General features: G+C 41.0%; 3 protein-coding genes, 2 long non-coding RNA genes, 1 other non-coding gene and 1 pseudogene across 6 annotated transcripts; all 7 read left to right on the top strand.

Annotated features, from left to right (window-relative positions):
- The first annotated feature begins 6,124 nt into the window (after nt 1–6,124).
- LOC147944739 (uncharacterized) lies at nt 6,125–9,327 on the top strand (annotated as a pseudogene).
- A 254-nt stretch (nt 9,328–9,581) lies between these two features.
- Nucleotides 9,582–10,433, top strand: LOC147944738 (putative F-box protein At1g67623). The gene has a single exon (XM_087512803.1). It carries the CDS (start codon nt 9,586–9,588, stop codon nt 10,348–10,350), a length of 765 nt encoding a protein of 254 aa, XP_087368929.1. The 5' UTR covers nt 9,582–9,585; the 3' UTR covers nt 10,351–10,433.
- Nucleotides 10,434–13,146: 2,713 nt separating this feature from the next.
- LOC147944737 (uncharacterized) lies at nt 13,147–14,586 on the top strand. The gene is made up of 2 exons (XR_015598126.1): nt 13,147–13,417; nt 14,392–14,586. It is a non-coding gene; the product is annotated as an uncharacterized LOC147944737 (long non-coding RNA).
- Nucleotides 14,587–28,950: 14,364 nt separating this feature from the next.
- LOC147944736 (small nucleolar RNA R71) lies at nt 28,951–29,057 on the top strand. Its single transcript, XR_015558601.1, has one exon. It is a non-coding gene; the product is annotated as a small nucleolar RNA R71 (small nucleolar RNA).
- A 2,953-nt stretch (nt 29,058–32,010) lies between these two features.
- Nucleotides 32,011–38,518, top strand: LOC104789662 (uncharacterized). Its single transcript, XM_087512704.1, has 16 exons — nt 32,011–32,218; nt 32,286–32,467; nt 35,301–35,399; nt 35,488–35,588; nt 35,679–35,765; nt 35,842–35,971; nt 36,059–36,128; nt 36,211–36,410; nt 36,496–36,638; nt 36,716–36,907; nt 36,993–37,083; nt 37,153–37,318; nt 37,406–37,516; nt 37,606–37,702; nt 37,843–37,967; nt 38,484–38,518. The coding sequence occupies exons 1-16, from the start codon at nt 32,011–32,013 to the stop codon at nt 38,516–38,518; spliced, it is 2,037 nt and encodes a 678-aa protein (XP_087368830.1).
- A 254-nt stretch (nt 38,519–38,772) lies between these two features.
- LOC147944735 (putative F-box protein At1g67623) lies at nt 38,773–39,624 on the top strand. The gene has a single exon (XM_087512801.1). It carries the CDS (start codon nt 38,777–38,779, stop codon nt 39,539–39,541), a length of 765 nt encoding a protein of 254 aa, XP_087368927.1. The 5' UTR covers nt 38,773–38,776; the 3' UTR covers nt 39,542–39,624.
- Nucleotides 39,625–42,337: 2,713 nt separating this feature from the next.
- LOC147944734 (uncharacterized) lies at nt 42,338–43,777 on the top strand. Its single transcript, XR_015557702.1, has 2 exons — nt 42,338–42,608; nt 43,583–43,777. It is a non-coding gene; the product is annotated as an uncharacterized LOC147944734 (long non-coding RNA).
- Nucleotides 43,778–71,582: the final 27,805 nt, after the last annotated feature.

Raw genomic sequence — 71,582 nt, 5'->3', positions numbered from 1 at the left:
CTTTTATATTTATGGTTTATTAAAATGATACCATTTGTCTATACTACTCTCTAAATTCTTACTAAGAAAATAGAGAGTGGGGGGCAAACTGTTGGGCATAATTTTAATCATATAAATTATAATGGATAAATTCTATTATATTTATGATATATTCTATAAAGAATAGAGAATTATGCATTCTCTAGAACATTGAGTCAATACCGGCTGTAACGGTAAACATTGAGTCAATACCGGCCGTAACGGTAAGCATCAAGCCAATACGGGCCGTAACGACAAGCATCAAGCCGATACGGGCCAACACAATAATTAACAAGCCAATACGGGCTGTAACGACAAACAACGAGTCAATATGGGCTGTAACTGACTTTGAGACCGACTCTCATTTGCTACGACATTATCGAGAGAATATTTGACTTAATCTTGTAGAGAGAATATTCGGAACGACCTTATCTCATGAAGAGGCGGTTACTCAAACCCAAATCCCATGAGGATTAGGGTAAAGGGACTTCCCTATAAATAGGGAGCGATTTCGACATGATAGGGAAGGAAATCGAAGCCAAAACAAGAGACCAAAAACACAGCCACACGACTCAATTCCAAAGCATTGCTAGGGTTCCTAAATTGACACGTTGTGCCTTAAACTTTTGTATTTGAGCTCGATACTTTGATCAATAAAAACGACTATTCAACATCTATTTCTTGTTTCCGTAGTTTCTAAACGAGTCGATTATTTTTGCCCAAACATTCCCTATTCTTAATTTGCGGTTTCGATTTGGAGTTTCCTAATATTGTTATAGTAGTGCATGGTTAGAGTTCTACGTGAAAGTGGATTCATTGGCATAGACGTACTCTTCTCCCTTTGACAGCTAACTGGCAAACTCATCATTCCAAGAGGGTTCTGTTCCGGTTTAGCAGATTTGTTTTCTTAAACCCAATACATCTGCTAAAGGAAAAAAAAAGAACGAGCAGGTTCATTGACAAGTTAAGGAGATTGTTGATGTTTTTGTGTATATTAGTGAGAAAGTTTTAGTGAATTGATGAGGATGATATTAAAAACAAAAAATAGCCAAAGATCATGGGAAACAGAGTGTAAGATGTTCATATCTAATATGATTTACAAACATGAAACTGGATAAACTAAATATCGTCGAACTTGAAGACTGTAGAAGCCTGATTCTAGCTTCGCTCAACAGGAAAGTTATATGGCCATGCAGGGGTCGACATTTGCATCCAAATTTAATGGTTAATCATTTAGTCAATCCGGTTACCAGGGAGTGACATTTAACTATTCTCCAAGAGTTTATAAATTTGCATGATATTCAGATTATTCGGAATATGGCTATCAACAAATATTTCAAGCCAAATCGTTTGATTTATCATTATTCAAAGTCTGGAAAATATTCGGTGAAATCGGGTTATGTGTTGGCTAGGGTGATGGCGGTAGAGGTAGAATATGGCCCAACATGTACGGTTTTAAGAGCCCAAGCATGGAAGCTCCATGTTTCACCAAAAAATAATAATTTCTTTTGGCAAATTGCATCGGCACTCTTGGATTAGCTAATTGTGGTGTCCAGTGTGATATCAAGTGTAAAAAATGTGACTCGGCATATAAGACAATTAACCATGCTCTTTTTGAGTGTCCTCACTCGTGACAAATTTGGGGTTTATCTCTGATTCAGATTTCTTCAGGGAGTGTTCTGTATGTGTCTGTGTACTCAAATCTTGATTTTCTCTATTGGAGAGGATCATCTCACTCAGGCGATCATGATTCCTTTCTTCAGTTACCTTGGATATTATGGTCAATTTGGAAGGATATGAATAAACAAGTTTTTCAAAATACGCAGCTCGCGCATATGAGGTAATTAATCAAGCTGTAAGCGACAAAATGTTATTAGAGAATGCGCAATTTCAATCAGTGGTAGTGATGTGAACCGAGGTCGCGGTTGCAGTACGGGCAGAGAGGTCGCTCTCGAGCCGTTCGGACTGTGAGAGGTTTTCCTCGGACAAGGCTTGGTGATTCGACCCTAGGGACGAAACAAACGAGGGACACCGAAGATGAAGGAAGACAAACGAGTGGATTGAGAGATCGAGCTTTTGGCCGCGATCAGGTCGAAAGGATGCGATACGGACGGATCGGATGCGGAACGGCTAGCGAGTGGTTTCGATGCGAAGCGATGGTGGATGCGAGTGGAAACGAGTTGAGGGAGGCGACGGTGGAACGAGTGAAGACACGAGAGTAATGGCTCTCCTCTTGATACAGCCAAGCTAACGACAACGAACCCGGTTCGAGTCGTTAGGGTTCTATCGCTAGAGCAATCCCGGATTGTTCTATTAGAAGGAGTGAGACAAGGTCAAAGAATCTCTCTTTGAGAAATGTTCTTATTTTATTCAAGTCTGAAGGCTACAAATGTTTTAAGAGACGGTTTAAATAGCTAGGTTAAGAGAAGGCTTAAGGACATGCGGACTCGCAATGGTCCGCACACTTGTCCTTTGACGTGTTCTCTTTGAAATAGAACACGTCGCTCTCTTTGACAATTTCGCACACTTGTCCTTTGACGTGTTCTCTTTGAAATAGACCATGTCGCTCTCTTTGAAAATCAAACTTAACCACAAACAGTCTCAACGTTCAAAAGAAAATTCTAGAGTTCAAATTAAAACGCACATCATAAGTAAAAATAGAAAATCGTCTTTGGCCTTGGCACGGGAAACGACTTGGCTTTGGACGTTGTGCATTGAAGCTCCTCGCCTCGTTAAAACCTCCTCCGGTAAACCACTTGGGAAAAACCCGGAGTGAGGAAAAAGAGTATGATTCCTCACTTACAATGACTTGGTTGCCTTCACCCTTGGGTAAGAGTGAAGGCCATGCGAATTGTTTCTTCATGGTCTTTGGTCTGGTCGCGGTGTTGGACGAACGCTCGAACAAAGAGGTTGATCCTCTGCTTGGTGGCCTTGGCGGAGCTCCTTGACCTTGTCCTGGCTCCCGGGAGGATCGCTGGAACCTTGGCCGTGCTCGATGCTGGAGTCTCGGTCGCGTTCGGTGCGTCTCTGTCAGGCGTCTCAGTCGCGTCCGGTACGTCTCGGTCGTCTCGGTCGGGTTCTGGTCCTGTGCTCACATCAGGTTGCCTCCTGTATTTCAGATCCCGCGGATTCTTTGGTTCCCTCGGTGAGACCGGGTCAGGGTCCCTTTTGTCAAATCAACGGTTTCTGGAAAGAATCTGATCCAATTCAGGTTTCGGTTGGTGGTGTTGTAATGGCTATGCTGAGACTTTTTTATTGGGTGTTCGATGTTTTCGACGAAATCCTTCCCCGCTCCATGCAGAGTTAGAATCTCTGCTTTGGGCCATGGAGTGTATCCTTGCAAATGGAGTTGCTTGTTAGAGTTTCGAGACAGATTATGCATAACTAGTAGCAATGATTCAAGCCCCTCAAGACTGGCCTGGCTTCTCTAATCTTCTTGACGATTTTCACTTGCTTTGAGCCGCCTTCACACACTTCTCCTTGTCCAAGATTTTTTGCATGCAAAATTTGTAGGTGGATTGTCTGGCTCGGTCTTCTAGATCTTTAATTTTAGCATTTTCCTTTATAAACTATGTTCCTCCAGTTTGTAAACTATGTTCCTCCAGTTTGTGCTATCAACATTGAAGTTCTTTTCTAATTAGTGTTCGGTTGACACAAAAAAAAAATGATATGACATAGGGAACTTTCCGATCATATTCCAAATATGTTGATTTTTGAAAAATAAGATATTCAGATCTGACTTGGATCTACTACCAAATTTAATTAAAACGATGTAAATATATCCTAAACATTTTTCGAATTAAACCCCCCCCCCCAAAAGCTCCCACACACTAGTATCGAGGCCTCACCCTGTTCAACCTTTCTCTCCTCAGCAAACTCTTCAATCTCCTATTTTTTCTCTTTTGTTAATCTTTTTATTTCCCCTTTTAAAACCCAGTAAAACCCTACCTAATTCAAGGCCTTTGGTGAGAACTTCAACATCCTGGCTCTTGAACTTGTCCAATGACCACTCTCCTTGTTATTCCGATGATTTAATTTCAAGCATCACAGCCTTCACACCACTCCCACAAGCTATGTTCTTCTCGGGCCGCCAAGAATCATGACTTTGGCCCACTCATCAACGCCAGTTCGTCTCTTGACAATGGCTATTTTGTCCTCCACTGATTCGCTTTTGGAAGATTGTCGATAATCTTTGATCTCACATTTACCAAAAAGCGTCATAGTGAAACATGGTCTTTTCTGATCTTAACCTATGAATGAATGGATGACAGCAAACAAACAGACTTAGGCTAAGATGATCAAATGGGATGCAAAGTGTTTCAATACCCTTATGTTGCTGTAACATAAAGGATGTCAATCTATAAAGAGTATGAAATGTAAGCAGTCAAGACATGATCAATGCATTTAAGATAAGCCAAATATCAAGTTAGTTTGTTTCTAACAACCTATTGGCAGAAATGAAATGCAATGAACAAAGGCAACTTAAGACAGTACTAATGCAGAATTAAACTATAGAACTAGTGCAATAAACTATGCTAAGCTAGAGAAAACTACTAACAGATGCAATTAAGAGCAAACTGGAATGAAACATAACATAAACAAAGAAATAAATTGGTGCTCGAGTATGCACTCGGTCGAGTTCATGGTCGAGCAGGTGGTCGAGTGATGCATAACAGAAGAACAAAAGCAAAACAAAGAACAAAGATGCAAAATAAACGATGACAAATGATCAAATATGAAAGCAGTAACAAATAATAAGAAAATAGATCCTAGAGATGGGAATAATGGGTTGATATCAAGCTTGGCTTATCTAGACTGTCTAACAAAACTCATAGAAGCTATCCATAGACAATGATCTCATAAACTTGTTAATCCACTCTCATGGCAATAACAATCAAGTTTAAACACTCCTAGACCTAGTTCTCACTAGCTAAGACATGGATAAACAAGCATTAAATCCCAGATTCATTTTTGTCAAAACCACCCTAGACAACTAATCTCTTAAGCTAGACACAATAATCTCCAGTATTAGTCTTATCCAACATCTTAAATATCTTTTGCATAATAAAAAACCTCAGATCTATTCTTAACTTCTCAGAACAAGAATAGCTTAGAGAACACCTAATCTAGAAGGGATCTATAACAATCAAGGCTTAAAAAGTGCTAGAACAACCAAACTCTCAATCAACCTAACCCATCCCCAAGGATCTAGTTACTATTCAGATCTACAAATCCTGATGAAGAACACAAACCCAGAAAATGATAAAACAAGCATGATCAGATAGATAAGAGAGAGATGAACAATTTAATATAAAGAAGTGAAAGCAAATTCTCAACAGATCCAAAGTTATCAAGATTACAAACTTTGGTGGCTAAAAACCCTACAAAAAATAAGAGGATGCAATAAAGTAAAAGTAGGCTAAAAATGGCAAAAACTAGGTTATGAGGTGTCTGTCTGCGGCCACAAGTGGCAGTACACATATATATATAGAAAAGATGGAGAAACCATATTTTGCTAGAGGACAAAACAGAAAGTCGGCTGCAAGTGCTCGACCATGTGCTCGGTCGAGTGCATGGTCGAGTGGTTGGTCCGTTAGGTAGCTCCAGTCTTCGATCTGGGATGTTATCTATTCAGTAAAACAGGGATAACTCTTGAAGGACACCTCTGATTGACCTGAAACCACCGCCATTGGAAAAGTAACCCGATTTCCTAAAACTTATACGAAGTATGCTGAAACTGAATCGCAACTGAAAATCTTCATTCGGATCGATGAGCTCGTTATGAATCCGACCGAGTGCTCGACCATGTTCATGGTCGAGTGGTGTGGTCGAGTGCTTTCTTATACGTTCTTGATGCTTCTAGTCCTCTTGGTTAGCTCCAGAAATAACACCAAGTCCTTCCTTAGATTTTAGATCTCCATAACACCTAATAATACTTCCAATGTACAAATGTATGCAATGCATGCTTATAAACATCCTAAATGCATATTTGGATAGAAATGGTTATAAGACCTAAGGAATTACTTCTATATGATGCAAAACATGACTAAACAAGACCTAAAATATGTTAAAATTCGATTCTTTTTCACCGTAGTTTACTGTTGTTATGGAGAACAAACATAATCGCAATCCTGGCGTTAGAGTCGTTGGAAGAAGAGTTTATGATTCCAAAAATGGCAAATCCTGTCACCAGGTGTGAGACTTAGTTTTGTTTGGTTAGATAATAACGTTTTTTTTTTCTTTCTTGATTTAAACTGTTGGTTCATTTGTTTGTTTGTAGTGTCGACAGAAGACTATGGACTTCGTCGCACCGTGCAAGGTCAGGAGGATGAATAACAAGCTATGCCCCAATAAGTTTTGTTACAAATGCTTATCAAACAGGTTCGTTTTTTTTGTTTTCATTGATTTTTTTTCCAGAGACAATTATGGTTTCTTAATTATAATGTGTGTTATTCATGATTTGAACCATAGGTATGGTGAGAATGCAGAAGAAGTAGCAAAGTTGGACGACTGGGTATGTCCTCAATGTAGAGGCATATGCATCTGCAGCGTGTGCATGTAATTATACATGTCTTTGAAATTAATATATTAGAGCTTTATCAATGAAATAAAATGGTTTGTGTGGATTTTACAGGACAAGCCGAGGGCTAAACCCCACTGGGATAAGTACATAAGGCTAGAGCTTGTGGGTTGGCTTCAGTCGTTGAGCTTCTTGAAGTTGAAGGGCCTGATAAGTTTGCTTATCAGAGGAAGCCAAAACTGGTAACTAAAATACAAATCCTGTTTTTAATGATCTTTAGCTTTTGTCTTTAATTATACTTACTTGATTAACATGGTTTAATTATGTAGATTGCTGCTTCCATTGAAGGTAGTAGTAGCAATAGTGAATCTGTTCCAGGGACAGAAGTGGAAACATTAGGTGAGACAATAAGTTTAGAATTGTGTTTTGTTAATTTTCTAATATAAAAGAAGAGGCCAATGATTTAAGGTTTATGAAACAGATGTTCCCAAGGAGGAGAAGAAAGCGGTGGGCAAGAGGAGGAGAGCCAAATCCAGTGACAAACTTAAAGAGGAGATTCAGTTTGAGGCTCCAGTAGTTCCTCAGGGTACAAGCTTGACTTGTGTATCAGGCATTGATATACCCACTGAAGAAGCTGGAAATGTATTCCAGTTTTTCAAGTTTTGCACAGCCTTTGGAAACGTATGATATATAATTACTCTCTTTAGCAACGTATGGTCTCTAATGATTTACTCTTAGTCTGATTCGCTTTTAACTTTTGTGATAGGCTCTTTCTTTGAAGGAAGGACAAGCTGAAACTGTTGTCCGTGAGCTTTTTGTATGTGGGTGTAACACAAGGAGAACCCAATACTGCCCTATTATCCAGATGATGATCCAGTTGTTGGATTTAATATCACATCATAGAGAGATGTATGAGTCTATATAAATGTATACACATGTTTGTTTTCTTGCTCATGTTTGTGATGCATTTGCATTTTATATTACAGGTCCTTGACTCTAAGTGCAACTGACAGCAGTTGGTTCACTGCTATCGGAGAGATCCTATCGCAGTCAGAAGTTTTGAGTGATGAGTTCCCTCCTGAAACTTTTGTAGCGGGTGTTACTGAGTACGAGAAGATGGATGCATCGAGAAGGCTCAAGCTTCTAAATTTCTTATGTGATGAATCACTTGGCACAAAGTATGTGAATCTTTGTATGCCAATATCAAATTTTCTTGTAGTTTATGCTTTATTTTGAGATACCTCATGTGTGTAATTTTCTCAGGGTAATGAGAGATTACATAAAAAGCGAAATTGAGGAGTGTGAAGACCAGAAAAAAGAAGCTAAAGAAAAGTTTGCAGCAGCAAAGGAAAAGGTATTTTCTAAAATCTGTAATATATATATCAATCTCTTTGTTGTGCTAAAGCTCGTTTTGTCTTTATAGGAGAAGAAGCTCAAACAGAAGATGCAAGAGGATGTTGCCAAAGCCATTATGGAGAAAAATGGAGCTCCATTGTCCATTGAGGAACATAACGTAATCATGTCTCAAATAAGAGCCGCTAAAGAAGCTCATGACGAGATGATGGAAGCAAAAGGCATGACATCTCAACGTAAGTCTAAATCCTTAGACTCAATATGTTTTATATATTGTTGTCTTATATGTTTGTTGTCTGTAACGTGACAAATTCTATTTACAGAGACGCGTATATGTGATGCATATAGAACTAAACCAATTATATTGTATGATAATGGTCTTGTTCTTTGGAAACTCAAGTGCTATGAAGAAGAACCAAAATTTTTGCTTCAAGGTTTGAAATTTTGCTTAACGTTTTTTTTTATGTTTTGATATGCAAATGTGTTTAGTAATTTAATCTCAATCTTATTAATTAATATGCAGATCTAGGGACATTTGATGATTTATGTCCACATGAAAGATGGTTAGCTTATAAGCCTGAACAGAAATCAGAGATAGAGAGATATATCTCTTACAAGAGGTATATCTATCGTTGAGATTGTTGATTTTGTGATGTAGCCAATTTTGTGATAAAAGATGTGAGAATTGACCTCTGGTGGATAATGAGTAGCTGTTTTGTGAACTCGTTTTGAGTAATTTGTTTTTTTGGAACATTATAAGAGTGATCAAATATATGGTTCTCTTGTATTTCTCTTCACAGGCCAAGCAAAAGCAGAAAGGAGTCAAACATGTAACGCTGCCTTCTGTGCACGGGTACAATAGTAAGTGGATTGTCATAGACTATGGTTCGTGTTTGTATCTTCAAGTGTTGGTTTCTTTTTTAATGTTTCTGTGGAGTTTTGTTGGCTGTAATTCTCTGAATACCGTGTAGGAAAGTTTGTAGTCCATGCACTTGATGGAGATTGTATTATGAAGTATGTCTTTTATTTTAAATTGTTATGCCTCCTTAATGCTACTATAATTTGGTAAGAGGATATGTGAAGGACTGTCTCTTGAGTAGTTAACTGTACTGATTTGAACCTAGCCAGTTATTAGATATCATCTCCGTCATATGTGACTCTCTTGCTATCATAGAATCTACTTTAGGATTGATTTTACATATATATCTTCAGATCTCTATAGAAAGTTCTTTACTATGGGTTATTATTCTATTTTGTTTATCTGCTCATGACAAAACAATAACGCTTAGGTTTATTGTTTTTATTGATTCCAATGAAAAAACAAATGAGTAGTTAGTTTATAACGCCTAGGCTTATTGTCTTTATTGATGATAATGAGACCCCTTTTTTTTTTGGTTGTAGGATCTCCAAAACGCGCAGCTAAAGTGAGTTCTTGATCCTGTTCGATGGGCATACAATCTTCTTGAGTCTATTGGGTTTTAAAATCCTAGACGGGTTGAGAAATAGGATCTTAAGCCTATTGTGAATTTCTTATTCCTGTTTTTTTTGGTCATCTATCTATTTTTTTTCCTTTTGTAATATGGAAAAGGAACAATTTGTCTCTCCTAATCAAAAAAGGAAAACGAATTAAGCCCTCTCTATATATATAACAATAATTGGAAACAGTACTCTTGAATTTTATCAACAACAACAACATGGTATCATCCTCTCTGTTCTCGTCTTCTTCGTCTATAAGGAAATCTAGAAAAACAAGAATTTGCCTCGATTCTTTACCGGAAGATCTTCTTGTGGAGATTTCGTCATGTATCGCAGCTTCTTCCTTGTCAGAGGTTCGTAATCTCAGATTAGTTTCAAAACCGTTTCGACGTATTTGCGATGATGGATATGTTCTCCGCAGACTTTCGCTCCAAGAAACCCCTCTGTTCCCATGGCATCGCGACCATGAAACGTTCTCCAATTTTTTCAAAAGATGTCGCAAGAATGGAAACCCCGAAGCTTTGTATCGCAAAGGATTCATCTACTACTTTCTTCAGAACCGTGATCACAAAGGACTCAAATATTTAGCTAAAGCTGCAGAAAAAGGACACAAAGAGGCAAAATATGTCTATGGGTTGATTCTGATCTGTCTTGGAGGCCAAACAAAACAAAAGGGTTTTAAGATCTTGTCTTCTGTTACAAAGCCGTTGTTGTCAACTACGATAGATGAGCTGATGGAACTTCGATACAAGATTGAAAAGATTAGAGACAGCGAATGGGATCGTGCCAACCCGGTGATGGAACAACTCAAAACAGTCTACGTTCGAGAGAAGTGCAAATGCGATGGTAAAACCATGATGTTCTTAGCAAGGAACTGTGATTGGCATCCATACAATGAGGACAGTAACGACATCAAGACTTCTTCTGCTTGTGAGTTTTGTCTCTGGCACCATGAAGTTGAACTTTTCTGTCGGAGGATTTAGTGATCAATCAATTATGTATTAAATAGTGGTTTTGGTTTTACTCTGTGCTAGAATTATGGAGAGAGTTGTGGATAACTTCTATAAGTGCTTCAATTTTTTCTTGTTCTTTCTTTTTTGGTTATGTTTTTTTTTTTGTAGAAATTGTTGGAGCATATATATTTCGTAAGTTCTTTGCATTAAAAACATCAAATTTTCAATACAATTACTGATTGACTTCTATGAAACTCGGCTAAGTTGATTTAAATTCAGTGCTAGCCAAAGGACACTCGGTTTGGAACGTATGCTTCTTTGGGAATATGTAATCGTGGCTCTGATATGATCTTCTTATTCGCTTAGCTCTCGAAAAATGTCTCCGCTTATTGACATGAAAGTGACAAAGGAGAGGTTTCTAAAAGAGATGTTCACTAATCAGCACGATGCAGAGGTTTAATTAAAAGATAATCAACTTGATAAGCTTTGGAAACTTCTTGGCCCCGCCAGCCTTTGTGTGAAAACTAATCACGTGCATCGGATCTAATCCATATTTCCATTATTAATAAACATGTATTTACTCTATTTGTGTTAATTAACAGAAAATTTTGGATATCTATCTATCATTTTGGTACAGTTAAAAAATTTGAACATTAACAAAACTCGAACTCTTCCGAATAACAATCGGTAATAAAATATATATTTTATGTATCAGATATTTGAATCCCAAAATTCAAGATAGATTATGGAGATATTGATTTATAAAAATTAAAACATTTCTATTTTTTCGTTCAAATTTACAAATTTTAATTTTTTTGAGGCCCATTAAAAGTTAAATCAGAAGCTCATTACGGTGGAAAATTCTAGCATTAAAAAAAACCCTTAATCAGAAGCTCATTACAGTTTGATTTTGACGGAAGACAAAGACGTCCCCTTCACTTCCTCCGACGCCTCAATCGACTCAACTTCCCGATGATTTGCTAATAAGTATCTTGGCACGCGTGTCGAGACTGGACTACACGATTCTCTCTCTCTTCTTCAAGAGATTACGACCTCTCCTTGCTTCACCTGAGCTTTATGAGACTCGTTCAGTTTTAGGCTGCACCGAGACTTGTCTCTACGTGTGCTTAAACCCTTCTGACGCTAACCCTCGCTGGTTCACTCTCTCCTGAAAACCTAATTCAGGACTTGTATTCAGCCCCGTCTCAATAAATTTTTTGTCCCTAGGCATATAGGTTTTTTGGACCCTTTTCAACATAAAATTTTTTTTTTGGACTCCATCTACTTAAGGCTTTTTCAAAAAAAAAAATTGGTCCCCTGGCCACCCACCCCTCTCGCCATGAGTATGAGCTGGGCCTGCTTGTATTGGCTGCAGTCCCAGTTCCCAATGATCCTCTTGCACACGCATTGGGTCTCGTCGTGGTTGGTTCTGATATTTATAACATTGGCGGATCCATCTCTAAAGACTACTCCTCTACCATCTCTTAAGATTAATCCTTTACTCCTCTACCATCACAGGTAGCACGAAGCTCCAAGCTGATATAGCAAATCAGGTATTAAAGTGCACAATGGGACACATGTTTATGGATAAGAGAGTGACGAGCGCGTGGAGAAGGAATAATAAAGCTGGCAATATGCAGGTGACAGAAGTTGCAGGTTGTCAACATCAAGAAACGGTAACGGGAATAATCGGTTGACACTGTTAATGTGGTGGCAGTATAAGAGCAGTGTTAGCTCATCGTTTATCTTTTACGCATATTCAGAGTTGTAAAAGTTTTTAAGGTCTTTCTAGTACTTTCTCCCTCATCGTCTTGCTGGAGTATCTCTTTCGAGGCTCTTGTAGGTGAGAAGATGAATCTGCGTTCCTAGAGAATGTTGTTTCATTATATCGTTTATCTCAATAAATCAACTCTGTATTTCCTCTGTTTCCTCTATTTTTATTGTTGTGAGTGTGGTTTGATTAAACGTTATCATTGGTATCAGAGCAAAGTCGAACCTCGAACAATGGTGGTGGAGACGAGATCACAGCTAAACTGGCAATGTAGTGACCCTCACCAAGGGGTAAATTGCAAAATGAAAACCCAAGGCCAAAAGACCAAGAAAGGAAGCCAACGAGGAGATTAGAAGAATTGTTGAAGACAAGTCCAAGAAATTATGAGTGAATTGAGAAATGGCCGAGTTGACCACGACGTACTGTCCGAGTCGTCCGAAGGACCGAGAGTTGTCCGGGTAATGATCAAGAGGATCGGGAGAAGCTTGAAAGGATCAGGAGAATGGTCCGAGAAAGACTGAGGTGTATCCGAGAGTTGCCGGAGGGATCGTCGATAGCTGTCCGAGGAAGCTGTCCGAGGACTGCCGATGGTTGTCCGAGACTACCGAGAGTTGTCGAGAGTTGTCCGGACCAAGACCGAGTATTGCAGAGAGAAATGTCCGAGCGTTGCCGAAAAGTGCCGAGAGGACCGTCCGAGAGCGTACCGCAGAATCGCGACATGGATACTTTGGGACGAGCGTGTGGGCGCGTAAACGCTTCTTTCTTTGGATTGACCAATAGGATTTCATGCAAATTAGTGGGAGACAAAGGAGATGGAGTGGACCAATGAAATTTCATGCAAGTGAAGGAGGAATATTCTTTGGAATCTTGTGGTTTAAAATGGAATATTCTTTGGAAGAAAAAGAAGTGGGAGACATAATCATTTTGTCTTCTCAAAGCTGGCCAATGGAGTTTCATGCAAAGGAGAATGTGAGACAAAGGAAAGGAGTGGAGAGTAAGTGGCCAAGTGTTGTGCGTTTTCCCTAAGTGTTTTGTGGCCAAGGAGAAAGGGAAGCACTTGCTCGCCATGCATTGGCCATTGTTGCCGCCCAAAGCACTCACACTTCACTATAAATAGAGGACTTAGGTCCTTAGAAGCCATTTTCGTATCTCTTGCTAAGTTAGAGTAAAAGAGAGAGTAAGAAAAGTTATAGAGTGAGCGAGAGAGAGTTCTTCCTTAGAGTTCTCTCTTTCCGCGAGTGTGTAGCGAACCGCTGCTGTAGGAGCTGTTCGCGTCTAGTCCCTGCTTGAAGTCTGTTTAGAGTGTGTTCTTCTCAGCCAAGCCAGGTGAGTTTCGAAGCGTGTGATATGGCACATTATAGGTGGGATTTGGGTTGTTTTCGCTTAGGATTTTTGTGGTAAATCTAAGCATTTTCGTTGGGGTGTTGGGTAGATTCGTTTCTTTTCTTTCTAGATCGAAGTTCTAGAAAGTTAAGTCTCGTTTATTGCTTGTTTGCATGTTGGTGTGAGGTTGTGTCTAGCGCTTAGCCTCTAGATTTATTTCTAGTGTCTTTGTCGCTTGTTTGTGATTGCATGTTGCTTGTGTGCAATGCATGTTAGTGGTAGTTGCTTGCATGTGGCTTGTGTGCCTTGCATGTTGTTATTATTGCATGTGGCTTGTGTGCCTTGCATGTTGTTTGTGGTTGCATGTGGCTTGTGTGCCTTGCGTGTTGTTGTTTGTAGCTTGCATGTAGCTTGTGTGCTATGCAGGTTTGTTTGGTTGTGTGTTGAGGTTGTGAAGGTAAAGACTTCCCCAAAGACCGTAATCGGTGCGGATTACGAAGACTCGGAGAGACGGGATTGCAGCCTATGGCCGAGTACTACACGACGGTGTAGTCGAGATCGCCTGTTGAGAGGAACTCGCATGTGATGTTCTATGCTCGCGTGCCTATGTGGCTGTGAGTGTAGGTGTTCACGGGTATGGGGGAAGTGATGAAGTGATGAAGTGATAAAGCGTTGAGGCGTTAAAGTAAAGGAGAGAAGGGCCCTTGGACTTGAAGATGAAGAAGAGTTGTTAGCTTCCGCATGCGTATACTTTGATAGTATACTTGGAGATTGCTTGACTAACTTGCATATTATCTTGCTTGTTTTTCTTGCATTTTGGTTTGCATGTAGCATTTGAGTACTGCATGTAGTTGTTGTTGTTTGTTTAGCTTGCATCTTTGTGTGTTGCTTGCTGGGGTTGGGGTTGGGTTTGGTTTCTCGTTAGGTTTCCGAACTCACTGAGTGTTAGCACTCAAGACTCCATATTTGTGTTGCAGGTAACCTTAGTGGGGAAAAGCCTTAGCGGGGAGCACATGACGTTAGGCCAGCCGGTGTAGAGTTGCGTTGCCTTTGCAAGATGTTTTCTTTTGTAAAATTTACTTAATCGTATTTTGGCCTTAAGCCTGGCGCCATTTTCGTATTAATGCTTTATGGACTATTTTATGAAGTAAATAAATTTGAAAATCTTTTTATTTAAGTTGTTTAGTTTTCAAATGGTTCCAGCCTTGTCCGGGCCAACACAACGCACCAGGCCGCGAGGGTTGCAAAGCCTAAGTAGTCTCGGTCGCGGGAGGAATTGTGCTAGGGAGGACCGGTCGGGAAGTATGTAGCTTCCGTCCCTCGGCTGGATCAACCCGGTGCAGTTCCCATAGTGGCGTTCCGTGGCTGTTCGTTGGCCTGCGTGGTCATAGGACGGTTCAGGGGCGTTACAGGCAAGGTCTGGGTGGTGATGAAGTCCAGAAAGGTGAAACTGAGACGATCGGCAACGCAAGGAACCTTCTCAGTCGTACTCAAGCGATAGAGCGAGCGATTGCGGAGAAATATAAGAAGATGGATCGGAATATTGCTGACATGATACAGATGATCAGGATGATTTCGGGTCAACAAGCATCTTCAAGCTCTAAGTCACATGGAGAACGTAGTCCTTTGGCGGTGTCGGCTATGCCAGAGGGAAGTGGAAGTGGTTTTGGGCAACTACACAGTGGAGGATCGACGGGATCTGGCCATTACTCGAGGGTTACTCGTTTAGGACGTGTGGATTTCCCTCGGTTTGATGGAGATCATTTCTCGGAGTGGATCTGTAAGTTGGAAGATTACTTTGTTCTCGATGCTACTCCAGATAACTCTAAGGTTCGTATGGCCTCTATGCATTTTGATAGTCACGCAGCTGTTTGGCATCATGGTTTAGTACTTTCCCCCTCATCGTCTTGCTGGAGTATCTCTTTCGAGGCTCTTGTAGGTGAGAAGATGAATCTGCGTTCCTAGAGAATGTTGTTTCATTATATCGTTTATCTCAATAAATCAACTCTGTATTTCCTCTGTTTCCTCTATTTTTATTGTTGTGAGTGTGGTTTGATTAAACGTTATCATTGGTATCAGAGCGAAGTCGAACCTCGAACAATGGTGGTGGAGACGAGATCACAGCTAAACTGGCAATGTAGTGACCCTCACCAAGGGGTAAATTGCAAAATGAAAACCCAAGGCCAAAAGACCAAGAAAGGAAGCCAACGAGGAGATTAGAAGAATTGTTGAAGACAAGTCCGAGAAATTATGAGTGAATTGAGAAATGGCCGAGTTGACCACGACGTACTGTCCGAGTCGTCCGAAGGACCGAGAGTTGTCCGGGTAATGATCGAGAGGATCGGGAGAAGCTTGAAAGGATCAAGAGAATGGTCCGAGAAAGACTGAGGTGTATCCGAGAGTTGCCGGAGGGATCGTCGATAGCTGTCCGAGGAAGCTGTCCGAGGACTGCGGATGGTTGTCCGAGACTACCGAGAGTTGTCGAGAGTTGTCCGGACCGAGACCGAGTATTGCAGAGAGGAACGTCCGAGCGTTGCCGAAAAGTGCCGAGAGGACCGTCCGAGAGCGTACCGCAGAATCGCGACATGGATACTTTGGGACGAGCGTGTGGGCGCGTAAACGCTTCTTTCTTTGGATTGACCAATAGGATTTCATGCAAATTAGTGGGAGACAAAGGAGATGGAGTGGACCAATGAAATTTCATGCAAGTGAAGGAGAAATATTCTTTGGAATCTTGTGGTTTAAAATGGAATATTCTTTGGAAGAAAAAGAAGTGGGAGACATAATCATTTTGTCTTCTCAAAGCTGGCCAATGGAGTTTCATGAAAAGGAGATTGTGAGACAAAGGAAAGGAGTGGAGAGTAAGTGGCCAAGTGTTGTGCGTTTTCCCTAAGTGTTTTGTGGCCAAGAAGAAAGGGAAGCACTTGCTCGCCATGCATTGGCCATTGTTGCCGCCCAAAGCACTCACACTTCACTATAAATAGAGGACTTAGGTCCTTAGAAGCCATTTTTGTTTCTCTTGCTAAGTTAGAGAATTGGGTTATGGTTGCACAGTCGTTTCCGAACCAACTCTGAGTCCGTGTACACTGAATTCGAGAAATTTATTATAGCCGATTTGCCGTTTTAGAATAAATGCAACAAATGCAGGGCCAATGTGCAGCTAATTCAAGAAATTGGTTAAGAACCACATTGTCATTTAAAAGCCAGTATAAAGTCAATGTGTAACCAATTCAAGAAATTGGTTAGGAACCACATTGTCATTTAAAAGCCAATATAGAGTCAATATGTAACCAGTTCAAGAAATTGGTTAGGGACCACATTGTCATTTTGAAGCCAAAGCTGACTCAACATGAAGCCAATTCACGAAATTGGGTAGGAGCCACATTGTCTATTTAAAGCCAACGCGCGTATAGCCAATTCAAGAATTGGGTTATGGTTGCACAGTCGTTTCCGAACCAACTCTGAGTCAGTGTACACTAAATTCGAGAAATTGATTATAGCCGATTTGCCGTTTTAGAATAAATGCAACAAATGCAGGGCCAATGTGCAGCCAATTCAAGAAATTGGTTAAGGCCAAATTGGCGTTTTCGAGCCAATCCGGAGTTCAGGTGCGGCCAATTCAATAAAGTGGATATGGCCAAATGTTAACTTAAATCAACACTAAGTCAACCGTGTATCCGATTCAAAGAATTGGAGCCAATGCAAAGTGAAGTTGTGGCCAATTCAGGTAACTTTGGTTACAGTAACTTTATCGTTTTAGAGCCGATGTGAAGCCAATTCACCAAATTGGCTAAGGCTAAACCGACAAATTGCAGCCAATGCAGAACTAATGTGTAACCAATTCTAGAAATTGGTTATGGCAGCATATTGGTTTGAGAGCCAATATGGGATCAGTGTGTAGCCAATTCAAGAAATTGATTACGATAACTATATCGTTTTAGAGCCAATGCGAAGCCAATTCATTAAATTGGCTATGACAAAATTGTCAATATAAAGCCAATGCGCAATCGATTCGATAAACCGGTGATGACAAACAATGTCATAGGTCTTGCCATGGGATAAACATCGTTCCAAAGCTACAAAACTACAAAACTACAAGATCACGATGTGGATCACAACATCATTAGTGGAAGGCAGTGAATTAATCAAGTGAAAGAAAACGACTACATCTAAAGGTATGTCATGACTTATACAAATATTTAGCTTTTATATTTATGGTTTATTAAAATGATACCATTTGTCTATACTACTCTCTAAATTCTTACTAAGAAAATAGAGAGTGGGGGGCAAACTGTTGGGCATAATTTTAATCATATAAATTATAATGGATAAATTCTATTATATTTATGATATATTCTATAAAGAATAGAGAATTATGCATTCTCTAGAACATTGAGTCAATACCGGCTGTAACGGTAAACATTGAGTCAATACCGGCCGTAACGGTAAGCATCAAGCCAATACGGGCCGTAACGACAAGCATCAAGCCGATACGGGCCAACACAATAATTAACAAGCCAATACGGGCTGTAACGACAAACAACGAGTCAATATGGGCTGTAACTGACTTTGAGACCGACTCTGATTTGCTACGACATTATCGAGAGAATATTTGACTTAATCTTGTGGAGAGAATATTCGGAACGACCTTATCTCATGAAGAGGCGGTTACTCAAACCCAAATCCCATGAGGATTAGGGTAAAGGGACTTCCCTATAAATAGGGAGCGATTTCGACATGATAGGGAAGGAAATCGAAGCCAAAACAAGAGACCAAAAACACAGCCACACGACTCAATTCCAAAGCATTGCTAGGGTTCCTAAATTGACACGTTGTGCCTTAAACTTTTGTATTTGAGCTCGATACTTTGATCAATAAAAACGACTATTCAACATCTATTTCTTGTTTCCGTAGTTTCTAAACGAATCGATTATTTTTGCCCAAACATTCCCTATTCTTAATTTGCGGTTTCTATTTGGAGTTTCCTAATATTGTTATAGTAGTGCATGGTTAGAGTTCTACGTGAAAGTGGATTCATTGGCATAGACGTACTCTTCTCCCTTTGACAGCTAACTGGCAAACTCATCATTCCAAGAGGGTTCTGTTCCGGTTTAGCAGATTTGTTTTCTTAAACCCAATACATCTGCTAAAGGAAAAAACAAAGAACGAGCAGGTTCATTGACAAGTTAAGGAGATTGTTGATGTTTTTGTGTATATTAGTGAGAAAGTTTTAGTGAATTGATGAGGATGATATTAAAAACAAAAAATAGCCAAAGATCATGGGAAACAGAGTGTAAGATGTTCATATCTAATATGATTTACAAACATGAAACTGGATAAACTAAATATCGTCGAACTTGAAGACTGTAGAAGCCTGATTCTAGCTTCGCTCAACAGGAAAGTTATATGGCCATGCAGGGGTCGACATTTGCATCCAAATTTAATGGTTAATCATTTAGTCAATCCGATTACCAGGGAGTGACATTTAACTATTCTCCAAGAGTTTATAAATTTGCAGGATATTCAGATTATTCGGAATATGGCTATCAACAAATATTTCAAGCCAAATCGTTTGATTTATCATTATTCAAAGTCTGGAAAATATTCGGTGAAATCGGGTTATGTGTTGGCTAGGGTGATGGCGGTAGAGGTAGAATATGGCCCAACATGTACGGTTTTAAGAGCCCAAGCATGGAAGCTCCATGTTTCACCAAAAAATAATAATTTCTTTTGGCAAATTGCATCGGCACTCTTGGATTAGCTAATTGTGGTGTCCAGTGTGATATCAAGTGTAAAAAATGTGACTCGGCATATAAGACAATTAACCATGCTCTTTTTGACTGTCCTCACTCGTGACAAATTTGGGGTTTATCTCTGATTCAGATTTCTTCAGGGAGTGTTCTGTATGTGTCTGTGTACTCAAATCTTGATTTTCTCTATTGGAGAGGATCATCTCACTCAGGCGATCATGATTCCTTTCTTCAGTTACCTTGGATATTATGGTCAATTTGGAAGGATATGAATAAAAAAGTTTTTCAAAATACGCAGCTCGCGCATATGAGGTAATTAATCAAGCTGTAAGCGACAAAATGTTATTAGAGAATGCGCAATTTCAATCAGTGGTAGTGATGTGAACCGAGGTCGCGGTTGCAGTACGGGCAGAGAGGTCGCTCTCGGGCCGTTCGGACTGTGAGAGGTTTTCCTCGGACAAGGCTTGGTGATTCGACCCTAGGGACGAAACAAACGAGGGACACCGAAGATGAAGGAAGACAAACGAGTGGATTGAGAGATCGAGCTTTTGGCCGCGATCAGGTCGAAAGGATGCGATACGGACGGATCGGATGCGGAACGGCTAGCGAGTGGTTTCAATGCAAAGCGATGGTGGACGCGAGTGGAAACGAGTTGAGGGAGGCGACGGTGGAACGAGTGACGACACGAGAGTAATGGCTCTCCTCTCGATACAGCCAAGCTAACGACAACGAACCCGGTTCGAGTCGTTAGGGTTCTATCGCTAGAGCAATCCCGGATTGTTCTATTAGAAGGAGTGAGACAAGGTCAAAGAATCTCTCTTTGAGAAATGTATTTATTTTATTCAAGTCTGAAGGCTACAAATGTTTTAAGAGAGGGTTTAAATAGCTAGGTTAAGAGAAGGCTTAAGGACACGCGGACTCGCAATGGTCCGTACACTTGTCCTTTGACGTGTTCTCTTTGAAATAGAACACGTCGCTCTCTTTGACAATTTCGCACACTTGTCCTTTGACGTGTTCTCTTCGAAATAGAACACGTCACTCTCTTTGACAATCAAACTTAACCACAAACACTCTCAACGTTCAAAAGAAGATTCTAGAGTTCAAATTAAAACGCACAGCATAAGTAAAAATAGAAAACCATCTTTGGCCTTGGCGCGGGAAACGACTTGGCTTCGGACGTTGTGCATTGAAGCTCCTCTCGTCGTTAAAATCTCCTCCGGTAAACCACTTGGGAAAAACCCGGAGTGAGGAAAAAGAGTACGATTCCTCACTTACAATGACTTGGTTGCCTTCACCCTTGGGTAAGAGTGAAGGCCAGGCGAACTATTTCTTCATGGTCTTTGGTCTGGTCGCGGTGTTGGACGAACGCTCGGACATAGAGGTTGATCCTCTGCTTGGTGGCCTTGGCGGAGCTCCCTGACCTTGTCAAGGCTCCCGGGAGGATCGCTGGAACCTTGGCCTTGCTCGATGCTGGAGTCTCGGTCGCGTTTGGCGGGTCTCGGTAAGGCGTCTCCCCCTTGAAAATGTTTTGTCCCCAAAACTTCTTCATCGTCACCTACATCAAATGGAACGAGATCAGTAACGTTGAAGGAAGTAGATGTAGTATACTCACCTGGTAGTTTGAGTCGGTAGGCATTGTCATTGATCTTCTCGATGACTCTGAATGGTCCGTCTCCGCGTGGGCTAAGCTTGTCCTTTCTCTTCTGCTGGAACCGCTCTGGCCTCAAGTGCAACCAAACCAAATCGCCTTGCTTGAACAACATCGGCTTGCGTCCGTGGTTCAAGAAGCGCGCATACTGTTTGGTCCTTCTCTCGATGTTTGCTCGAACGTCCTTGTTCAGCTTCTTGACTAACTCTGCTCTCGCGGCTCCATCTTGATTCTCGGTCTCGTCCGGTGGTAGAGGTAGGAGATCCATAGGTGTAAGCGGCTTGAACCCATAGGCAACTTCAAACGGACACTTCTTTGTTGAAGAATGGACGGCTTGGTTGTACGCGAATTCAATGAGGGGAAAGCACTCGAGCCATGAACCCTTGTTGCTTGCGATCGCCGCCGAAGTAAGGCTCCTATTGACCGGTTCACGACTTCGGTCTGGCCGTCAGTTTGCGGATGAGGAGCGGTGGAATATAGAAGCTTGGTGCCAAGTTTCTTCCATAGTGTTCGCCAGAAGTGACAAAGGAACTTCGGGTCTCGGTCGGAGATGATAGTGTGCGGTAGTTCGTGAAGTCTGATCACTTGACTAAAGAAGAGGTTCACCAGTCGTACAGCGTCATTGCTTTTGTTGCAAGGTATGAAGTGCGCCATCTTTGAAAACCTGCCCACCACAACCATTATTATGTCCTTATGTGGTAAGAGAGGTAGGCCGAGAACGAAGTCCATTGATAAGTCGATCCAAGGCGCTGTTGACACAGGTGGAGGCATGTAGAGGCCGTGAGGATGAGTTGTCGACTTTGAAGCTCGACACACTACGCAGTGTTTCTCGACCATGCTGCGCATCTTCGACCAACAGAAATGCTCTTGAAGCACGGCCAGCGTCTTGGTGATACCAAATTGACGGGACAAGCCTCCACTGTGTGCTTCTCAGACTAACAACTCGCGTATGGATCCGGTAGGGATGCAAAGACGCTGGCCTCGGAACAAGAACCCTTCGTGCAAGTAGAACTCGGTGTAGATGCCTTTGCCGTGATTCTTGAAACAATCACCAAACTCGACATCTTCAGCGTACGCACCCTTAATGCTTTCGAACCCCAACACTCGAGCGTCCATTGTGGTGCTCAAGGCGTGTCTCCGTGACAAGGCGTCGGAGACGACATTCTCTATCCCCTTCTTATATTTGATCACGTACAGGAAAGACTTGATGAACTCGAGCCACTTGGCGTGACGTCTCTTGAGGTTTGTCTGGCCGCGTAAATGCTTCAAAGTTTCGTGATCGGTGTGAATCATGAACTCTCGGGCCAGGAGGTAATGTTGCCAGGTCTCCCTAGCGCGCACCAAGGCGTAGAGCTCCTTGTCGTATGTGGGGTAGTTGAGGGAGGCGCCGCTAAGCTTTTCGATGAAGTAAGCCACCGGTTTGCCTCCTTGAGCGAGAACCACCCCGATGCCTACACCAGACGCATCGCACTTGACCTCGAACGTCTTGTTGAAGTCGGGCAAGGTCAGTAGAGGGGCTTGAGTGAGACGTCTCTTTAGTTCTTTGAACGCTCGCTCTTGCTCCTCTCCCCACTTGAACTCCTGGTTCTTCTTGATTACCGCGGTCAAGGACGCTGTGACCATGCTGAAGTCCTTCACGAACCTCCAATAGAAGCTAGCGACGCCGTGGAACAATCGGATGTGCGAGATGCTTGTAGGCGTGGGCCACTCCTCTATGGCGCGAATCTTCTCTCCATCTACCTTGAGGCCCTGCGAACTTACAACAAAACCTAGACACACTAACTCATCAGCAGCAAAGACGCACTTTTCCAAGTTGGCGTACAATTGCTCTTCGCACTTTTTCGATATGGCCAAGCTAACGACGACGAACATGGTTCGAGTCGTTAGGGTTCTCTCGCTAGAGAAATCCCGGATTGTTCTACTGAAAGGAGTTAGACAAGGTCAAAGAATCTCCCTTTGAGAAATGTTTTTATTTCATTCAAGTCTGAAGGCTACAAATGTTTAAGAGAGGGTTCTACAAATGTTTGAGAAACATGATTTATTGTGTTGTGTGATGGTGGTGAATGAGTGTGTGCAATGGTATGATATGGAATGATGGGTGTTTCAATTCCCCTTATGCAGTTGCAGTATAAGGGGTGTCAATCCAGTCTGAGTGCTTGTGAACAATCAAGATATGCATATGAATCTAAGTTAAGACAAATATGAAAGGATGTTTGTCACTAACAATCCTATGATGATAATGATAAAATGCAGAAAATAAACTACAAGAGCTAAGAACTAGATGCAAGTAGAACAGAATGATTATGAACTAAGAACAGAAACAGAAACTGTAAACACTAGATATGAACTAATGCAAGACAGGTAATGAACTAGATGCTAAGTGAATGCAATGGAAATTAAACAGGAATGAAACAAGACAAACACAGATCATAAACAAGAGTTCTGGGGATGAACTCGAGCAGCACTCGACCGAGTGTAGGTCGAGTGGGTGGTCGAGCTAGACAAATCCGGGAAAACAGAGCAATGCAATAAAAACAGAGTAAAGTTAACACAGATCAAACAGCAGGCAAATAACAAGATTAAGACTTTAAACTCAATAAACAAAGAAGGTTCCTGAGGATGGATTCATGGGATAAACTAACCATTGTGGTAATCTAACTTGATCAACAAATCTCAAGCAATGCTATGAGCTAACCTCTAGACATATTAATCTAAGACAAGTCTCTCCCACTCTCATGGTCAAGAGACAATCAAACCTATGCAATCCTAGACTTGCTCTCACAATGAAAAGAATCTACACAAGCAGGCATTAAGCAATACATCTCAAACCAAACAAGACCTCTAATCTCTTAGCAAGCCTAATGGTAAGCTCTAGATCTAGCCTTATCTATGCTTCTTAAACATTGGTGTGATGCCAAAAAGCTTGAGATCAGATCCTACCCTCTCAGATATAGGATCAGCATTAAGAACATCTAGCCTAGAAGAGATCTACAACAATCAAGCTTGATCAAATCAGATATACCACAAGATCAATCTATCCTAACCCATCCTCAAGATCCTAAGAAGACTACTCACAACAAGACATGATCAAACAAATCATAAACCCAGAAATCATTGAAACTTGCATGATTAGAAAGATAAGATTAAGATCTACAACTTTAAAGAAGAAATCAAACTCAGATTCTCAATACTTAGAAAGTTATTCAACCAACAAGTATGAGGAAATTCTTCTTTTCTAAGTACAAGATCCAAAAAAGAAATAAAAAGCAAAAGGAATAATATTCCTCAAAAGGCAAAAACTAGGTTTAAAATATCTGAAAAGCTGACTAAAAATCTAGATTAAAACTTCGTTCAGGTGGCTGCAGTACAAGTCCTTATATAGTGGGGAAGGTGGAAGCCCTAAAAATGGGAAAAGTCAAAGTGGTCCACGCATCGGTCAACTCGACCAGTGCTCGGTCGAGCTGGGGGTCGAGCTGGCTTCTCTTGTGCAACTCCACACGGTCGAGTCCATCTCCCACTCGGTCGAGTGCTTGGTCGAGCTGGACTCCGGATCCTTTGTTCTTCAGCCTTAACTCCCTTGTTTCCTCCTCATGATTGCTTCACATCTCTTCTCCATTGCTTCCATGCTCCTTAAGCTCCAAAATCACCTGTTTATGCATGAAAAGATGCAAATGCAATGCAACTACACTATAATGCATGATTAGTCCTAAAGCTACACAATAATGGTGAAAATGGATAGAAAAAGATGCAAAAGATGTGAATAAACTAAGGGAAAACATGGTAAAATATATGAACATCAACACCCCCAAACTTAGTCTTTGCTTGCCCTCAAGCAAATAAACAAGACATAAGAAGGTAAGTGAGGTTTAAAAGTGGGATCTCAGCTCCTAAAGCTTGCAAATAGACCATCTAGAATCAATGTCCAAGTTACTAGTACTAGAATGCAAGGTGAAGAGCTATACTTAAAAACTTTAGACAAGCACATCACAACCTTTACTGATTTGAGCCTTAGATATTCACATGCATTCAAATCAACCATTTCCTTTAACATTCATTAATCAAGAACATGAATCAATTCTATGCAATGCTTAAACTCATTTGGCTTGGTAATAAAGGGTTTTGAGACAATGATGGTCTCTTTTCAGAGTGGGGCTTATCAATATCAAGGTTCTCTCATGAAAAATGGATTGAGCTTTAGAAGAATGCTAAAGGTAAGAACACTTAGACACATACAAGAACAAAACCTTGTCTACCCAAAGGCACCCAAAGACTTCATCCTATCAATCTAAACCCAAATGATCCTAGTGCTACCCTTTAACTTCTTCTTTTCTCTTTAACCCTTTTCTCTTTTTGGTTTTCAAGTCTTAGGAGAGGTTTCTTATTTGATCTTTCTAGTGGGATGGGGGATTCTTATTGATTACTATGGTTCTCTTTTCTTCTTACTCTTAAGACAATTAAGCTTTTTGCTAAACTGCTCTTTGCTTTCTTTTCTCTTTCTTTTGACTAGAACCATCTTAGATAACATTTTCTTACTTCCCATCCTTTCACTAGACATTAGCCTTCACTTAAACACATTCCTCTCCTAAAGACTCTACCCTTTTTCTTTCTCTTTTCTTTCTTTCCTTTTTATTACAGCCAAGTCCCAAACCCAACAAGTGAACCACCTAGTCCTATCTAGTTTGAAAAATGCAAACAAGAACTACACAAGGTCTTACTCTTGTCAGTTCAAACCTAACACTTTCTACCAAGCTCAATCCCAAAAAGGCCTCACACACACAAGAATAAACATGGCTTGAAAGAAAGGTTTGGTTAGGGGTAGGGAAACTGATTTAAAAGTGAAATCAGCTACTTGGATCAACAAGAGTGGTAAAAAGGAGAAAGATGATCCAAATATGTATATGGTATCCATGAGTTTAAAGCAATGCATACAATGATAATTAAAAGTCAATATTAAGTTCTTATAAATAGGAAATGGAATCAAATCACAACATGCTTCAATTTAGACCAAATGCAATGCAGGAATTCAAGGCTTGGTTCAGTCTTATGCTTCTAACCACTCAACTAGCATCAAAGTACTAATAACTTGGGCATTGATCCTAGTCTAGTGAATAAAGCAAGCTAACAAGGAAATACTCATCATAGATCCCTAATGCAAATATTATACAATTCTACATGAAACATGCTAAACAAGATCCTAATATGCAATGCAAACTACATGAACACTCTTTTTTTTATGAAGATTTTTTCAAAATTTTTCAAATTTTTATGGTTTTTCTATGCCTTAGATGCTAATGCAAGTGCTAACATGATGATGATAAAAATTTGAAATAAGAACACAAAACACAACATCAAATGCTATCTAGAACCCTCCCCCAAACTTAAATCACACAGTCCCTTGTGTGAAAAAGTTGTGAGAAGATTCAAGATTAAAACACAACACAAAACACACATCAAATGCAATGGTATAAACAATGGTAAGGTGATGATGGTACCTTAGGGATTGTGGAAGAAGTTGTCCACATCCATCTGCATGCTATCATAGGAGTAGTTGGGGTCAGGCTGGTGGCTTGGAGAAGGACTTTGGGGCAGCTCGACTACAGAGATCGACCGGGACTCGGTCGAGTGCATGTCCGAGTGGGGGGGTCGAGCTGGGTTGCGTGTCTCCATATGTTGAGCTTGGTACTGCTGGTACTGCTGGTATAGTGTGGGATCCATAAAGAATTGGGGTGGGAAGGGTGGGTAATGTGGATAACCTGGATAAGCAGCTGGAGGTGGGAAGCCATAAGGTGGTCTGGGAAGGTGCTCGGCCGAGTGCCTCTTGTTTTGTGGTCGAGTGGGCCTGCGAGCCTTCTTCTCCATGTCCACATTTCTCCTTACTCAACTATATTCTTATTAAAAAGCCTGTCCAACAAAAACATAAAACAAAACACATCAAAACTACTAAGAAATTAAACCATATGTACAAGGGATACCTTAGGGACTTCCTCCCTAGTGAGCTTGTTTATAGTCACTAAGCTTGACTTTGGTTTCCATCTTAACTTTGGTTCAAGTACCAAGGAGGTGATGAAATCCTCCCTGGAACCTCTTGGTCACTGTGAAGTTGATCCTTGATCACCTCACCCTTAGCACACAAACCATACTTCTTCTTAAATTTGAGCCTTGGCCTTGTTCTCCTCAAAGACCTCTTATTCAGTTTGACTTGGAGGTCCTCAACCATACTAGTCAGCTCCTGAACTGACCTCTTAAGCTTCTCAACAGAATCCTCTTGAAGTGGGAACTCAGCCTTTGGGGTTGCCTTATCACCTAAACTTCCTTGACCTCCTTTGTCTTTGATAGTGAAGGGCTGGTCATCAATAGTAGGAAGGTTTGTTGGATTGTGGATATTGAACTTCATAACCACATCTTCAGCTATGTTCAAGGTCACAAGACCCTCCTTCACATCAATAACTGCTCCAACAGTAGCTAAGAATGGCCTCCCTAGCAAGATTGGATCCTCAGGCTCCTTGCCCATCTCTATCACCACAAAGTCAGTGTGAATCCTTGCTTTCCCTATCTTGAGTGGGACATTCTCCAACCTCCCAACTACCTCTCTATTCGTCCCATCAGCTAGAAGCACATGGACATTGGTAGATTTGAAATCAGTTCTCCCTAGCTTTTGAGCTATGGAGTATGGCATCACACTTGTTGAAGCTCCCAAATCACAAAGGCACTGATTGTAGTGAAGGTAGCTGATAGTGCAGGGCAGATAAAAAGGTCATGGATCCTTAAGCTTTACTGGAATGATCACTCCTCCAAGGTCCTCAAGATCCTTCTCATCTTGAGCTTCAGCCCTCTTACTAGACATATCAAGCAAAAAAAATTTGTAGAGAGGATATGGCTCATACTGTTCCAAGGCAGGTCATCTCTCCTCTTCTTGGTAAGCTATGATGATCTCTTGAATGGCTGACACTTGTTCCTCCTTCTCAACCAAAGCTTCTTCTTTCAAAACCCTCTCTTCCTCTTGTTGCCTAGCCAACATCTCCTTTTTCTCAATGATTTCCTTCAATTCCCTAATCTTCTGTGCTTTGAAACGCCCAGGAAATGGTAGTGGAGGCTTGTAAGCAGGAGGAATGTACTTAGCAGGCTTGACAGCTTCGGAGTCTTCAGCTCGGTCGACCACTCGAGCATGCACTCGATCGAGTGTGTGGTCGAGCTGCTGGTCGAGTTCTCCTGCGAGCTCCTGTTGCTTTGCACAGATGTCACTTGGGGCTTCAGTAACTGATGAATTCCCCCAAACTTGGACTTCACTGTCCTCAGTGACTTCTTCCTCTTGAAGTAGGATGGCTTTGGCTGTGAACTCCCTTGGATTTTGAACAACTTTTCCAGGGAGTTGGTTGGGTTTTGGAGCTGAAGTAGATGCTATGTTACTCTCCATGTACTTCACTCTAGAGTTAAGTCCTTCAAACTTCATGTTCAGGTCATTATACTGGGATGTAAGCCTTTGGTTTAGCTCAGCAAACTGCTTGGCTTCCTCAATCTTCCCTTGTGTTTGACCAATCAACAGCTGCTGTATCATAGCTCTAAGGTCTTGTTCTTGGCCTTGGTTAGTCTGAAACCCTGGTGGGGGACACAACTGGGGCTGGAACACCTGCTGCTGTTGTTTGGGGATATAGTTTTGGAACCCTTGAGGCTGTTGAGGCTGTTGAGGAGGGTAAACTTGATCTTGTGGATTAGCCACATTGGTGCTCCTATAAGATAGGTTGTTGTTCTTGAAACCACCTTGATTGTAGCCCTTGAATCCACCTTGGTTTTGCATATAGCAAAGCTCAGCAAACTCATTCTCCCCCTCTTGAACTGGAGCTTCTTCTTCACCAATGAAGTGAATAGATTTGGACTGGCTAAGGAGTATCTTGTCAAGTTTCTCATTGACCATCTTCAGATCCTTCTTGTACTTGTCCTCTTGATCAGTTGAGGAACTCCTTATGGTCCTATCATAATCTTCATTATAATTGCCATCTGACTGAGCAAGATTCTCTACTAACTCCCAGCCTTCATCCACATGCTTGTTGAGGAAGTTTCCATTGGAGGCTGTGTCAAGAAGCATTCTGAACTTGGGAAGCACTCCTCTATACAATGTGCTCAACAATGACTCCATACTGAAACCATGATGAGGGCATTGAGTCTGGTAGCCCTTGAATCTTTCCCAAGCTTCACAAAAGCTCTCATTGTTCCTTTGAGCAAATCCAGAGATCTCATTCCTCAGCCTTGCTGTCCTAGCATTGGAGAAGAATTTTGCCAAGAAAGCCTTCTTACATTGGTCCCAAGTAGTGATAGCACCAGTGGGCAGAGTCTTCTCCCATAAATGAGCCTTGTCCCCAAGAGAGAAAGGGAACAACCTCAGCTTGAAACCATCTTCACTTACTCCATTGATCTTGGTAAGACCACAAATTCTGTCAAACTCATCAAGATGATCAAGTGGATCCTCCATAGGCAATCCATGAAACTTATTGGCCTGAATCATTGAAATCAATCCACTCTTGATCTCAAAGTTGTTATTTGCAACTGTTGGTGGTACAATGCCAGCTCTTTGGTTGTGTGTGTTGGGTGCATCTCCAGCACCAATATGTCTTGGTCTCTGAACCTGATCTTGCTGATCCATAGCTACTGGAACCTCTTGTTGTTGCTGAACAACTCTCTTCTTCTTGGATCCCAAACCCTTGTTCAACTTGTTGATGCTGTCACTATGCCTTAGAAGATTGTCCTTTCCTTTGGACCTTGTGTGCATCAACGAACGCAAACGATTTTTCCCGAGCAAGCGACTGAGCACAGGCTCAAGTAGGAAGGTAGGGCAACTGGAAAAAGAGGCTTACAGAGATCCGGGGTCTGGCTCGATCAAGTGCTCGAGCACTACCCGGTCGAGTGGTGGTCGAGTGACTGGTCGAGTGGTACCTGAAACGGAACTTCAACCCCAAACACAAGATTCAAGTGCAGAAACTTCACAAATGTATACAAGGACTTAATCTTAGACTAATATGGATCCTAAATGTCACAAAAACTAACTCAAACAGGCAACGGCGCCAAATTGAAACATGATTTATTGTGTTGTGTGATGGTGGTGAATGAGTGTGTGCAATGGTATGATATGGAATGATGGGTGTTTCAATTCCCCTTATGCAGTTGCAGTATAAGGGGTGTCAATCCAGTCTGAGTGCTTGTGAACAATCAAGATATGCATATGAATCTAAGTTAAGACAAATATGAAAGGATGTTTGTCACTAACAATCCTATGATGATAATGATAAAATGCAGAAAATAAACTACAAGAGCTAAGAACTAGATGCAAGTAGAACAGAATGATTATGAACTAAGAACAGAAACAGAAACTGTAAACACTAGATATGAACTAATGCAAGACAGGTAATGAACTAGATGCTAAGTGAATGCAATGGAAATTAAACAGGAATGAAACAAGACAAACACAGATCATAAACAAGAGTTCTGGGGATGAACTCGAGCAGCACTCGACCGAGTGTAGGTCGAGTGGGTGGTCGAGCTAGACAAATCCGGGAAAACAGAGCAATGCAATAAAAACAGAGTAAAGTTAACACAGATCAAACAGCAGGCAAATAACAAGATTAAGACTTTAAACTCAATAAACAAAGAAGGTTCCTGAGGATGGATTCATGGGATAAACTAACCATTGTGGTAATCTAACTTGATCAACAAATCTCAAGCAATGCTATGAGCTAACCTCTAGACATATTAATCTAAGACAAGTCTCTCCCACTCTCATGGTCAAGAGACAATCAAACCTATGCAATCCTAGACTTGCTCTCACAATGAAAAGAATCTACACAAGCAGGCATTAAGCAATACATCTCAAACCAAACAAGACCTCTAATCTCTTAGCAAGCCTAATGGTAAGCTCTAGATCTAGCCTTATCTATGCTTCTTAAACATTGGTGTGATGCTAAAAAGCTTGAGATCAGATCCTACCCTCTCAGATATAGGATCAGCATTAAGAACATCTAGCCTAGAAGAGATCTACAACAATCAAGCTTGATCAAATCAGATATACCACAAGATCAATCTATCCTAACCCATCCTCAAGATCCTAAGAAGACTACTCACAACAAGACATGATCAAACAAATCATAAACCCAGAAATCATTGAAACTTGCATGATTAGAAAGATAAGATTAAGATCTACAACTTTAAAGAAGAAATCAAACTCAGATTCTCAATACTTAGAAAGTTATTCAACCAACAAGTATGAGGAAATTCTTCTTTTCTAAGTACAAGATCCAAAAAAGAAATAAAAAGCAAAAGGAATAATATTCCTCAAAAGGCAAAAACTAGGTTTAAAATATCTGAAAAGCTGACTAAAAATCTAGATTAAAACTTCGTTCAGGTGGCTGCAGTACAAGTCCTTATATAGTGGGGAAGGTGGAAGCCCTAAAAATGGGAAAAGTCAAAGTGGTCCACGCATCGGTCAACTCGACCAGTGCTCGGTCGAGCTGGGGGTCGAGCTGGCTTCTCTTGTGCAACTCCACACGGTCGAGTCCATCTCCCACTCGGTCGAGTGCTTGGTCGAGCTGGACTCCGGATCCTTTGTTCTTCAGCCTTAACTCCCTTGTTTCCTCCTCATGATTGCTTCACATCTCTTCTCCATTGCTTCCATGCTCCTTAAGCTCCAAAATCACCTGTTTATGCATGAAAAGATGCAAATGCAATGCAACTACACTATAATGCATGATTAGTCCTAAAGCTACACAATAATGGTGAAAATGGATAGAAAAAGATGCAAAAGATGTGAATAAACTAAGGGAAAACATGGTAAAATATATGAACATCAGTTTAGAAAATGCTTAAGGACACGTGGACTCGCAATGGTCCACACACTTGTCCTTTGACGTGTTCTCTTTGAAATAGACCATGTCGCTCTCTTTGAAAATCAAACTTAACCACAAACAGTCTCAACGTTCAAAAGAAAATTCTATAGTTCAAATTAAAACGCACATCATAAGTAAAAATAGAAAATCGTCTTTGGCCTTGGCACGGGAAACGACTTGGCTTTGGACGTTGTGCATTGAAGCTCCTCGCCTCGTTAAAACCTCCTCCGGTAAACCACTTGGGAAAAACCCGGAGTGAGGAAAAAGAGTATGATTCCTCACTTACAATGACTTGGTTGCCTTCACCCTTGGGTAAGAGTGAAGGCCATGCGAATTGTTTCTTCATGGTCTTTGGTCTGGTCGCGGTGTTGGACGAACGCTCGAACAAAGAGGTTGATCCTCTGCTTGGTGGCCTTGGCGGAGCTCCTTGACCTTGTCCTGGCTCCCGGGAGGATCGCTGGAACCTTGGCCGTGCTCGATGCTGGAGTCTCCATCGCGTTCGGTGCGTCTCTGTCAGGCGTCTTGGTCGCGTCTGGTACGTCTCGGTCGTCTCGGTCGGGTTCTGGTCCTGTGCTCACATCAGGTTGCCTCCTGTATTTCAGATCCCGCGGATTCTTTGGTTCCCTCGGTGAGACCGGGTCAGGGTCCCTTTTGTCAAATCAACGGTTTCTGGAAAGAATCTGATCCAATGCAGGTTTCGGTTGGTGGTGTTGTAATGGCGATGCTGAGACTTTTAATTGGGTGTTCGATGTTTTCGACGAAATCCTTCCCCGCTCCATGCAGAGTTAGAATCTCTGCTTTGGGCCATGGAGTGTATCCTTGCAAATGGAGTTGCTTGTTAGAGTTTCGAGACGGATTATGCATAACTAGTAGCAATGATTTAAGCCCCTCAAGACTGGCCTGGCTTCTCTAATCTTCTTGACGATTTTCACTTGCTTTGAGCCGCCTTCACACACTTCTCCTTGTCCAAGATTTTTTGCATGCAAAATTTGTAGGTGGATTGTCTGGCTCGGTCTTCTAGATCTTTAATTTTAGCATTTTCCTTTATAAACTATGTTCCTCCAGTTTGTAAACTATGTTCCTCCAGTTTGTGCTATCAACATTGAAGTTCTTTTCTAATTAGTGTTCCGTTGACACAAAAAAAAAATGATATGACATAGGGAACTTTCCGATCATATTCCAAATATGTTGATTTTTGAAAAATAAGATATTCAGATCTGACTTGGATCTACTACCAAATTTAATTAAAACGATGTAAATATATCCTAAATATAATTATAAATATTATGTGGTACATTTTTCGACTTAAACCCCCCCCCCCCCCCCAAAAGCTCCCACACACTAGTATCGAGGCCTCACCCTGTTCAACCTTTCTCTCCTCATCAAACTCTTCAATCTCCTATTTTTTCTCTTTTGTTAATCTTTTTATTTCCCCTTTTAAAACCCAGTAAAACCCTACCTAATTCAAGGCCTTTGGTGAGAACTTCAACATCCTGGCTCTTGAACTTGTCCAATGACCACTCTCCTTGCTATTCCGATGATTTAATTTCAAGCATCACAGCCTTCACACCACTCCCACAAGCTATGTTCTTCTCGTGCCGCCAAGAATCATGACTTTGGCCCACTCACCAACGCCAGTTCGTCTCTTGACAATGGCTATTTTGTCCTCCATTGATTCGCTTTTGGAAGATTGTCGATAATCTTTGATCTCACATTTACCAAAAAGCGTCATAGTGAAACATGGTCTTTTCTGATCTTAACCTATGAATGAATGGATGACAGCAAACAAACAGACTTAGGCTAAGATGATCAAATGGGATGCAAAGTGTTTCAATACCCTTATGTTGCTGTAACATAAAGGATGTCAATCTATAAAGAGTATGAAATGTAAGCAGTCAAGACATGATCAATGCATTTAAGTTAAGCCAAATATCAAGTTAGTTTGTTTCTAACAACCTATTGGCAGAAATGAAATGCAATGAACAAAGGCAACTTAAGACAGTACTAATGCAGAATTAAACTATAGAACTAGTGCAATAAACTATGCTAAGCTAGAGAAAACTACTAACAGATGCAATTAAGAGCAAACTGGAATGAAACATAACATAAACAAGGAAATAAATTGGTGCTCGAGTATGCACTCGGTCGAGTTCATGGTCGAGCAGGTGGTCGAGTGATGCATAACAGAAGAACAAAAGCAAAACAAAGAACAAAGATGCAAAATAAACGATGACAAATGATCAAATATGAAAGCAGTAACAAATAATAAGCAAATAGATCCTAGAGATGGGAATAATGGGTTGATATCAAGCTTGGCTTATCTAGACTGTCTAACAAAACTCATAGAAGCTATCCATAGACAATGATCTCATAAACTTGTTAATCCACTCTCATGGCAATAACAATCAAGTTTAAACACTCCTAGACCTAGTTCTCACTAGCTAAGACATGGATAAACAGGCATTAAATCCCAGATTCATTTTTGTCAAAACCACCCTAGACAACTAATCTCTTAAGCTAGACACAATAATCTCCAGTATTAGTCTTATCCAACATCTTAAATATCTTTTCCATAATAAAAAACCTCAGATCTATTCTTAACTTCTCAGAACAAGAATAGCTTAGAGAACATCTAATCTAGAAGGGATCTATAACAATCAAGGCTTAAAAAGTGCTAGAACAACCAAACTCTCAATCAACCTAACCCATCCCCAAGGATCTAGTTACTATTCAGATCTACAAATCATGATGAAGAACACAAACCCAGAAAATGATAAAACAAGCATGATCAGATAGATAAGAGAGAGATGAACAATTTAATACAAAGAAGTGAAAGCAAATTGTCAACAGATCCAAAGTTATCAAGATTACAAACTTTGGTGGCTAAAAACCCTAGAAAAAATAAGAGGATGCAATAAAGTAAAAATAGGCTAAAAATGGCAAAAACTAGGTTATGAGGTGTCTGTCTGCGGCCACAAGTGGCAGTACACATATATATATAGAAAAGAGGGAGAAACCATATTTTGCTAGAGGACAAAACAGAAAGTCGGCTGCAAGTGCTCGACCATGTGCTCGGTCGAGTGCATGGTCGAGTGGTTGGTCCGTTAGGTAGCTCCAGTCTTCGATCTGGGATGTTATCTATTCAGTAAAACAGGGATAACTCTTGAAGGACACCTCTGATTGACCTGAAACCACCGCCATTGGAAAAGTAACCCGATTTCCTAAAACTTATACGAAGTATGCTGAAACTGAATCGCAACAGAAAACTTCATTCGGATCGATGAGCTCGTTATGAATCCGACCGAGTGCTCGACCATGTTCATGGTCGAGTGGTGTGGTTGAGTGGTGTGGTCGAGTGCTTTCTTATACGTTCTTGATGCTTCTAGTCCTCTTGGTTAGCTCCAGAAATAACACCAAGTCCTTCCTTAGATTTTAGATCTCCATAACACCTAATAATACTTCCAATGTACAAATGTATGCAATGCATGCTTCTAAACATCCTAAATGCATATTTGGATAGAAATGGTTATAAGACCTAAGGAATTACTTCTATATGATGCAAAACATGACTAAACAAGACCTAAAATATGTTAAAATTCGATTCTTTTTCACCGTAGTTTACTGTTGTTATGGAGAACAAACATAATCACAATCCTGGCGTTAGAGTCGTTGGAAGAAGAGTTTATGATTCCAAAAATGGCAAATCCTGTCACCAGGTGTGAGACTTAGTTTTGTTTGGTTAGATAATAACGTTTTTTTTTTTCTTTCTTGATTTAAACTGTTGGTTCATTTGTTTGTTTGTAGTGTCGACAGAAGACTATGGACTTCGTCGCACCGTGCAAGGTCAGGAGGATGAATAACAAGCTATGCCCCAATAAGTTTTGTTACAAATGCTTATCAAACAGGTTCGTTTTTTTTGTTTTCATTGATTTTTTTTCCAGAGACAATTATGGTTTCTTAATTATAATGTGTGTTATTCATGATTTGAACCATAGGTATGGTGAGAATGCAGAAGAAGTAGCAAAGTTGGACGACTGGGTATGTCCTCAATGTAGAGGCATATGCATCTGCAGCGTGTGCATGTAATTATACATGTCTTTGAAATTAATATATTAGAGCTTTATCAATGAAATAAAATGGTTTGTGTGGATTTTACAGGACAAGCCGAGGGCTAAACCCCACTGGGATTTTGGTACATAAGGCTAGAGCTTGTGGGTTGGCTTCAGTCGTTGAGCTTCTTGAAGTTGAAGGGCCTGATAAGTTTGCTTATCAGAGGAAGCCAAAACTGGTAACTAAAATACAAATCCTGTTTTTAATGATCTTTAGCTTTTGTCTTTAATTATACTTACTTGATTAACATGGTTTAATTATGTAGATTGCTGCTTCCATTGAAGGTAGTAGTAGCAATAGTGAATCTGTTCCAGGGACAGAAGTGGAAACATTAGGTGAGACAATAAGTTTAGAATTGTGTTTTGTTAATTTTCTAATATAAAAGAAGAGGCCAATGATTTAAGGTTTATGAAACAGATGTTCCCAAGGAGGAGAAGAAAGCGGTGGGCAAGAGGAGGAGAGCCAAATCCAGTGACAAACTTAAAGAGGAGATTCAGTTTGAGGCTCCAGTAGTTCCTCAGGGTACAAGCTTGACTTGTGTATCAGGCATTGATATACCCACTGAAGAAGCTGGAAATGTATTCCAGTTTTTCAAGTTTTGCACAGCCTTTGGAAACGTATGATATATAATTACTCTCTTTAGCAACGTATGGTCTCTAATGATTTACTCTTAGTCTGATTCGCTTTTAACTTTTGTGATAGGCTCTTTCTTTGAAGGAAGGACAAGCTGAAACTGTTGTCCGTGAGCTTTTTGTATGTGGGTGTAACACAAGGAGAACCCAATACTGCCCTATTATCCAGATGATGATCCAGTTGTTGGATTTAATATCACATCATAGAGAGATGTATGAGTCTATATAAATGTATACACATGTTTGTTTTCTTGCTCATGTTTGTGATGCATTTGCATTTTATATTACAGGTCCTTGACTCTAAGTGCAACTGACAGCAGTTGGTTCACTGCTATCGGAGAGATCCTATCGCAGTCAGAAGTTTTGAGTGATGAGTTCCCTCCTGAAACTTTTGTAGCGGGTGTTACTGAGTACGAGAAGATGGATGCATCGAGAAGGCTCAAGCTTCTAAATTTCTTATGTGATGAATCACTTGGCACAAAGTATGTGAATCTTTGTATGCCAATATCAAATTTTCTTGTAGTTTATGCTTTATTTTGAGATACCTCATGTGTGTAATTTTCTCAGGGTAATGAGAGATTACATAAAAAGCGAAATTGAGGAGTGTGAAGACCAGAAAAAAGAAGCTAAAGAAAAGTTTGCAGCAGCAAAGGAAAAGGTATTTTCTAAAATCTGTAATATATATATCAATCTCTTTGTTGTGCTAAAGCTCGTTTTGTCTTTATAGGAGAAGAAGCTCAAACAGAAGATGCAAGAGGATGTTGCCAAAGCCATTATGGAGAAAAATGGAGCTCCATTGTCCATTGAGGAACATAACGTAATCATGTCTCAAATAAGAGCCGCTAAAGAAGCTCATGACGAGATGATGGAAGCAAAAGGCATGACATCTCAACGTAAGTCTAAATCCTTAGACTCAATATGTTTTATATATTGTTGTCTTATATGTTTGTTGTCTGTAACGTGACAAATTCTATTTACAGAGACGCGTATATGTGATGCATATAGAACTAAACCAATTATATTGTATGATAATGGTCTTGTTCTTTGGAAACTCAAGTGCTATGAAGAAGAACCAAAATTTTTGCTTCAAGGTTTGAAATTTTGCTTAACGTTTTTTTTTATGTTTTGATATGCAAATGTGTTTAGTAATTTAATCTCAATCTTATTAATTAATATGCAGATCTAGGGACATTTGATGATTTATGTCCACATGAAAGATGGTTAGCTTATAAGCCTGAACAGAAATCAGAGATAGAGAGATATATCTCTTACAAGAGGTATATCTATCGTTGAGATTGTTGATTTTGTGATGTAGCCAATTTTGTGATAAAAGATGTGAGAATTGACCTCTGGTGGATAATGAGTAGCTGTTTTGTGAACTCGTTTTGAGTAATTTGTTTTTTTGGAACATTATAAGAGTGATCAAATATATGGTTCTCTTGTATTTCTCTTCACAGGCCAAGCAAAAGCAGAAAGGAGTCAAACATGTAACGCTGCCTTCTGTGCACGGGTACAATAGTAAGTGGATTGTCATAGACTATGGTTCGTGTTTGTATCTTCAAGTGTTGGTTTCTTTTTTAATGTTTCTGTGGAGTTTTGTTGGCTGTAATTCTCTGAATACCGTGTAGGAAAGTTTGTAGTCCATGCACTTGATGGAGATTGTATTATGAAGTATGTCTTTTATTTTAAATTGTTATGCCTCCTTAATGCTACTATAATTTGGTAAGAGGATATGTGAAGGACTGTCTCTTGAGTAGTTAACTGTACTGATTTGAACCTAGCCAGTTATTAGATATCATCTCCGTCATATGTGACTCTCTTGCTATCATAGAATCTACTTTAGGATTGATTTTACATATATATCTTCAGATCTCTATAGAAAGTTCTTTACTATGGGTTATTATTCTATTTTGTTTATCTGCTCATGACAAAACAATAACGCTTAGGTTTATTGTTTTTATTGATTCCAATGAAAAAACAAATGAGTAGTTAGTTTATAACGCCTAGGCTTATTGTCTTTATTGATGATAATGAGACCCCTTTTTTTTTTGGTTGTAGGATCTCCAAAACGCGCAGCTAAAGTGAGTTCTTGATCCTGTTCGATGGGCATACAATCTTCTTGAGTCTATTGGGTTTTAAAATCCTAGACGGGTTGAGAAATAGGATCTTAAGCCTATTGTGAATTTCTTATTCCTGTTTTTTTTGGTCATCTATCTATTTTTTTTCCTTTTGTAATATGGAAAAGGAACAATTTGTCTCTCCTAATCAAAAAAGGAAAACGAATTAAGCCCTCTCTATATATATAACAATAATTGGAAACAGTACTCTTGAATTTTATCAACAACAACAACATGGTATCATCCTCTCTGTTCTCGTCTTCTTCGTCTATAAGGAAATCTAGAAAAACAAGAATTTGCCTCGATTCTTTACCGGAAGATCTTCTTGTGGAGATTTCGTCATGTATCGCAGCTTCTTCCTTGTCAGAGGTTCGTAATCTCAGATTAGTTTCAAAACCGTTTCGACGTATTTGCGATGATGGATATGTTCTCCGCAGACTTTCGCTCCAAGAAACCCCTCTGTTCCCATGGCATCGCGACCATGAAACGTTCTCCAATTTTTTCAAAAGATGTCGCAAGAATGGAAACCCCGAAGCTTTGTATCGCAAAGGATTCATCTACTACTTTCTTCAGAACCGTGATCACAAAGGACTCAAATATTTAGCTAAAGCTGCAGAAAAAGGACACAAAGAGGCAAAATATGTCTATGGGTTGATTCTGATCTGTCTTGGAGGCCAAACAAAACAAAAGGGTTTTAAGATCTTGTCTTCTGTTACAAAGCCGTTGTTGTCAACTACGATAGATGAGCTGATGGAACTTCGATACAAGATTGAAAAGATTAGAGACAGCGAATGGGATCGTGCCAACCCGGTGATGGAACAACTCAAAACAGTCTACGTTCGAGAGAAGTGCAAATGCGATGGTAAAACCATGATGTTCTTAGCAAGGAACTGTGATTGGCATCCATACAATGAGGACAGTAACGACATCAAGACTTCTTCTGCTTGTGAGTTTTGTCTCTGGCACCATGAAGTTGAACTTTTCTGTCGGAGGATTTAGTGATCAATCAATTATGTATTAAATAGTGGTTTTGGTTTTACTCTGTGCTAGAATTATGGAGAGAGTTGTGGATAACTTCTATAAGTGCTTCAATTTTTTCTTGTTCTTTCTTTTTTGGTTATGTTTTTTTTTTTGTAGAAATTGTTGGAGCATATATATTTCGTAAGTTCTTTGCATTAAAAACATCAAATTTTCAATACAATTACTGATTGACTTCTATGAAACTCGGCTAAGTTGATTTAAATTCAGTGCTAGCCAAAGGACACTCGGTTTGGAACGTATGCTTCTTTGGGAATATGTAATCGTGGCTCTGATATGATCTTCTTATTCGCTTAGCTCTCGAAAAATGTCTCCGCTTATTGACATGAAAGTGACAAAGGAGAGGTTTCTAAAAGAGATGTTCACTAATCAGCACGATGCAGAGGTTTAATTAAAAGATAATCAACTTGATAAGCTTTGGAAACTTCTTGGCCCCGCCAGCCTTTGTGTGAAAACTAATCACGTGCATCGGATCTAATCCATATTTCCATTATTAATAAACATGTATTTACTCTATTTGTGTTAATTAACAGAAAATTTTGGATATCTATCTATCATTTTGGTACAGTTAAAAAATTTGAACATTAACAAAACTCGAACTCTTCCGAATAACAATCGGTAATAAAATATATATTTTATGTATCAGATATTTGAATCCCAAAATTCAAGATAGATTATGGAGATATTGATTTATAAAAATTAAAACATTTCTATTTTTTCGTTCAAATTTACAAATTTTAATTTTTTTGAGGCCCATTAAAAGTTAAATCAGAAGCTCATTACGGTGGAAAATTCTAGCATTAAAAAAAACCCTTAATCAGAAGCTCATTACAGTTTGATTTTGACGGAAGACAAAGACGTCCCCTTCACTTCCTCCGACGCCTCAATCGACTCAACTTCCCGATGATTTGCTAATAAGTATCTTGGCACGCGTGTCGAGACTGGACTACACGATTCTCTCTCTCTTCTTCAAGAGATTACGACCTCTCCTTGCTTCACCTGAGCTTTATGAGACTCGTTCAGTTTTAGGCTGCACCGAGACTTGTCTCTACGTGTGCTTAAACCCTTCTGACGCTAACCCTCGCTGGTTCACTCTCTCCTGAAAACCTAATTCAGGACTTGTATTCAGCCCCGTCTCAATAAATTTTTTGTCCCTAGGCATATAGGTTTTTTGGACCCTTTTCAACATAAAATTTTTTTTTTGGACTCCATCTACTTAAGGCTTTTTCAAAAAAAAAAATTGGTCCCCTGGCCACCCACCCCTCTCGCCATGAGTATGAGCTGGGCCTGCTTGTATTGGCTGCAGTCCCAGTTCCCAATGATCCTCTTGCACACGCATTGGGTCTCGTCGTGGTTGGTTCTGATATTTATAACATTGGCGGATCCATCTCTAAAGACTACTCCTCTACCATCTCTTAAGATTAATCCTTTACTCCTCTACCATCACAGGTAGCACGAAGCTCCAAGCTGATATAGCAAATCAGGTATTAAAGTGCACAATGGGACACATGTTTATGGATAAGAGAGTGACGAGCGCGTGGAGAAGGAATAATAAAGCTGGCAATATGCAGGTGACAGAAGTTGCAGGTTGTCAACATCAAGAAACGGTAACGGGAATAATCGGTTGACACTGTTAATGTGGTGGCAGTATAAGAGCAGTGTTAGCTCATCGTTTATCTTTTACGCATATTCAGAGTTGTAAAAGTTTTTAAGGTCTTTCTAGTACTTTCTCCCTCATCGTCTTGCTGGAGTATCTCTTTCGAGGCTCTTGTAGGTGAGAAGATGAATCTGCGTTCCTAGAGAATGTTGTTTCATTATATCGTTTATCTCAATAAATCAACTCTGTATTTCCTCTGTTTCCTCTATTTTTATTGTTGTGAGTGTGGTTTGATTAAACGTTATCATTGGTATCAGAGCAAAGTCGAACCTCGAACAATGGTGGTGGAGACGAGATCACAGCTAAACTGGCAATGTAGTGACCCTCACCAAGGGGTAAATTGCAAAATGAAAACCCAAGGCCAAAAGACCAAGAAAGGAAGCCAACGAGGAGATTAGAAGAATTGTTGAAGACAAGTCCAAGAAATTATGAGTGAATTGAGAAATGGCCGAGTTGACCACGACGTACTGTCCGAGTCGTCCGAAGGACCGAGAGTTGTCCGGGTAATGATCAAGAGGATCGGGAGAAGCTTGAAAGGATCAGGAGAATGGTCCGAGAAAGACTGAGGTGTATCCGAGAGTTGCCGGAGGGATCGTCGATAGCTGTCCGAGGAAGCTGTCCGAGGACTGCCGATGGTTGTCCGAGACTACCGAGAGTTGTCGAGAGTTGTCCGGACCAAGACCGAGTATTGCAGAGAGAAATGTCCGAGCGTTGCCGAAAAGTGCCGAGAGGACCGTCCGAGAGCGTACCGCAGAATCGCGACATGGATACTTTGGGACGAGCGTGTGGGCGCGTAAACGCTTCTTTCTTTGGATTGACCAATAGGATTTCATGCAAATTAGTGGGAGACAAAGGAGATGGAGTGGACCAATGAAATTTCATGCAAGTGAAGGAGGAATATTCTTTGGAATCTTGTGGTTTAAAATGGAATATTCTTTGGAAGAAAAAGAAGTGGGAGACATAATCATTTTGTCTTCTCAAAGCTGGCCAATGGAGTTTCATGCAAAGGAGAATGTGAGACAAAGGAAAGGAGTGGAGAGTAAGTGGCCAAGTGTTGTGCGTTTTCCCTAAGTGTTTTGTGGCCAAGGAGAAAGGGAAGCACTTGCTCGCCATGCATTGGCCATTGTTGCCGCCCAAAGCACTCACACTTCACTATAAATAGAGGACTTAGGTCCTTAGAAGCCATTTTCGTATCTCTTGCTAAGTTAGAGTAAAAGAGAGAGTAAGAAAAGTTATAGAGTGAGCGAGAGAGAGTTCTTCCTTAGAGTTCTCTCTTTCCGCGAGTGTGTAGCGAACCGCTGCTGTAGGAGCTGTTCGCGTCTAGTCCCTGCTTGAAGTCTGTTTAGAGTGTGTTCTTCTCAGCCAAGCCAGGTGAGTTTCGAAGCGTGTGATATGGCACATTATAGGTGGGATTTGGGTTGTTTTCGCTTAGGATTTTTGTGGTAAATCTAAGCATTTTCGTTGGGGTGTTGGGTAGATTCGTTTCTTTTCTTTCTAGATCGAAGTTCTAGAAAGTTAAGTCTCGTTTATTGCTTGTTTGCATGTTGGTGTGAGGTTGTGTCTAGCGCTTAGCCTCTAGATTTATTTCTAGTGTCTTTGTCGCTTGTTTGTGATTGCATGTTGCTTGTGTGCAATGCATGTTAGTGGTAGTTGCTTGCATGTGGCTTGTGTGCCTTGCATGTTGTTATTATTGCATGTGGCTTGTGTGCCTTGCATGTTGTTTGTGGTTGCATGTGGCTTGTGTGCCTTGCGTGTTGTTGTTTGTAGCTTGCATGTAGCTTGTGTGCTATGCAGGTTTGTTTGGTTGTGTGTTGAGGTTGTGAAGGTAAAGACTTCCCCAAAGACCGTAATCGGTGCGGATTACGAAGACTCGGAGAGACGGGATTGCAGCCTATGGCCGAGTACTACACGACGGTGTAGTCGAGATCGCCTGTTGAGAGGAACTCGCATGTGATGTTCTATGCTCGCGTGCCTATGTGGCTGTGAGTGTAGGTGTTCACGGGTATGGGGGAAGTGATGAAGTGATGAAGTGATAAAGCGTTGAGGCGTTAAAGTAAAGGAGAGAAGGGCCCTTGGACTTGAAGATGAAGAAGAGTTGTTAGCTTCCGCATGCGTATACTTTGATAGTATACTTGGAGATTGCTTGACTAACTTGCATATTATCTTGCTTGTTTTTCTTGCATTTTGGTTTGCATGTAGCATTTGAGTACTGCATGTAGTTGTTGTTGTTTGTTTAGCTTGCATCTTTGTGTGTTGCTTGCTGGGGTTGGGGTTGGGTTTGGTTTCTCGTTAGGTTTCCGAACTCACTGAGTGTTAGCACTCAAGACTCCATATTTGTGTTGCAGGTAACCTTAGTGGGGAAAAGCCTTAGCGGGGAGCACATGACGTTAGGCCAGCCGGTGTAGAGTTGCGTTGCCTTTGCAAGATGTTTTCTTTTGTAAAATTTACTTAATCGTATTTTGGCCTTAAGCCTGGCGCCATTTTCGTATTAATGCTTTATGGACTATTTTATGAAGTAAATAAATTTGAAAATCTTTTTATTTAAGTTGTTTAGTTTTCAAATGGTTCCAGCCTTGTCCGGGCCAACACAACGCACCAGGCCGCGAGGGTTGCAAAGCCTAAGTAGTCTCGGTCGCGGGAGGAATTGTGCTAGGGAGGACCGGTCGGGAAGTATGTAGCTTCCGTCCCTCGGCTGGATCAACCCGGTGCAGTTCCCATAGTGGCGTTCCGTGGCTGTTCGTTGGCCTGCGTGGTCATAGGACGGTTCAGGGGCGTTACAGGCAAGGTCTGGGTGGTGATGAAGTCCAGAAAGGTGAAACTGAGACGATCGGCAACGCAAGGAACCTTCTCAGTCGTACTCAAGCGATAGAGCGAGCGATTGCGGAGAAATATAAGAAGATGGATCGGAATATTGCTGACATGATACAGATGATCAGGATGATTTCGGGTCAACAAGCATCTTCAAGCTCTAAGTCACATGGAGAACGTAGTCCTTTGGCGGTGTCGGCTATGCCAGAGGGAAGTGGAAGTGGTTTTGGGCAACTACACAGTGGAGGATCGACGGGATCTGGCCATTACTCGAGGGTTACTCGTTTAGGACGTGTGGATTTCCCTCGGTTTGATGGAGATCATTTCTCGGAGTGGATCTGTAAGTTGGAAGATTACTTTGTTCTCGATGCTACTCCAGATAACTCTAAGGTTCGTATGGCCTCTATGCATTTTGATAGTCACGCAGCTGTTTGGCATCATGGTTTAGTGCAAACACCGTTTAGCCAAAGTTTGTTGTATGATTGGCCTTCATATAACTTGTTAATGAAGGAGAGGTTTATTGATGTGTTAGAAGATCCGATAGCAGAGTTGAAAGCATCGTAGGAAACTGATGGAATCGTGGACTATCACCAGAAGTTTAATTTGATCAGAACGAGAGTTACTCTCTCAGAATATTATTTGGTGCGTGCTTATCTTGCAGGTCTGCGTCTCGACACTCAGGTGCACATAAGAATGTTTCAACCACAAACTGTTCACCAGTATCTTGTGTTGGGACGCCTTTACGAGAAGGCTCACCCCACACCGAAGGGAACCACGTCTAGTGGATCATATATCAAGCAGTCTCATGGTGGAGGTACGTTTACAGCCATTAAGCAATTCACTCAAAGCAAGAAGGAGACTCCACAAGAAAAAGTTGGTTCCATTGTTCAGAAGTCAGCAAGGAAATTTTTGTCTCAGGAGGAAATGAGTGAAAGGAGAGCAAAAGGATTATGTTTTATCTGTGATGAGAAGTATACACCTGATCATTATCTGAAGCATAAGAAGTCACAAGTTTTCATGATTGAAGTAGAGGAAGATGAGGAAGATAGGGTTTCAGATGAGGATCAACTGGCATTGGAGGAGGACAAAGACATGCCAAGAGTGTCTATAAGTGCGGTAGCAGGGATCGCAGTCTATAGAACATTGAATGTGAGAGGGATTCACAAGAAGAAAGTAATGTTTATTCTGTTGGACACCGGTTCCACACACAATTTCATGGATCCTAGGACAGCAAAGAAACTGGGAGTTACAGTACATTAGCAGGTGTTTCTCGAGTGGTGGTAGCTGATGGCAGTAAACTTGGGGTACAAGGTAAGGTTTCTCAGTTTCAATGGTCATTCCAAGGAACCACATTTCCAGATGATTTCATGCTCATTCCGTTGAGAGGTTGTGATATGGTGTTGGGAGTTCAATGGTTAGCACCACTTGTAGACACGACTTGGAATTTGCAGAAATTAGAGATGGGATTTTGGTGGAACAAACAAAAGATACTTCTTCATGGTATTAATGAAGGGTCAGTAAGGACTGTTAAAGCGACTAAGTTTAACAAGAATTAGGAGGAAGTGGTTCAAATTTCTATGATTTGTGCTCAAGAAGTAATACAACAAGAGGATGTAATGATATGTGCTGTGGAGATGAGTCAACGCAACAATGAAGAAAATTCAGCTTTAATGGAGCTAAAACACACTTACTCTGATATTTTTTAGGAGCCTACTGCACTACCTCCTTTCCGTACGGGCCACAATCACAAGATATTGTTGAAAGAGGGTTCGGACCCGGTAAATCAACGACCGTACAAGTACGCTATGTATCAGAAGGATGAAATCGATAAGATGGTTAAAGAACTACTATCTGCAGGGACAATCAGAGTCAGTTCTAGTCCGTTTTCATCACCTGTAGTGCTCGTTAAGAAAAAAGATGGTACTTGGAGACTTTCTGTGGACTACCGAGGCTTGAATGTTCTCACCATCAAGAACAGATTTTCCAATTCCACTTATTGAGGATTTAATGGATGAGCTAGGAGGTTCCTCCTTCTTCTCGAATATTAATTTAAGAGCCGGATACCATCAAGTCTGTATGGAACCTGAGGATATTCACAAAACGGTGTTCAAGACACATAGTGGTCATTACGAATATTTGGTTATGCCTTTTGGCTTAACTGACGCACCTGCTACCTTCCAGGGCTTGATGAATGATGTATTCAGGGAGTTCTTGCGCAAGTTTGTTCTCATCTTCTTTGTTGAAATCTTGGTGTACAGTTCAAATGTGACAGACCACATCAATCACTTGCAACAAGTCTTTCACACGATGAGGCAGAGCAAGCTTTTTGCAAAAGAAACCAAGTGTGCGTTTGCAACAGACAAGGTTGAGTATTTGGGGCATTTTATTGCTGCTGGTGGGGTATCTACGGATCCTGCCAAGGTCAACGCTGTTGCAAACTGGCCCATTCCCTCAAACCTGAAACAATTACGTGGGTTTTTGGGATTAGCAGGCTACTATCAGCAATTTTTCAAAAGTTTTGGCATGATTGCTCGTCCTTTAATGCTAATGATTAAGAAGGAGTCTTTTATTTGGTCACAAAAGCACTTGATGCATTCAAGAACTTAAAAGAAGCCTTGTGTCAAGCTCCGGTGTTAGCACTTCCAGTGTTCACTAAGCCATTCTTGGTTGAAACAGACGCTTGTTCCAATGGCGTTGTAGCCGTTTTTATGCAGGAGGGACATCCATTGGCTTTTATCAGTCACCATTTGAAAGGGAAGCAACTTAACTTCTCGATATATGAGAAAGAGCTGTCAGGCGTGGTTTTTGCGGTTCAAAAATGGTGCCACTACCTTTTACCAAACCATTTTATTATCAAGACCGACCAAAGAATTTTAAAGTATCTCTTGGAGCAACGTTTGAACACGCCAATCTAACAGCAGTGGCTTCCCAAACTTCTGGAGTTCAACTATGAAATTCAATACAAACATGGCAAGGAGAATATAGCGGCTGATGCATTATCTCTAGTTGAAGGAGCTGAGGTGTTGCACATGGAAATGTTAGTCTTGGAGTGTGATCTTATGAGGGATATTCAGGCTCACTGTGAAAAAGATGCGAAACTTAAAGCAATTGATGAGTGAGTTGCAGGCAAACCCGACAGCAAAAGTTCATTACTCTTGGGTGCAATAGGTGTTGTGCAGGAAAAGCAAGATCATGGTTCTGAATGACGTGCATTTACGTAATTCCATCTTGCAATGGATGCATTATTCTGGGACAGGAGGACAATCTAGTAGAGATGCTACCTACAAAAAGGTCAAAGGGTTGTTCTTCTGGAAGAATATGACAGTAGACATTCAAGCATATATAAGGAGTTGTGCGGTGTGCCAACAATGTAAGTATGATACGGCAGCTTACCCTGGTTTGCTACAACCTCTCTCTATTCCAGACACGATTTGGACTGACTTATCAATGGATTTTATTGAGGGACTTCCGATTTCATCAGGCAAAACAATAATTTTCGTGGTGGTGGATCGGCTTACTAATGCAGCTCATTTCATGGCCCTGTTGCACCCATATACTGCCATGTCTGTTGCTCAAGCTTTCATGGATACGGTGTTCAAACTTCATGGTTGTCCTCGGTCTGTTGATCATGACACGGTCTTTGTCAGTAACTTCTGGCAAGAACTCTTCTCTTTACAGGGGGTCGATCTAAAGTTCTCTAGTGCGTATCACCCTCAGAGTGATGGTCAGACAGAGGTGGCTAATAGGTGTTTGGAGACCTATCTTAGGTGCATGTGCAGTGATCGACCACAAATGTGGAGTAATTGGTTGCCTTTAGCAGAGTTTTGGTACAACACAAATTTTCACACCTCTACTCAGCTCAGTCCTTTTGAAGCGGTCTATGGTCAAGCTCCTGCGGTGCATCTACCATATCTCCCGGGTGAATCTAAGGTTGCGTTAGTGGCTAGATGCTTACAAGAGCGAGAAGACATGTTGCTGATCCTCATGTTTCATCTGCTGAGAGCTCAACACCGTATGAAACAAGTTGCAGACAAGCATCATTCTGAGCGACAGTTTGATATTGGAGATTCTGTGTTTGTGAAACTTCAGCCTTATCGTCAGGGATCTGTTGTGATGAGATCCACTAAGAAGCTGGCTCCAAAATATTATGGACCTTATAGGATAATTGACCAATGTGGCAAGGTGGCTTACAAACTTCAGTTATCGGATTCCTCCTTGATCCATCCAGTTTTCCATGTTTCACAACTCAAGGCAGCGGTTGGTAATGTTCCTACTTCATCTCAGTTACCATCAATTGTTTCGGATATTCTGGCCAAGGAACCGGTGCAAATCTTGGCCTGCCAAATGGTTAAGCATCAGGGATGTGCAGTCATGAAAGTATTGGTGCATTGGACAAACGAGACTGAAGAAGAAGCTACTTGGGAGTTCATGTACGACTTACAACGCAAGTATCCATCATTAGAACCTTGTGGTCAAGGTTCTTCGAACAGGTGGCCTTTGATATAGCAAATGAGGTATTAAAGTGCATGTGGGACATATGGTTATGGATAAGAGAGTGAAAAGCGCGTGGAAAAGGAATAATAAAGCTGGCAATGTGCAGGTGGTAGAAGTTGCAGGTTGTCAACGTCAAGTAACGGTAACGGGAATAACAGGTTGACACTGTTAGTGTGGTGGCAGTATAAGAGCAGTGTTAGCTCATCGTTTATTTTTACGCATATTCAGAGTTGTAGACGTTTTTAAGATCTTTCTAGTTCTTTCTCCCTCATCGTCTTGTTGGAGTATCTCTTTCCAGGCTCTTGAAGATGAGAAGATGAATCTGCGTTCCTAGAGAACGTTGTTTTATTATATTGTTTATCTCAATAAAGCAACTCTGTATTTCCTCTGTTTCCTCTGTTTTTATTGTTGTGAGTGTGGTTTGATTAAACTTCATCACAAGCATGCTGGTGGAGCGTAATCGTCATGCTGCCAATGTATTTGGTGGAAAGATATATGTTGCAGGAGGATGCAAAGTAGAGTTTGATCCCTCTAACTGGATGAAAGCTTTCGATCTAAAACCCTCTAACTTGGGAGCCATAGATTTCGTGGAACCCATAGATGTCGTGGAAGAAGTATAGGCAAGGGTGCAGTGATTGAAGACACTATCTTGTTTGGGACTGACGATGTGGCTTACAACCGAAAAATAGATAAATTGGAAGCGATAGAAACGTTGAAGGATTTGGATTTTGGATGCGTATGGTTCTCTTATTGCGTGATAGATAATGTACTTTATTCTTATAGTGATTTAAATGGAATCATATTGTATGACACTAGGACTGGAAGCTGGATGGAGTTGATGGGGTTAGAAGACTTGCCTGAGTTTGATAGTTATGATAGTGTTATATTGGCTGTTATGGTGGAAAGATGGCTGTTTTTTGGGACGTGGATTTGCCTTGTAGCTATAATAAGAAGGTGATTTGGTGTGCAGTGATCACATTTGAAAGGCCCTACAGTGAAGAGAAATATGGCAAGGTTGAGTGGCTTGATCCTGTGCTTATAGTCCCTTACAATTATGAATTCGTGTGTGCTCTTGCTGCTACTTATTGATGAAATTGACTCGGTTTTGCACCTTTTTGGTTGATCATTGGAAGGTTATTCACAGTTGTATGAAAAAATAAACTGTATCAAGATGCAGCATTTGGTCGTGTAGTTTGCAGAAAAACTCTTTGTTTGATTTCGAGTCATTTGCTAAGGCTTTGCTTCTTACAATTTTGTCAACAAATGATTATGGCATTATGTGTTTTCATTTAGTATCATAGGCTTACTCTAACCAAAGTGCTCAAGTATCTCTGCTACAAAAGTTCTTCTCATATAATTTTTGTTTATTAAATTTTTATATGCGTTAAGGCTTATTAGGATAAAATCTAAGGCTTATTAGGATAAGATCTAAGGATTCTGATGTACTATTTGTAAACTGAGCCCATAAATCTAATTTCTCACGAACACAAGTAGAATATAGTAATATAGTAAACGACAGAAATAATATAGTAGTAGTTCTAGTATTGAGATATATACATATTGATGGAAAGAACTCTGAATTTTGCGTTTTGAGTTTGCGACTTTCGGCTTTGTAGTAATTTATATATATTTCACTCCCGCTTTTATGCTCATGAGTCATGACCCAGCGTGTTGTTGGCTTGCCTTTTTTAATATAAGTTTGTTTGCAGATTATGGAGTTGACAAGTATGACGTCGGCGCTGGTTTTGGTCACTTTAGTATTGCTGTTGAGATAGATTCATATATGATGGAAAGAGCTCTGAATTTCGCGTTTTGAGTTCGCGACTTTCGGCTTTGCTGGTGTTTGTGGAAAACATTGACTTTCTCAAGGAACTGGAGTGAGAGGATGAATGGAGAAAGGAGAAGAGAGGCATCAAATGCATGACAATGGCTTATGAGGGAGACAACAGCCAACAGGGGAGGCCTTTGTTGTGTGTTACATCAATTTGGGGTTTGATATAATATCTCTCAGTGCGGAGTATATTGTTTCGAGGTGAATGATTTGTTTTTTTTTTCAGAATCTAGTGTAGTTGTTTGTATATTAGTTCCACTTAACATCAATTGCCATTAAATAAGATGATAAGTGGATTGATAAACAAGAAAAAATCGACATATCCAAACTTGTAAGTAACAATATACAATGCAAATTGGCTCTTGCGGACATGTGAAAACATAGAACGTATGTGAAACAAATCTAATTATAGAATTTTAATTCCCCTCCCCCCCCCCCCCCCCCCTCCAAATCTATGCCTAGTCGAAGGATCCTCACGCTAGAAGAACACCCACTTTAAAATAATATAAACTTTTTCTTGTGTTAGCTAGGATACATGAGGATTGGTTATTGACTGGTTAACAACCGGTTAATCCTGGTTCAATTAGTTTGGTTAATACACGTTAGTATAAGGAATTGTATTAACGAGATTATGGTTAAGCTTTGTAATACACATTTATTTCCTATTAAGACAGTGAGCTTTAATGGCTCTCCTCTTCTTTTTCTTCTCTGTCATGGTGGATCAGAATCTTAATATGGTATCAGAGCTTTGCTCTTAAGTCTTTCGCTTCGATTGATATCATCTGGATCTTGGGAAAACGGCCTATTCCCCCACGAATTTAGTTGTTTTATCGTATTCATACACAAAACTTTGAGTCGTGCTGATAGCTACATGAACTTAACTAAAACTACAATTTCCTACACAAACAATCTAAAATCGGTCAAAACCCCCAAATCGATAAACGGTGTTACTATTCCATTAATAAATGCTGACTAGGATGCTTCACTGTTCAAGCTTCAATTTCTCGGTTTTCGACTCTTTTCTTTCTTTGAATTTATCTGATTCAACAACTTCTCCTTTGGATCGATTTCTTAGTTTTTATAGGTAGATTCAGAATCCTAAATTAATGTTGGATAGCGGACAGAAAAAGGTTTTTCAATTGATGGATCGATCATATTTTGATCTTATTTTTGGGTATCATACGAAGAAGCTCCGTCGTGTTGAAGATGGGAGAAGAGAACGCAAAGAGAAAGAAAATCTGATTTTTTGCTCGAGTCTGAATTTTGTGATGTTTAATTTATGTTTTTATACGCCTGTATAAATGAATATATATATAATTATGTTGGTCGATTTGTTGAGAATGGTACTTGGTTCAGTTGGTTAGGTGTAAATTTATCTGACCTAGAGGACATGGGTTCGATTTCAGGAATTTAGTCATTATGTATCTAACTTTTTTAAAAATGAGTGAAACGTCAGCGTTTGGTGATATTACATGGCATTCTAGTCAGCATTATTAACGGAATAGTAACACAGTTTATCGATTTGGGGGTTTTGACCGATTTTAGATTGTTTGTGTAGGAAATTGAAGTTTTAGAAGTTCATGTAGCTATCAGCATGACTCAAAGTTTTGTGTATGAATACGATAAAGCAACTAACTTTGTGGGAGAATAGGCCGTTTTTCCTCTGGATCTTTGCAAGAAGTTCAATTGAAAGAGATAAGCTGTTCAATTTCTTTTCTTTGGATTGTGAGAATCATCATTGTTGCGATTTTAGAGCTTTTCGTTGGAGTTTTCTTTGGGTTTTTTATTATTCTTTTCATTCCTCGCTTTTGACTGACCTCACTCGTAGCGAATTCCTCAATTTCTTTTCTAATTCTCGTCGCGATTTCTTGAAATTTCTTTATTCTTTCATTGAGAATGGGATCATGTATACCTCCTTTTTCTATTAAACCAACGAATTCAAATTCGCGTGAGACGGTTGAGTCTTCATGTTTTCAAATGGATCAATATGAGAATCCATACTATTTTAACATTAATGACCATGTTAGGCTTGTGTTAGTCTCGGATCGGCTTACAACAGCTTCTGATTTCCCTTCTTGGAGGAGATCTATGTTGATGGCGTTAAATGTGCGCAACAAATTGTGATTCATCAATGGTACGATTACTAAACTTTTGGAAACTCACCGTGATTTTGGAACTTGGTCATGCTGCAATGACATAGTGAGTACTTAATTTATGAACTGAGTAGATAAGAAAATAGGTCAGAGCTTGCTTTACATTTCTACCGCAGAGGATATGTGGAAGAGTATAATTTTTAGGTTCAAGCAAGATGATGCACCTAGGATATTTGCTATTGAACAGAAACTTAGCAAGATTGAGCAAGGGTCTCTTGATGTTACCACTTACTACACGTCTTTGGTTTCTCTGTGGGAAGAACACAAAAATTATGTAGAGCTTCCTGTTTGCACAAAAACTACAGTAGTGTAGTCGTGTAACTAAGTTTCTCATGGGTTTGAATGAGAGTTATGAGCAATCTAGGCGTCATATATTGATGTTAAAGCCTATCCCTACTATAGAAGAGGTGTTTAATATGGTTACTCAAGATGAGAGACAGGAGACTATTAAGCCACTTACTCGGGTTGATAATGTAGCTTTTCAATCCTCGGCTCCTGCTTCTTATGATGGAGATGGTACTTATATTTCTGCTTATAATATGATGAGACCTCAAAAGCCTGTCTGTACACATTGTGGACGTTTGGGACATATCATACATAAATGTTATAATCTTCATAGTTTTTCCTCTGGGGTATAAAACACACACTGGTGGCTACAAGGGTAATACTATGATACAGAATCAGTCTTCTTACAACCCTCGTATGCAGACTAATCAGTTGCAACCTCGTATGCCTCAAAACCAACCAAGAATGTCGATGGTTCCTTATGATCCTATTCAGAAGGCGAATGAGGTTGCTAATGTTTGTGCAAAACAAGCACCATATTCCACTACGATTGGTTCTTATCAATATGCAGCTCCTCATGACTTGGTTCCTCCACCTGTCTTTCTTGTGCCTTCTTCTAGGCTTGATGGTAATACTCTCAATACTCCACTCTTTAGACCACAACAATTACAACAGATTCTACCACAATACAACACTCAAGTACAAGCTCCAGAGCCTGCGACTACTTCTAATACTGCAACTGTTACTAAACATGGACTCATGGCTCAAGCCTCTACTTCTGCTTCTAGTACTATACCTTTTCCTTCCACTAGCCTTCGATATGATAATCATATTCTTACTTTTCAGAAACATGCTCTTTCTTCTCTTCAAAAGTTTCTAGCACCTAATGATTGGATTATTGATAGTGGTGCGTCTAGTCATGTTTGTTCTTATATAGCGATGTTTAGAGAATTAGTTCATGTTTCTAGTGTTACAGTGACTTTACCGAATGGTACTCGGGTTCCTATCACACACACATGCACCATATGCATTACACAAACATTGATATTGCATAGTGTTTTGCATGTTCCTGATTTCAAGTTTAATATGATTAGTATTAGTTGTTTGGCTCAAAGTTTATTTTGTTCTGCTCATTTCTTTCCAAACTATTGTCTTATTCAGGAACTTTCTCAGGACTTGATGATTGGGAGGGGTAGACTCATCAATAATCTCTATATTCTTGAGACAGAACCAAAGACCCTCTCACCAACTTTTCCTGCTGTTTATTCTTTTTCTGCTTCTGTATTGGCTGATAGATTTCTGTGGCACCAGCGACTTGGACATACATCACCTACAGTTTTTAAAATTCTAGTTAGTGTAATTCTTTCTCTTAAGTTTGTAGTTCCGAATGCTTCTCAATGTCAAATATGTCCTTTAGCCAAACAGAAATGCTTAGCTTAAGTTTCTCATAATAATCTTGCTTCTAAACCATTTGATCTAGTCCATTTGGATACTTGGGGTCCTTTTGGTACAGCGTCTGTAGAAAGTTTTTTGGTATTTCTTCATTTTGGTGATGATTGTACTTGTGTAACCTGGCTTTATATGTTAAGAAATAAAAGCGATGTTTCTACAGTCTTTCCTACTTTTCTTAAAATGATTTCTACTCAATATGATTCAAAAATTAAAGCCATGATCTTATAATGCACTGAGTTAGCCTTCACATATATTATTAAAGAACATGGCATGCTACATCAATTTTCATGTTCATACACACCTCAACAAAATTCAGTTGTAGAACGTAAACATCAACACTTCTTGACTCTTGCTAGCACATTGTTGTTTCAGTCAAATATTCCCTTGAAGTATTGGAGTGATTGTGTGTTGACTTCAGTTTTCTTGCTTATGTTTTGCATCAACTCTTCACATGATAGGCACAAGTTTTGTCCTAGATCAAAACCTTGTATTTTCCTTGGTTATCCATTTGGTTATAAAGGGTATAAATTTTTAGACTTAGAGTCTCATTCTATATCCATATCTCGTAATGTCATTTTTCATGAAAATGTTTTCCCTTTTAAAACATCTGAATTGTTATCTCAAGCTGTTGATATGTTTCCAAATAGCATCTTACCATTGCCTGCACCATTACATTTTGTTGATTCTATGAATTCACTTGATGATGTTGATATTGATATGCTTGATGAATCTGATGCATCTCATACATCTGCATCCACCACTGCACAGATGGACCCTAGTACTATTCGTGTAGAGAATACTGCAGTAACACGAGATACAGTTTCTACTTATGTACCTATTGCAAGGCCTAAACGAATTGTAAAGACTCCCTCCTATCTTTCTGAATATCATTGTGCATTTGTTCCTTATATCTCTGCAGATCAATTTTTTTTTTAACTTCCTCTAGTCTTTCTTCCTCTCTTTCATCACCAGAAATGGACATTTCCACTAAAGCTCATACTACACCTATCCTATTTCTTCTGTTGTTTCTTTTGATCGTTTCACTCCTACTTCTCAATCTTATATTTTCTCATACGTTCTTGAACCTAAAACCTTTGCCTAAGCCATGAATTCAGAGAAGTGGACTAATGCAGCTGGCGAAGAGCTTCATGCTCTCGAGCTTGCTCATACTTAGGATGTTATGTATTTACCACCAGGTAAAAATGTTGTTGGTTGTAAGTGGGTATTTACTATTAAGTATAACCCTGATGGTACAGTGGAACGGTATAAAGCACGGTTCGTTGAACAAAGATTTACGCAATAGGAAGGTTTGGACTATATGGAAACTTTCTAACCAGTGGCTAAACTAACAAGTGTGAAATTTTTACTTGGTGCTGCTGCTAAAGAAGGATGGAGTTTGACACAGATGGATGTGTCTAATGCTTTTCTCCATGGAAATTTGGATGAAGAAATTTACATGAGTCTTCCTTAGGATTATACTCCTCCACCGAATGTTGTTTTGCCTCCTAATCTGGTATGTCGTCTTTGCAAATCCCTTGATGGCTTGAAACAAGCTTCTCGACAATGGTATAAGCGACTATCTTCGGTTTTATTGGGTGCAAACTTCATACAGTCTCCTGCTAATAATACTCTTTCTGTCAAAGACAGACCATACTCTTTTATTGTGGCTTTGATCTATGTTGATGATATTATGATTGCTAGTAATGATGATAAAGCCGTTGAGAGCTTGGAAGCATTGTTGAGATCTGAATTCAAAATTAAAGATCCTAGTCTGGCTATATTCTTCCTTGGTTTGGAGATATCTCGTTCTTCTAAAGGTTTTTCGGTGTGTCAAAGGAAATATGCCCAGAATCTGTTGGAAGATGCAGGTTTACTTAGTTGTAAACCAAGTTCAGTACATATGGATCCTAGTCTCCATCTCACTGCTACAATGGGGACACCTCTGCCTAATCCTCGTTCTTATAGAGAATTTATTGGACGGCTACTTTATCTCACAATCACCAGACCAGATATTACCTTTGTTGTTCATCAACTTAATCAATTCATCTCTACACCTTCAGACATTCATCTTCAGGCGGCTCATAAAATTCTCAGGTACATCAAAGCTAACCCTGGACAAGGCTTAATGTACTCTGCAGATTCCGAAATGTGCTTAAATGGTTTTTGTGATGCTGATTGGGCTAATTGTAAGGATACTCGAAGATCTATCACTGGTTATTGTATCTATCTCGGGAATTCACTCATCTCGTGAAAGTCTAAGAAACCGGGTGTTACAAGTAGAAGTAGCATATAGTAAGGATACAACAATATGGCACATGCAACTTGCGAGATTATTTGGTTACAGCAGTTGCTTAAGGATCTTCATCTCCCAGTTACAGGTCCAGCTAAACTATAATGTGACAACAAATCAGCTCTGCATATCGCTATGAATCCAGTTTTTCACGAGAGGACGAAACATATTTAAATTGAATGTCACACAGTTCGAGATCAGATCAAAGCTGGTAATCTCAAGGTCTTCTATGTTCTTTCGGAGAATCAACATGCTGACATTCTTACCAAGCCACTTCATCCAGGTCCTTTCTATGGATTGCTTCCCAAGATGTCATTATCAAGGCTGTATCTTACAAACTAGACATCTTTGAAGATAAAGACTTGAGAAGGGCGTATTAGCATACATGAGGATTGGTTATTGACTGGTTAACAACCGGTTAATCCTGGTTCAATTAGTTTTGTTAATACATGTTAGTATATAAGGAATTGTATTAACCGGATTATGGTTAAGCTTTGTAATACACATTTATTTCCTGTTAAGAAATTTTGTTAGAGCTTTAATGGCTCTCCTCTTCTTCTTCTTCCCCCTCATGTTCTCTGGTGAATCAGAAAATTAATATCTTGCTTAATTTTGTTTGATTCTGAGATTTTATTAACAAGGGAAGCCATCATTTCAAGAATACTCACTTTGAAAATCAAAGTTTGACATCAATTCTTGAATTTTTTTTTTATTTGGGATTTTTGTAACACGAAAGCTGCAAAAGATATTTTAAATATTACAGATAGATTGACTGGGGCTAGATTTAATTAGTGATACAAAAAAATTTGTGAATTAGATAACTTCTTACGAACCAAAGATTACATTAAACAAGGCAAAGATTGAAATATCGCAGACAACGTCATATATTAGACTAAAAGATTGGTTTTAGATCATTTGTATACATCATCTATATATATTTTTGTAGAATTAGTTAATCTAGGCAATACAACATTAATACATACCAAACGACGTCGTGTAAATAAATATATTCGACGTCGTTTTGTATGTTTCCATCGTTAATATTTTGGTTATATAAAAGGATCCAATTCCCATCTTTTTTTATGTGTTCATCATATCCACCGTTTTTTTTTTGTCTTACAAACATTGCCAAAACACATCTTAAGAAATTTTGGGATTATTCCAATGAATTAATGAAGAAACCTCGTATCTCATTCAATTTTTTTTTGTCAACCAAACATTAACTTAGGTGTTGATTGGTTCTCCCGCTATCTCTCGCAAACGCAGCGTTTGCGGGTGGTAGCGGTTGCTAGCGATTGGTACCAATCACACAAATTGTTCCCAATCGCTCCCAACCGCTTCAAACCACTAAATTTTAGAAGCTGCTTCTCGCAAGCGTTTGCGGTTGCGGGCGATTGCGTTTAAAATTTTTTTGTTTTAAAACATGAAACAAATCAATGATAATGATATATTTTTTATATATATCTTTTACCTAACTATTTTATTCATTAAGGATGGGAGAAAATGAAGTACAGATACGATTGAGAATATGAAAAAATAAACAATTGGAAGAAAATAAGACTTCAATTAACAATAACCGGAAAACTTGATGTAAATTTAATGGTACATCACAGGTAAGTTCAAAAAAATCAAAATAAATATAACCTTTCATCAGAAATTTAAGAAAATAAGATTATTTGTGTAACGCCCGCGAACCAATTTGTGTATTTTTGGTGTGGGCGTCGATCGACACCCTTGGTGGCATCGATCGACACCATGTTTTTCCGGTTTGGTCGGGCTTGATTAATTGCCGAATTGGTTCGGTTTGGTTCAATTAAATCCCTAAATCGTGTTATAAGCGTCTAAGGACGAGTTTAAGGGTTTTTGGGAAGTTATTTGGTCGCCGCTTAGTGAAAGAAAGAGAGAAAAGAGAGAAAAACGTTTTTGTGACTTTCTGGGCTTGTTCTTGGAGTTTTTGGAGAGATCTGAGGCTGTAGGAGGGTTAGTTGTTGCTGGAAACGAAGGGGGAGCTTCTGGAGGTGTTGTTTTCCACGTTTCTCAATCCAATCTTCCTGTTCTTGAGGTGAGTGCTTGACCATGGTTGATCTAAGCATGAGATCTCTCTTGTTTGTGTGTTTTCTTTGCTATTTGTGTTGTTTTGTTGCTTGGGTTCGTTGCTTTTGTGATTCCCAGTGATTTCTGAGGTAATTGGGTGAGTTTGGAACGGATTCGGGATGGTTTGGAATCGGGATTCGTCGTTCGTGTTCGCGCAGTTCGCGTCTGCAGGTATGGCATCGTTCGACACCATTCGAGCATCGGTCGACACTGTTGGTGACAGCATCGGTCGACACCCTAGTAGCATCGGTCGACACCTTTGGTTCAGCATCGGTCGACACTTTCTTGTGGCATCGGTCGACACTAGTCTCAACCGAGACTTGTTTTCCTGGTTTGATGTATTGCTTGTGTTTTGTTTGCTTGCATAACTTGAGGGTCTCATATGCTTGTGTGTATAACCTAGTAGATGGGAGGACGGCCTCACTAAGTATTTATGATAATACTTACGCATCTCAATTGTTGTTTGTGGTGTGCAGGTAAAGGAAAAGTGTGATCGTGGAATCAAAGGTGATGAGGAGGAGGATGTTCTAGAGGCTTGATTGATTGTGGTCTAGCTATTGTTAGGTTGCTAGTATTGAGTTGATAGAGCATTGTAGGATGTTGGAACCTTGCTATGTCATTGTTGGATTATTGGATTATTGTAGTTGGAATTCTTTTGGTTTAATGGAATTTGTTTTATTTGATTATTCCGCGGTTATTGATTGTTGTTAGGATGTTAGTGGGTATGAGACCACTAGTAAGTTAAGGCATTAAAAAAAAAAAACGGGAAGGGTTGTTTCATTTTGGTATCAGAGCCCTTACGGTTCTAGGTCTAGGGTTCATTGTGCTTTTGCTGTTGATGTTTAGGATTCCATGCTATGATTGATTGTGTGATTGGTCAATTGTGTGTGGCATGAAGTCCTAGAACATCCTCTTCGAGCTTGTTTTGTGATTCCACGGTAAGTTGTGTTTTTGTGTATTAGAATTATTGTTTGCTTAGCCTTCTGTTCTTGGATGATACAGATGGTTAGAGGTGAGGATGCTGTTGGTCGCGGTCGTGGTCGTGGTCGTGGGCGTGGTCGTGGTCGTGGTCGGGGACGAGGTCAGGTTCCTGAGGCCAGTGTGAGTGTGACCCAGAGCATGGCTAGTGAGGAGGTGGCGGAGTCACAGGTTCATCCTAGTGTGTCTGGAGACCAGGCTGGTTTGGGTGACGGCAGGGCGGATGGGCCCGGTGTCGGTCACGGTGTTGCCCCGGGTGTGAGGGTTGCAGCTGCGGGTGCTCCGGGAAGGGAGGATGTCTTGATGGACTTGCTAGCTCAGGTTTTGCAGCGACTTCCAGCAGTTGTGCTGCCAGTGGTTGGTGGGCAGGATCCAGTTGTGCCGCCAGTGGTTGGTGGGCAGGATCCAGTAGTGCCGCCAGTAGTTGGTGGGCAGGATCCAGTAGTGCCGCCAGGGGATGGTGGGCAGGTTCCAGTGGTGCAGCCTATGGCGGGATTGCAGGCAGGTGTGCAGCCGGGGGCCGAGATAGTGGATGCTCAGTATGTGCGGATGATGGAGCAGCTGCAGCATGTGGGAGCAGGGTATTTCTCAGGAAGTACCGATCCGAGTGTAGCGGATGAGTGGAGAGAGCGGATGGAGGATATTTTCCTTTCGCTTAGGTGTCCCGACCAGTACAGGGTGGATCTAGCAGTGTTTTACTTGTCAGGAGATGCACGTGTGTGGTGGAGGTCGGTGACAGCACGAAGGGTGCAGCGGGGTATGTATTGGGGAGATTTTGTGAGGGAGTTTAACTCCAAGTATTTTCCTCAGGAGGCTCTTAATCATATGGAGGCACGGTTCTTGGGGTTGACTCAGGGGGACCGTACAGTGCGGGAGCTGGATGCAGAGTTCAGTCGGCTTGTGGGGTATGCAGGCAGGGCATGGGAGCCAGAGTCGGGTCAGGTGCGGAGATTTTTGTTGGCTCTGCGGGATGATTTGAGGACTCGGTGCAGAGTGAGGAGCTATGCTACGAGAGCAGAGTTGGTTGAGGTTGCAGCTGGGATAGAGGATGACTTGAGGTCACAGGTGGTTGTGGTCAGTTCTTCAGTGCAGCCACAGTAGTCTCAGCTGCTTTCTGTTCCTAGCAAGGGCGGCAAGCCTGCGCAGGGGCAGAAACGGAAGTTTGATGTTATGCAGAGGTCAAGGCACGGGGGTGCGAGATGCTTTGGGTGTCCACAAGGTGACTAGCTGTCCACAGAGGGGTGAGCAGCGGGCAGTGACAGAGCAGCGGGCGGTGACGGAGCCGCGGACAGATACTCGGGTGTGTTATTACTGCAGAGAGACGGGGCATATCAAGCCTCGTTGTCCCAAGTTGCAGCAGAGGGCAGTAGCAGTGTTGCAGGCTGGAGCTCAGCCAGGGGTGCAGCAGGCTGTGCAGCACGGTGTGCAGCCGGTGGGTTGGATTGAGCCGACGACTCAGGTGTACTCTACCCAGGAGCCCGGTGGCACTAGTGCAGGAGCGATCACAGGTATAACTTCTGAGATTCGAACTTAGTCAATTCAATAGTTCAGATTATATTTGTTTTTGCTTGTGGTCAAGTGTTAGGTTCTCAACACATGAGGTTTGTGTAGGGACCTTGTTGGTGGGCGGGTTTAAGTCCCATGTTATGTTTGATTCTGGAGCTTCTCATAGCTTCATTACTCCGGAGTGTGTCGTGAGTGCGGGGATTAGAGGGGTTTCTGGAGAGCGTTCAGGAGTTGTCAGAGTTGCGGGAGGCAAGTTCCTGAGGGTTATTGGAGGAGCTGGAGGAGTTGATATTCAGATCGCAGGAGAGTCGTGGCCAGCGGATTTGCTTATCAGTCCAGTGGAATTGTATGATGTTATTCTTGGTATGGATTGGTTGCATCGGTATAAGGTGCATTTGGATTGCTATCGGGGTAGAGTGGAGTTTGAGCGTCCAGGAGGGAAGTTGGTTTTCTAGGGTATTAGACCGACTTCGGGGAGTCTCGTGATCTCAGCGTGCAGGCAGGGAAGATGATCGAGAAGGGCCGTGAGGCTTATCTGGTTACTATATCTATGCCAGAGTCTGTGGGGAAGTCTACGGTTAGCGGTATTCCGGTTGTGGAGGACTTTGAGGATGTGTTCCAGTCATTGCAGGGATTACCACCATCTCGGTCGGATCCTTTTACTATTGAGCTGGAACCGGGGACGATGCCGTTATCCAAGGCTCCTTACAGGATGGCTCCAGAAGAGATGGCAGAGCTGAAGAAGCAGCTGGAGGATTTGCTGAGTAAGGGTTTTATCCGTCCTAGTTGTTCACCGTGGGGAGCTCCGGTGTTGTTTGTTAAGAAGAAGGATGGGAGTTTTCGGTTGTGTATTGACTATTGGGGGTTGAACCGAGTTACTGTGAAGAACAAGTACCCTCTCCCGAGGATTGATGAGTTGTTGGATCAGTTGAGGGGTGCTACTTGGTTCTCCAAGATCGACTTGGCATCAGGATATCATCAGATTCCTATACATGAGGCAGATGTGAGGAAGACAGCCTTCAGGACGAGATATGGGCACTACGAGTTTGTGGTGATGCCGTTTGGGTTGACAAACGCGCCAGCTGCGTTTATGAGATTGATGAACAGCGTGTTCCAGGAGTTTCTGGACGTGTCAGTCATCATTTTCATCGACGACATCCTGGTATATTCTAAGAGTCCTGGGGAGCATGCAGTACATTTGAGAGCAGTGTTGGAGAAGCTGAGGGAGCAGAAGTTGTTTGCTAAGCTGAGTAAGTGCAGTTTCTGGCAGCGTGAGATGGGGTTCTTGGGTCATATTGTTTCAGCTGAGGGAGTTTCAGTGGATCCAGAGAAGATTCAATCCATCAGAGAGTGGCCGAGGCCGCAGAGTGCCACTGAGATTCGGAGTTTCCTGGGGTTAGCTGGTTACTACAGGAGGTTTGTTTGGGGTTTTGCGAGTATGGCACAGCCGATGACTAAGCTTACAGGGAAGGATGTTCCATTTGTATGGTCACCGGAGTGTGAGGCAAGTTTTGCAAGTCTCAAGCAGATGTTGACTACCACGCCGGTGTTAGCACTGCCTGAGCAGGACGAGCCTTATGTTGTGTATACAGATGCTTCTAGAGTGGGGTTGGGTTGTGTACTTATGCAGCAGGGGAAGGTTATAGCTTATGCTTCGCGGCAGTTGCGGAAGCATGAAGCTAATTATCCTACTCATGATTTGGAGATGGCAGCAGTGATCTTTGCTCTTAAGATTTGGAGATCCTATCTGTATGGTGGGAAGGTACAGGTATTTACAGATCACAAGAGTCTGAAGTACATTTTTACTCAGCCTGAGTTGAATTTGAGGCAGAGGCGTTGGATGGAGTTAGTAGCGGATTATGATTTGGACATAGCTTACCATCCTGGTAAAGCTAATCTGGTTGCAGATGCCTTGAGTCGGAAGCGGGTGGCTTCGGCTCAGGAGCAGGATATGGAGGCGTTGGTAGGTGAGATTAGTGCATTGAGTTTGTGTGCTATCTCACAGGCACCTTTGGGTTTGGAGGCAGCTGATAGAGCAGATTTGTTGAGTAGAGTGAGGTTAGCTCAGGAGAGCGATGAGGGGCTGGTGAATGCCTCTAAGGCTGCGGGTGCAGAGTATCAGGTTTCTGCTAATGGTACTATCCTTGTGCATGGTCGGATCTGTGTGCCCAAGGGTGAGGATTTGAGGCAGGAGATACTGAGAGAGGCTCATTCGAGCAAGTTCTATATTCATCCAGGGGCGACCAAGATGTATCGTGATCTCAAGCGGTATTATCACTGGGTCGGGATGAAGAAGGACGTAGCTGACTGGGTGGCGAAGTGTGATACTTGCCAGCTGGTGAAGGCGGAGCATCAGGTTCCTGGTGGTTTACTACAGAGTTTGCCTATTCCTGAGTGGAAGTGGGATTTGATCACGATGGACTTCGTGGTGGGTTTGCCTGTGTCGAGGACGTTTGATGCTATTTGGGTCATTGTGGACCGTTTGACTAAGTCTGCGCATTTTCTGGCCATCAAGAAAACTGATGGAGCAGCGGTTTTGGCCAAGAAGTACGTTAGGGAGATAGTCAGATTGCACGGTGTGCCTGCTAGTATTGTGTCTGATAGAGATTCCAAGTTCACTTCGGTGTTCTGGAGGGCGTTTCAGGCAGAGATGGGCACGAAGATGCATATGAGTACAGCCTATCATCCTCAGACGGACGGTCAGTCAGAGAGGACGATCCAGATTTTGGAGGATTTATTGAGGATGTGTGTGCTGGATTGGGGTGGTCATTGGGCAGATCACTTGAGCTTGGTGGAGTTTGCTTATAACAACAGCTACCAGGCTAGTATTGGGATGGCTCCTTATGAGGCTTTGTATGGGAGGCCGTGTCGTACACCGTTGTGTTGGACTCAGGTGGGGGAGAGGAGCATATTTGGTGCAAATTTTGTTCAGGAAACCTCAGAGAAGATCCGGGTTCTGAGGCTGAACATGAAGGAAGCTCAGGATCGGCAGAAGAGTTATGCTGATAGGAGGAGAAAGGATCTTGAGTTTCAGGTTGGTGATAGAGTGTACCTCAAGATAGCTATGTTGCGGGGTCCGAACAGGTCACTGACAGAGACTAAGTTGAGTCCGAGGTACATGGGTCCGTTCAGAGTGGTTGAGCGGGTGGGACTAGTGGCATACCGGTTGGAGTTGCCTGAGGTTATGCGTGCGTTCCACAAGGTATTTCATGTGTCGATGCTGAGGAAGTGTCTTCACGAGGGTGATCAGTTGTTAGCTAAGATTCCTGAGGATCTTCAGCCTAACATGACTTTAGAGGCGAGACCATTGAGGGTGCTCGAGAGGAGAGTGAAGGAACTTCGGAAGAAGAAGATTCCTTTGATGAGAGTCTTGTGGGACTGTGACGGAGTAGAGGAGCAGACTTGGGAGCCCCAGGCGAGGATGAAGGCAAGGTTTAAGAAGTGGTTTGAGAAGCAGACCGCGACTTGAGCTTGTCTAGCCGGGTTCGAGTTGTAGTCCGTGGCTGGAGCGGGTACGGAGTATTCCAGCCCATCTCTCTTGATATTTGGTCGCTTAGGGGTGGTTCGTTGTGCGACTAAGTATCAAGATGAGGGGGTGCTCGGGATGCGGGTTGTTGGCTCCGGTTGTTATATTTTTGGCCGTTTCTGATGTAATTTCGTTGAGATTGTAACGATTATGACATTTTTTTTTAGATTAATAAGATGAGTATTTTTCTTTATGTTTGACTGTTGTTGTCATGGGAAAAGAGAAATAGCTCGGGTTTCTATTTTTGGAAAGTTTCCATAAATAGAAGTTTCCACAAAAGGAAGGTTTCCAGAATTAGAAAGTTTCTAAAAGAGGAAAGTTTTGTGGAAATGTTGAGGTAGATCTAGCCGGGAGATACTCGTTGGCATCAGTATTTGTTTTGCTCAAGGCCGTGCCGGCCCAACTCACGTGATACCGATAGCTCGATGGACTTTGTGGCCAGAGAGTGGGAGTGGTATGTTGCTTCGGATGACGATCCGAGAGCGCGCTTGAGGGTGACGACCCAAGAGCGGGATATGTGAGGCTCCCTGGATACCGTAGCTGTGAGCCGAGGCTCGGCAGTGAGCCGGTATGTCTCGAGGGTTGCGACCCGAGAGCGGGGGGAGTGAGTGTGAGTGACTTCCTGGATGCCGTAGCTTAAGGCGGTTGGCCTGATAGCGAGCCGGCATGATTCGTTGGTTGCGACCACGGACGGGGGAAGCACTGAGTTGTGAGCAAATAGTGTTTATGATGCGAGTATATTGGCTAGAGGGAGACCTCGAGGGTCAGTCGGAGGTGTGCGGGCTGTTGCGACAGTGGCACGGGAAACCTTGGCTGACGGTGTTTAGTCCGGTCTGGGGACGTGCGGGCTGTGCAGACGGTGGCACGGCGGTCCTTGGCAGATGGACGGTATTGCGGGATTCGGGGACAAATCCATATTGGTGGGGGAGAATTGTAACGCCCGCGAACCAATTTGTGTATTTTTGGTGTGGGTGTCGATCGACACCCTTGGGGGCATCGATCGACACCATGTTTTTCCGGTTTGGTCGGGCTTGATTAATTGTCGAATTGGTTCGGTTTGGTTCAATTAAATCCCTAAATCGTGTTATAAGCGTCTAAGGACGAGTTTAAGGGTTTTTGGGAAGTTATTTGGTCGCCGCTTAGTGAAAGAAAGAGAGAAAAGAGAGAAAAACGTTTTTGTGACTTTCTGGGCTTGTTCTTGGAGTTTTTGGAGAGATCTGAGGCTGTAGGAGGGTTAGTTGTTGCTGGAAACGAAGGGGGAGCTTCTGGAGGTGTTGTTTTCCACGTTTCTCAATCCAATCTTCCTGTTCTTGAGGTGAGTGCTTGACCATGGTTGATCTAAGCATGAGATCTCTCTTGTTTGTGTGTTTTCTTTGCTATTTGTGTTGTTTTGTTGCTTGGGTTCGTTGCTTTTGTGATTCCCAGTGATTTCTGAGGTACTTGGGTGAGTTTGGAACGGATTCGGGATGGTTTGGAATCGGGATTCGTCGTTCGTGTTCGCGCAGTTCGCGTCTGCAGGTATGGCATCGATCGACACCATTCGAGCATCGGTCGACACTGTTGGTGACAGCATCGGTCGACACCCTAGTAGCATCGGTCGACACCTTTGGTTCAGCATCGGTCGACACTTTCTTGTGGCATCGGTCGACACTAGTCTCAACCGAGACTTGTTTTCCTGGTTCGATGTATTGCTTGTGTTTTGTTTGCTTGCATAACTTGAGGGTCTCATATGCTTGTATGTATAACCTAGTAGATGGGAGGACGGCCTCACTAAGTATTTATGATAATACTTGCGCATCTCAATTGTTGTTTGTGGTGTGCAGGTAAAGGAAAAGTGTGATTGTGGAATCAAAGGCGATGAGGAGGAGGATGTTCTAGAGGCTTGATTGATTGTGGTCTAGCTATTGTTAGGTTGCTAGTATTGAGTTGATAGAGCATTGTAGGATGTTGGAACCTTGCTATGTCATTGTTGGATTATTGGATTATTGTTGATGGAATTCTTTTGGTTTAATGGAATTTGTTTTATTTGATTATTCCGCGGTTATTGATTGTTGTTAGGATGTTAGTGGGTATGGGACCACTAGTAAGTTAAGGCATTAAAAAAAAATAACGGGAAGGGTTGTTTCAATTTGTGAAAAATATTAAAACAAATCACGAGTGATTCTTCTCAACTCTCGTTTGAGCATTACTATCGATGCAAATACTGCCCCATGGAACTTATTGAGTGTGTGAGATTTAAGAAAGAAAATCTACGATCTAAAACATATGTTTTTCATTTATCAAATTACTTGATTAAAATCCAAATGCATAAAGTAACAAGTATTTAAATATGAATTTTTTTTAATAATAGTATTTTTTTAATGAATTTTAGTTATAAATCAAGTTTAATAAATTTTTTGGTATTTCTAAAAATTTATATAATTATATATTATATTGCATCCGCTGGTCAACCAGTCGTAAACTCCCCAAATGCACCCATTTTAAAACGGTAAACCATTCATTCAAAACGTTTAATAACGCTTGAAATCGCAACCACCCGCTTCTGCAATCTCCTGCAACCGCAACCGCAAACGCTGCTGTTGAACCAGTCAAACCATTAAAAAGGAATACCACGGTAGGTTGTCCAAGTCGGAGGGAAAGAATTTACGAAGAAATTTTCAGAGATAAGAGATCGCGAAGTTCGAGCGAGGCAATCTGCCTTTAAATCTGACGCAAGTGGAATCAGAGATAGGGAAAATAGTGGAAATGAATGCTTGAGCAAACTGAACACATCGAGCAGGTTGGAAAACACCGGCCAATCTTCAGGAGACTGCACTATCACGACTAGCCCAGCACAATCTATCTCGAAACGCTGACAAAAGAGCCCTCTAGAAAGAATATCTCTATGGCCTACATCAAGGCTTCTAGCTCCAAATGAAGGGGAAATGGGATCAGTCTTAAACACTTTGCTCCCAACAATAAGGTCTTCTCCTCACCATTGCAGCACCACCAACCCAAGCCTGAATTCACATATGTTGCTTTCCAAGAACCATCAATCTAACAAAGAGGTAAATGATCCTGGACAGCCGAGGGTGCAGATGGGCCCAACGAGGTCTGATTCAATTTTTTTACAGAAGGTGCGTGCTAATAAAACATAGTTTAAGATGTGAAGTGATCTTAGTGCAGCGGCCAAAGGTAAATCCTTAATGCACAAGGCACCATCACACCAGGGATCGAGTCCCGCTCTCTACGAATGTAGGGATTAGGCTAATGGGCCGGCCTGTTGTGGCCAATGGTTGACAAAAAAGAAAACATAGTTTAAGATTTTTACATTCAAATAATTTAACTGTTTTTATAAAAAAATTTGCATTAATTTTTGGTTTTCTTATCTTGTTGTTAGTTCGATAGCTTGATGTTTTTGTTTTGCCTTATGAATTTTCAATGAAAAGATAAATAAATTCATCAAAATTTAATATAAAACATCTTCTAACTTTAAAAAAAAGTCATTATATAAACAATTCGAGATCATTATCAGTGGTGAAAAAATTATTTGAGATCTAAGACAATCTAATCAGAAATATAATATACGAAACTTCCGATTATGGATCCAAATATTTTGATTTTTGAGAAACATGATATGCAGATTCGACTTGGATCTACTTCCAGTTTATTTTTCTTAAAATATATATATATATATATATATATATATAATTTGATAAAACTTTTAATATAATTTATTTTCCAACAATTTTAAATTTTAAAAAGAGGAGGACATATATTCAAAAGTCTTTCAGATCTTTTTTTTTTCAATTTTATGGTAATGGTCTTATTGTTCTAGAATTTGGGATCTATAGAAACAACTTTTTCTGTAATTAAAATAAATTGCCATAATAAAATAAATAAAAAATTAAATTTTGACTAGAATTTATATAATATAATGGTTAAATGACAAAAAATGTAAAATATTTGTTTGGCTTGTATCATATAATGGGTGAAAATTAAGAAAACAAATCTTTAGAAGAAGGGAAAATATCTAAACACCATTAGGTTTGTTACATGATTTGACCAAAACATTGTGTTACATGAATGTTAATAGATTTTGCATAATCTATAGATTCTCTCTTAATTTATTATTTATTTAACTTATAGAAAGTCAAAGAAAAATTACCAAAAAAATTATTAAGATAGGTTTAGTCTGAATTTAACTTACCAAAACAATTATATATTTTTCTTGAATGGATGAAATATTAATAGAATAACTAGGTTCGGACCTACAAGTACGTGCGGGATTGATTTCAAAAACTAAGTTTGCTATCGTGTTTATAATATATTACGTATGTATGGGTTATGTTTGTAATTTTTTTTAAGAACATTATTTGATTTGTTTTTAATTCATGTTAGAAAAAAATTTATCAGATTTGTTTTTGTTATTTACAATGACACCTATATTAAAAAAATATGGTATGTTTCTTTCGAGACAGCAAATAGTAAGAGAAATATGGTGTATCATATGCAATATTTCATATTTTTTTTTTCAACCAAACATTAATTAAAACTAGTTGCCCAAACAAGAGGAAAAGAGTTTACAAATGAAATTTCTGAAACTAAAGGTCTTGAAGACCGAGCAAGGCAATCTGCCCTAACGTTGGAATCACGAGGGATCCTGGTCAGGGTGAAAGAAGGGAAGGCGGATCGGAGTGAAGAGAAATCCTCCAACAGGTTTGAAAAAGCAGGTCAATCGTACGGCATCTGCACCATCGTGACTAAAACAACCGACCCCTTTTTTTTTTTTAAATAATAAATAATAAATATAATATATTAAAATAAACTACAGCTAGTGGTCCCATACCCACTAGCCACCTAACCACAACACATTCAACAGCGGAATAACATAATCAATATCCAATAATAAACCAATAATAAACCAATGTTATAGCAAGGCAATATCTCAATACCAAACAACAAGAAACATGAAACCAGCAACCTAGCAATGTTTCTAATGACTCAACTCTAGCACCCTAGCAAATGCCAGACAACATCCAATCGAGTCCCTAGAACATCCTCCTCTTCATTGCCTTTGATTCCACGATCACACTTTGCCTTTACCTGCACCACAAACACAAATTGAGATGCATGAGTATTTGATAAACACTCAGTGAGGCAATCCTCCCATCTACTGGGCTATACACACAAGCAATAAGATCTCTACATGCCACAAACAACAATCAATAAAACAAACCAGGCAATATACATAGCATGCAACGTCCATCGTAACTGAACAAGGGGTGTCGACCGACACAAGATGGTGTCGATCGAAACTGACTATCTGGTGTCGACCGACACCAAACTGGTGTCGACCGACACCCTGCCCGACACTCCCGAAAACCCTAGTTTGCGTCGACCGACACCTCCACATGGCATCGTTCGACACTCGCTAAAGTCCCGAGCCGTCCTCGCGTTGGTGTCGACCGACACCCCAACTGGTGTCGACCGACACCGATGCCGAGCAGCGATTTCCCCTCGATCAGAAACTCCGAATCTCGCCTCCAAGCTTCTCCAATCCGCTCCTTGCACTCCCAGAAGCCAAACCCAGCCCAGACAGCAACGAAATATCATAGAGAACTCAAAGAAACAACCACATAAGCACCAAATCACATAGAATCTAGAGATCTTAGCTTAGATAAGCCATGGTCATGCACTCACCTCTTTGCAGGAAGTTTCTGACCAATAAGGACGAATTCCCTCACTCCTAGCAAGCTTTTAACACCTTCCCAGCCTTAGATCTCCCAAGAACAGCAAGAAAATCTCACAAAAACTCCCAGGAACTCAAGAACAAAGCTTTCCTCCTCTTTCTCTCTGTTTTTGACAAAAGCGGCCAAAAGAGGAGAAAAACTCGAGCTCCCTCCTTAAAAACCCGAGCTAGGGTTTTCCCTAAACCAACCCCGCAAACCGGACAATAAAAATTGAACCGACCAAACCGGCCGCAACTGGTGTCGATCGATGCCTCACTAGAAGGTGTCGATCGACACCCTTACCAAAATACCAAAAATTGGTTTGCGGGTGTTACAATTCTCCCCCACCAAACTAGATTCGTCCTCGAATCTCGAACAACCATCAGTCAAGGACTCTCGTGCAACCGTCTCCACGGCCTGCACTCCTCCGACCGATCTACAGAAGGTCACCTCTAGGCGATAGACTCACGCTCCAGGCGTCATTTGCTCTTGACTTTTTGGGCTTTCCTTTACTCATAGGCCTAAAACTTAAGTTTTTATTGGCTCCTCATCAGACCTAAGTCTGCATGCCAAATGATATAAGGAAAAATCCAAACTCGTCTCTCGGGTTGCCACCCTACAGCGCGCCCCCGGATCGTCATCCGGAGTCGATATACCACCCATACTCCCGAGCCACAAAGTCTCTGAAAAATGGCAGTACTAGGAGAACCTAAGTCCCCCAAGAGTCGCGAGCAAACAATTCTGAACACGTCTGAGTCCTATCCCTATCCAGGTTTCCTTCCCGTGGCTCGCGTAAAACATCTCAATGTCTTACCAACCACATATTCCCACACCGGAATACCCCATGACCGCACAAGGATCATACATACGCCACAAGGGCCGCCACAAAGGCCAACAAAAATGTCCTCACGAGGACCGCCACCAAGGCCAAACAAAATGTCCTGAAAAGGACCGCCACCAAGGCCACTCGTCCTCAAAGGACCGTCACAAAGACCGTCTGTCCCGAAGGACCGTCACAAAGACCATCTGTCCCGAAGGACCGTCACAAAGACCATCTGTCCCGAAGGACCGTCACAAAGACCATCTGTCCCGAAGGACCGTCACAAAGACCATCTGTCCCGAAGGACCGTCACAAAGACACTCTGGCTAAACAGCCCGCCACAAAGGCCAACAAATGGCTAAAAGCCCGCCACAAAGGCCACACAATTTGGCTAAAA

This window comes from Camelina sativa, chromosome 5, assembly GCF_030686135.1.
Source record: "Camelina sativa cultivar CO46 ecotype springtype chromosome 5, ASM3068613v1".
Classification (NCBI taxonomy): domain Eukaryota; kingdom Viridiplantae; phylum Streptophyta; class Magnoliopsida; order Brassicales; family Brassicaceae; genus Camelina; species Camelina sativa.
The sequence above is the reverse complement of the archived record's forward strand: the minus strand, read 5'-3'. Positions and strand labels throughout refer to the sequence as shown.

Coding starts and splice junctions, on each gene's coding strand:
- LOC147944738 (XM_087512803.1), top strand. CDS start 9,586: ATGGTATCATCCTCTCTGTTCTCGTCTTCTTCGTCTATAAGGAAATCT.
- LOC104789662 (XM_087512704.1), top strand. CDS start 32,011: ATGCGAATTGTTTCTTCATGGTCTTTGGTCTGGTCGCGGTGTTGGACG. Junction 35,972..36,058: donor ATCAGAGGAAGCCAAAACTG/GTAACTAAAATA, acceptor TTAATTATGTAG/ATTGCTGCTTCCATTGAAGG. Junction 37,517..37,605: donor ACCAAAATTTTTGCTTCAAG/GTTTGAAATTTT, acceptor ATTAATATGCAG/ATCTAGGGACATTTGATGAT.
- LOC147944735 (XM_087512801.1), top strand. CDS start 38,777: ATGGTATCATCCTCTCTGTTCTCGTCTTCTTCGTCTATAAGGAAATCT.